Raw genomic sequence first — 72089 nt, forward strand, 5'->3', positions numbered from 1 at the left:
GGACAATGAAGTGAGCCAATCATTGAAAAGGAGGCTTAAAGATAGCCGTATTTCTTTTGGGCAGCTGCAAAGCACTTCTACTGAGAGAAGGAATGAAATAAACACTTGTTAAGTACCTCATGTGCTAGGCATTGTACTAAATGCTTTACAAATATCTCCTCGTTTGATCCTGACAGTAATCTTCGGAGGTCGGTAGGTAGGTGCTATCATTATCCCCATTTTACAGTCAAGGAAACTGAAGCAGAGATCAAATGATTTACTCAGGTCACTCCCTTGCACAGTTAGTGTCTGAGACTGCTTTTGAACTCAGGTCTTTGCAACTCCAGTACTGCCTACTTGCCTCTATTGACTGATCCAAGCTTTCTATGAAAACAAAGGCCTATCATTTCAATGCTAATATGTTACCAATGTTGCTATAAAGCAGCAAGACATGGAACACCATTGCCTTGCCAAAAGGGGAGGTAGATATTATACAAAGAACAGTGGAAAAAGATGTATGGTAGGTGTGGGCAGGCTGCTACATATAACTAATGAGGAACAGGAATAATTTTATGGACATGCATCGAAAGGCATTGAATGTCATGGACAGGCATATAAGCAGGCCCAGTCACATAGCAAAATAAAGGATGCCAGATGAATATCCAAAGTGATCTACTGGTACTTGTGAGATGTTGAGAGCCACTGAAGATGGCCTCCAACATGTTGGGTGAATGCCATGTGGCAAACTTTTAGTAGAGTATGTGCAGGTATCACAGAGGTTGGGTAATGTTTGTGCTCTGCATCAATGAAACATACTATTAAGGCAATAAGATCACATATTACTTGTTTATCTCCTCTAGTGCCTAGCACAGTGCTCGGTACCTAGTAGGTGCTTTTTACATGCTCATTAAAGGTAAAGCTGCTGAAACAACATTAATTAAAGGGAACCACTCCAAAACAATCAATGACACAGACTAAAATGAAAAGATGGTGAGAAATTAGTTTAGATAGAAGGGATGGGCAATGAAAGCCAAGAAGTACACGTTAGAGTTAATGGAGTGTCCAATGTGGTGTTTGTAGAAGGGAGATTTTCTTGGTAGCAAAATGCAAAATAGACTGAGTAGGGGAATGCAGAGATGCAGCTAGGAGGGAAAGGCAAAAATTGCATTTGATTATTAACATGAAAGAGCAGAAGAAAATGAAAATGCTGGTTCAGAAGTAAATGATAAAGATGCAGTCCCTTGGTTTTGGAGCCCCCGAGCTTTCCCCTTTTACTTGGCCTTGCTGCTCTTTTGGATTAAATCACTGGTTTGTCAATCATAAATGCAGTGCTTATATTGGCAGCTCCTAGAACTTTGTCCTTTCAAGATTAATGGGCAGTGAATTTGTGAGTTGTTCCAAGTGAGTTGAAAGGAACTTGATTGCTGGTTTAAATCTCTACCAAACAGATTGTTTTAACTCTAATTCTTCAATTATTTTTTCCTCTCTTATCTCTTCTTGCAGATTGCTTTTTCATTTATTTCCAAGAAATATTTTCTATCCTTATCTTACATTTCAGGGCCTTCTGGTTAATGTTCTTTTACTATTCCATGGAAAGTTAACCATCAGAGCTCCCTCACTAGGACTGACCACACACTTCCTTTCTCTTTCCAAATTCTTTGCATTTCTTCACAGCAGATCTTACTCCCACCCTCTTCTGTTACTTACAGTTCAAGAGAAGTTTTATGAGTCATGACAATTGTAGAAATACCACATTTATGGCGGGGGGGGGGGGTAGTAGTGAAAATGTCATTGGTAAAATCACAAGTCTGATAAAGGCATCTCAAAATTTCATTGGAGGAGCTCAGTCTTGTTTCCAAATGGGCATAGATCTAAAGCTGGGAAGGTCCTCAAAAGGCCATCCAGTACTATCCCTTCGTTTCAGAGGTAGTAAACTGAGGTCTGAGGTTTTATGTGACTTACCTAATTTTACTTAAAGTGAAGTATTCCCATTCTCTGTCTTAATGTGAAAAACATCTCTGGGAAAATCTTACAACACCCACATGAATTTTCCAGCCTGCATTGATACCTTGAATGATAAAGTCACATTTTGTGGCTTCCTATTATTGCTAGGGTCAAAAACAGACACCTCTTAATGCCCTCCCTTACCTGACTCCAACCAGACTTAGTATCTTTTACAGTTTCATGACCTGTCGGGCCCAGCCAAACTGGCCTTCATGTTGTGCACATCCCATTTCCTGTCATTGTTCCTTCTCACCCCCTGCCTAGAACATAATCTATCTTTATCTCTTGTTCTTAAAATCCCTGGGGTTCCACTGAAATGTCACCTTTGTCATGATTCCCCCCTTGCCCCTGCTACCCCACAGCTGCCAGTGCCTTCTTCCCATGAACACATAATAATAATAGCTAACATTTATATAGAGCTTACAACGGGCCAGGCACCATGCTAAATATTATCTCATTTAATCTTCATAGCAGTCCTGGGAAGTAGATGCTACTATTATCTCCATTTTAAAGATTAGCAGACTGAAGAAAATATAAGTTAAGTCACTTGCCCAAGGTCACACAGCTATTAGATGTCAGAGTCTGGATTTGAACTCAGGTCTTCCTGACTCCAGGCCCAGTACTCTATTCCCTGCACTACCTACCTGTCTCATGTATTTGTTTTTATATATGCCATCTCCCTGATAGCACAGAACCCTTTGAGGAAAGAGATCATTTCATTTAGTCTTTGTATTCCCAGTGCCTGGAAGAGTGCCTGGCACAGAGTAGGCACTTCTTAAATCCTTGCTGGTTTGATTGATTGATTTGACTTCCTGTTCTAAGCTTTCCTTAAGAGTCCTGTGCAGTTTATGAGATAAAGTTTTTTTTTAAGTTTTAAAAGTTTCAAAAATACTATCCAATATCCAACTTCTGAAACTCTTAATGTGATATATTTCTTGGTAAAAGACAATTTTAACGCATTTTCTGTCTTCTAAAGATCAATAGAGATATTTTAATAAAGCTCAGGGAAAGTGAGCTTTCTTCCTAGAAAGGAATTATGCTCAGGAGATTTTTGAGACTGTGAAGTGTTTTAAAGTTAAAATGTCTCTAATATTCAGGAACAATTATCTTTCTCTCTCTCTCTCCCTCTCTCTCTCTCTCTCTCTCTCTCTCTCTCTCTCTCTCTCTCTCTCTCTCTCTCTCTCTCCCCCCCCCTCTCCTCGAAATGCACATTTATTTTGTTTCTAATTCTTTGCTTAAATTTTCTTTCAGAAAATATTTTAGGTCTTTCACATCCTAGCCAACATCTTCTCAGACTATTCAAACACAAAATCCTCCACAGCACAAAGATTTCATATACATACGCATGTGTGTATATATATATATATGGATATATGTTTATGGATATGTGTATATGTGTGAATGTATATATGCACACATATGTATTTTTGTGTGTGTACACACACACACACACACTCTTTCTCTCTCTATATATACATGCACACCTGCATATATACCCAGTTATCCAAATCATAGCAAAACAGAAATCAGAGAAGTAATACAAGAGAGAATATATGCCAAGCAGTACAGAGTGAAGGAGCCTTCCCATCGGGAGAGAGAGAACACAATTCAACCAAGATACAGTATCTTAAATCTCACCCAAGGGGAAACTGCAAGCTGGGAATAACAACATGATGGAGACTTGTACCTCCTCTCATGTCTTCCCAAAGTCTTTTCCTTCAACTATCCAAAGTGGGGTTGGCTTCTTCCGTCAACTCTCTTGAAGCTGGAAACCAACTAAATACTCAAGAAAAACTTGATGCCTGACCAGTCTCAAAGAAGAGGACTCTGTGAACTGAAACTCTGTCTCTTGCCAGCTCTGCCCAGCCCTTCCAATAGGACAGGGCCTTCAACTCCCCTGATAAATCGAGAGTCTAATATTCTTTTTACTGTAATCTAAAGGGGGCCAAAGTTGACTGAAGAAGCAAAAAGAAATGAAATCACTTACTACATACTTGCCAGAATTACACTCATTCTCCCAGGCTGTCATGATGGCTTATTTGTGAATAAGTCCTTAGTGGGTCCCATGATTATTTTTATGTGGAATTGTAATGTCCAATGTCTATAGGGAGTAGAATATTGCTGTTGCTCATCTTCTATTTAATTGGTATTTACAACAGGAGGCTCAGATGCACTCTGAGATAGGATCTCAATCTTTTTTCATCTATTTCATTTAGTGTTCCTGGGCTTCCAATTCTTATGAACCACAGACCCCTTCATAAGGCTCTTTGATATTTCTAGATTTCTATATTTCTAGAAATAGTTATGGGACAAATAAGCAAATAAACATAAACATACCCGAAGGGATCACACTGAGATCCAGCAATTTCCAAATGTGGTGAGGTACTTAAATAACCCAGAATAGTTGTACTGATGATAATAGGCTAGATAGCTATGTAATAATTCAATGTCTTCTGGGACAAGGGGCTGAGGCAATGCTCTCCCAATAAGGGGTTCCAGTTCTGGACTCATATGAAAAATAGGTTCACTCCTGGAGAAGCCTGGCATCTGAGTAGAAGGCCCTTCTTTCCATCCTTTCTTCCCTTCTTTTTCCTGGGGCCTTTATTTGGATCTGGAGGTGGATGTAGGCGAGATGATAATATACTCTCCTTTGAGCAGGGAATGTCCCATCCAGCCCAAGATAGACTCCACCAGCCTTCGTTTCCTGAAGAATCTGGACAAGAATGCTTCCCTAAGGGAACATAGGACCTTAGATGCTCCAGTGATTCAGCTGGAGAAAGTTGATCATTTACCATCAGTCAACTGCAGGGAAAAGATAGTTAGTCAAGTTAGAGGGCTAATAACTTCCTTAGTCAAAAACAAAACAAAACATTTTATTGATCCCAAGGGGACTCAGTGTAAGTAAGAGGATGGGGTGGGGAGCAGAAAGGTTATCTGGGTATTTTGGTCATTGAAAAAAAGAACATAGCTAAATCTTCTGGTTTTCCTCATAAGACATGATGGGAGTTTTCTGAACCTCAAATTTCCACTGGGATTGGAGGTGGTAGAGAGTCAGTCCTCTTTCCCTGACCTGATGGGGCAAACCCTTGTTCTTGGTGCTGAAGGAAAAGGGACATGGGTGTGCCTCTTAGATGGAAATGGAAAGAGGCTGAGCTGAGCCCTCTGAATAGCATGGGAAAGTGAAAGAGTCTATGAAAATATGAGTCTCTTATTTGTGGAAAAGTTCTTTTCCCACACTCTAGCCATTCAAGTGAGCACCATGGGTGGGATCCATTACAGGTGAAGGAGGAAAACAAGAAGGGATGAACAGTTCTAGGAACTGCCCTCCAGAGTTGCTTATAGTGTCAGAGAAGGGAATTAGGTGTTCCTACCAACACCATATGTCACAGAGTAGCATCCTCTGACGCCACCTGAGGGGTTTATGGATTCTTGGTGAGATGTTAGAGGCTAGTAGGATTGGCCACCCTTGGGGCCGTAGGGCTGTACAGCCCCCTTCCCCTTCCCAGTTCTGGAAGATACTCAGGGCTGTTATCCAGGTGAGACAAGACAACAGAATAGTCTTCTGGCCTGTGGGATTCAGACTTGATGGTTGGGCTCTAATTGTCTGGGAAGGCCAGAGTGAAGAGGGCCTAAGGTCCACACACAAACTTACACACTGAGCATTCATCAGCTTCTTCTGCATGATACTCTTCTTGTAATAGTAGTAAAGGTCAACTTGTTATAATGCATTGGGTGATTCTTCTGAAGGCCGAAGAGCCACTTGACCTCCTCCAGCTCTATGAATTTGAATTCCATCCATTGATCTGGTCTGGCAATGAAGTGAGCATTAGTTGGGTCAGTCAACAGAGCAACCAAAACTTGCTAGAGCTGTAGGGAGCCTGGGTGCTGGTATGGGGACCCTTCCTGGAATGCCCCTCGACCTTCTTATTTTAAGTCTACTTTAAATATTTCTGGGACCACACAGACATTTTCTAGAAAGGCCTTATGAATTTCTCAAAACCATAACCCATGGTTCCATTGCTTGAGGAGTGGCTAGTCTGCTCCTGCTAGATCACCACCTCAGCCTCTGTGCCTCATGTTGGTGCTGCCCCCTCCCACCTGTTCATACAGGAGGGCATATTATTCTCTCTTGAAGTTCTGTTGGGGATAAGGCAGGCAGAGATTAGACAAGTGGGGCTTGTAGGAGGCTTCATGGGGCTCCTGGTGCCCACCTTGGGAGGATGGGAAACAATAATATGTTAATGGGGGCTGCTAGAAAAATGGAGCTCTGTTCCATGATGAACCCATTTCTGGGGTTTGGAGGGGTTGTCCCTAGGGGACTCAAGAAACTCTGTCCTGTCCCAGGAAAGTGCTGCAGAGGTGATTGTCTTAGGGCACTATGTGTGGGAGACTTGATTGTCACTTGTCTGTGGGCATCATAGGCACTGGTATAAAGGCAGTGCTCACCATGGTGGGAGGAGAGCATGACTTTCAGATGCAGGGTGGCCTTGCATCAGTATGGGTCTCTGTGGCTCCTTGACCTTGGTGGGGGGACTGTGAAAAGTTAAGTTTTCAGAATGGAAATCTGGTACAAATCTGGTATGAAATCTGTTCAACACTATTGGGAATCTGAGCTCTGGTAAGCCAGGTCTCCTGCAGTAGGCTTAAGCTTTGAAGAGATCTTCCTACTCCAAGGGATGGTAGGGAGCCAAAGTTCATGAGTTTCCCCTGAGAGACCATCAGAACTCTGTTCAGGCTCCCATTTCCTGGCAATTTAGTGGAGGAGGAGTATGGCTCTTGCTGTTCCACATATACACCTTTCATCCTCTGCTCTACCTGGTTCCTCCCTCAAACCTGGAGCCTCGGGCCCACCAATGGAGGAAAGATCTGAAGAGGAGGCATCAGTGCTGTTGCTGCTTGGGGGTCCAAGAATTGGACTTTGGGGTTCAAATCAGAGCAAGGTTTCCTTAGTCCCCAGTCCTATATTCACCAACTTGTTTTCTGGCAGGATTAGAGAGTTGTGTGCCTGGGGGACACCGCCCCCCCCCCCAACTTGGGGCATTTCCTTTGACACAGGAGGAGCTTTCCCTGTTCTCTTTGTTTACAAAAGTCTCTTCCTTAAAAGCTCTTTCTCATTGACTCTGGCTCCTTTTGCCCTAGCAGGGGGCCCCAGGTAAGGTCACTTACTTATAGCTGAGGTTTGATCAGATTTAGGGGTTTCCCAAAAGGGGTCTTAAATGCACTCAGTATACTATGTAGATCAGGTATAGGGCAGCTATTTATTTTCCCCATACAAAAGAAATGCTTAAAATATAAAAGATTCATAGCTGTTGTTGAGGGAGATTTAAAAGAGGAATAATAACCTACAAGTATTATACTCTCTTTGGAGGTTGATACTTATGACATTAAAATGTGAGGCACCTAGTGGGACTACTGAAAATATATTTCTTCCTTGCCTTTTTGAACAATTCTATCAAAATTCGTGTCTTCTAGAAAGAGAAGCCAAGGGTTGGGTTTAATATTCTATTAGTTATCTTCTCCACTGAGAAGTGTTGTAGCAGATTTTCACCAACAGCATCTAAGGCATTTGGGATTTCTTAGCCTCTTGAACTTTCAAGATCACCTCCAAAGCAGTAAATGCCCATCTTAAGATTTGGGATGGGTCACCTATGCTCAAGGAAGTGAGAATAAAGCAGGAGAGGCAGGCAGAGATGCAAGACTCAGCCCCAGGCTTACTTAGATATACCTGTGTACAATGCCATGTGTGAATGGTCACCACACATTTTGGGGATTTGGGGAGAAGGGCTTCTCCTTTCCCACTGGAGGTTGAAGAGAGCTTTCTGAGTCTCACATATCTGGCAGATAGGGAAGGGAGAGGAAGATGAAAACAGAATCAAAATTATCTCTCATTTTAAAATCTACCAAGTGGTATACTCTTTCTGCTAAATGACAAATAAAGGGATTGCTTTGCTATGTCAAAATACAAGTCCTTCAGTGATGAGCCACAGATGTTCCCAAAAATCATCAGGGGAGCTCAATTCAGTTTCAGGTTTGCTTCATATCGTAGCAAAAAACATTTGGTGGTGTTTGTGAAGGGTCCTACTAATTACTCCTATCTATTACAAAAAGAGACAGAGGGAGGAAGGAAGGCAGGGAGAGAGGGAGAAAAATAAAATATTGGAAGGGAGGGAAGGAGGAAGAAAAACAGAAGCAAGAAAGGAATAAAGGAAGGGAGGAATAAAGGAAAGGAAGATGGAAGGGAGGAGAGGAAGAAGAAGTGAGGAAAGAAAGGAGAAAGAAAGGAGGGAAGGAAGGAAGAAGGGAAGGAATTAAAGGAGGGAGGACTATAGGGAGGAGAGAAAGAAAGCAAGAAAGGGAGGGAAAAGGAAGGAAGGAAATAAAAAAAGAACAAATCAATCAACAAGAATGTGTTACGTCCCTACTATGTGCCTGGTTGTATGCTAAGTGTTAGAGATATGAATCAAGAAGTGAAACAGTACCTGTCTTTAAGGAACTTATATTCTACTGGTCAGTAGAGCATCTTCATGGATATATGTTTATATTTTATATATTTATATACAGTATTTTATATATAATTTTATGTTTACATTATATAAATATGTGGAGTAAAATAACTAATTATATATAATTATATATGAATATATCATTTAAATACATTGATATAATGTTAATATATTAACAAACTATACATTATATACAATTATATTTAACATGTATATTATATATAATTATACAGCTTTTATATATCTATATAATTACAAAGCTATTTTAGGAGCTCACTATGAATTGTGAGAGTCAGCAAAGAATAAGGCAATAAAGGTTAAGTGACTTGCCCAGGGTCACACAACTAGTAAGTATCTTAGGCCAGATCTGACTGACTCCTGAGCTGGTGCTCTATCCGTTGTGCTTCCTAATTGCCTTTAGAATGTATTTTAAATGACTCGATTACATACATCCAGAAAGAGAAAATGATAATCACTAAGAACAAAAATTCCAAAATGGTATTTTCATTTCCTTTTTTTTTCTTGTAGAAGAATTACTACATTGGGCAGTCCAGGTATATTGTGATAGCATTTACCTAGATTTTATGCAAACATTTCACAAAATGTCTCATGCCATGGACACGATGGACAGAAATAGATTAGACAACAGTTAACATTGATTTGGGAAATGGTGAATGGCAAGATTAAAAGTAGTGATTTCTGGCTAAGACATATGCTATTAAAGGAATTATTAAGGGTTGGATTGTGAACATCCAAGAAGAGAACCAGTAACCACTAAGAGCAAAAAATAGCTTCGTCAAGGAAAGAGCAGCCCCATTTCTTATTTTTGGAAGGGTTATTGGACTGGAAAGATTTGGGAAATGCTGCAGATGCTGGGCTTTGTTTTTACCTAGATTTCAGGAAATGACTCATTGTGGTTTGCTCTTCATTCTTGAAGAGGAAAATGACATCAGGAAGATAATGCCATGACTTGCAATTGATTCGAATTGAAGTGAGGGAGGGCTTTGCATCCTTATGGACAAGTTCAAGATAGTGGGCTAGAAAAAGCTAGAATGATGTGGATTTAGAAAGTAGTTGAAAGGCAAGATCAAAAGAGCAGAAATTAATGTGGTTAACTATTAACTTCCAAGGAATGGATCTATATTTAGCCTCATCTCAAGTTTTTTTTTTCTTTTTCTTTAAAATTAAATACTTGAATAAAGTGATTTGTATTTAGGCACATGTTGGAATGGTTGTCTTCTGGGGGTCCTTTCCAACTCAGAGATTAGGGGATCCCAGTTAGGTGGAGAACCTGTTAGCAACAGTGTTCAATTGAGTTAAATAATTTTATTCTCACTCATATTCCTTTTGTGACCCCCGCCTTTGACATAAACCCTGGTAAAATCCCTTAACTTTTCACTGCTCTAGGCAAGTCTAAGACCTTGCATTGGTGCATGGAGTTTCCTCACCCAGTAGTTAGCTATACCAATGAAAGAACAGGTCATAGACCCTATCCCTTAGTTGTATTCATAAAGTAGGTATCTTAGTTTAGGTTCTTGGAATGTTGTCCAAGAGATAAAATGAACACAATAACAAAAGTTACAAATTCTTTGCCAGCAGTCTTCAGGCTGTCTGGTGTTTCTTATGATCTCAAGGAAGAGAATTGAGAAATTAAGATGATAGGGTGGAAGGAGCAGATAATCCAGAAAAAGATAACTTGTCTTTAGTAAGGAGGGCACCTTTACTGTCTTGCATTAGTTGTATGAAGGTATTCTTTCCTGTTCTTATGCATAAATTGCTCCATATCATTGAACCATTTTAACATCTGAAAAATAGTATCTTGGCAATAGAAATTACCAAGGGGAAAAAACCAACAAAACTTTTGGACACATCTGCTGTTTATCCTACATCATTTAAAAATTATAATTTAGCTGTGCTGACAGGCAAAAAGATTCTTAATTTAGTAAATAGACATGGATTTCACAGATTCACTGATAGGAAAGTTCTATTTAAATGTGTTTGTGAGACTGTAAATCCTTAGGTGTGAAAAATAAGTATCCACTGTTAATGGAATATATTAACATAATAAGAAATGTCAGAATAAAATGCAGGAATTCATATAATGAAATACGACCCATGAAGATAGTAAAATTACACTTTCTTCACACTTCCACCAACAGTGTTTGTAATACAGGAAAGCTGCAATATTAAAGCATACACATATATCCTAATTGCTCAGCAAGTATCACGTATCATATTGCTATGACCTTTAAAATGTTATAATAGCTCCTTATCTGATTGAGCTAAGTGAAGTTAATCAAATAAAGTAAAACTGATGAGAGGAAATGCTGATTTACAAGAGAATAAATTAGAGGTTGTAGGGTGACTTGCCATATGCTTCTATCCTCCCTTTCATCTGCACGTAAATTGTTCCTAGATGACTCTCCCTGTTTTTCTTTAATTTAAAGAATGATTTATTATAAACTTTATTTTAAACTTGAACAATATTAATTATACTTGCTTTATAAACATTTACCTATGAGGTTTCTTACGGCTGAACACTCCTGCCATGCAGCTTCTTATAGAAGGGGATGGGGAAGTAAAAACACTGTTATTAATAGCATTTTACTTTTCCCCAATTACATGTCAAGACAATTTTTAGCATTCATTTTTACAAGGGTTTGAGTTGCAAATTTTTCTCCCTCACTTCCCTCCCCTCTTCCTAAAATGGTGGACAAGTTAATGTAGGTTATACATATGCAATCATGTAAAACATATTTCTGTGTTAGTCATAATTGTGAAAGAAAAATAGATCAAACGGAAAAGGAAACCATGAAAAAGAATAAAGTGGAAAAAATATGCTTCTACCTATGTCCAGGGTCCATCAGTTCTTTATCTGGATGTGGATAGCATTTTCCTTCATGAGTCCTTTGTACTTGTCTCGGATCATAGTGTTGCTGAGAAGAGCTGAATCATTCATATTTAGTCATCACACAAGTTGCTGATACTGTGTACAGTGTTTTCTTGGTTATACTAATTTCACTTTGCATCAGTTTGTACAACTCTTTCCAGGTTTTTCTGAAATCCATCTGTTCATCATTTCTTATTGCACAATAATATTCCATTATATTCATATACCATAGCTTGTTCGGCCATTCCCCGATTGATGAGCATCCTCTGTTTCCAATATTTTGCTACCACAAAAAGGCCTTCTATCACAATGTTTGTACATGTAGATCCTTTTCCCTCTTTCATAATCTCTTTGGGATACACACCTAGTACTGGTTGGCAGTTCTTGGGGGAGGAAGAGCATGGGTGTGGCAGGGCTTGTGGTGACAGTGGAGTAGAAGTAGCTCTGATAACAGCAGTGCAGCCTCTGAAGCTTAGGATAAAGCACTCTCTACTCTACGACTAGTCATACCCTGACAAAAAGCTCAAGGATCAAGTAGTTGGCTGGGAACATGAACAGGCAGAGAAAAAGGATGCAGACTAAGACTCAAACTATAGAATCTTTTTTGGTGACAAAGAAAATCAAAACATACAGCCAGAAGTCAACAAAGTCAAAGAGCCTACATCAAAAGCCTCCAAGAAAAATATAAATTGGTCTCAGGCCGTGGAAGAGCTCAAACAGGATTTGGAAAGAGAAGTAGAGGAAAAATTGGGAAGAGAAATGAGAGAGATGCAAGAAAATCATGAAACACAAATCAACAACTTGCTAAAGGAGACCGCCCCAAAAATACTGAAGAAAATAACACCTTAAAAGTAGACTAACTCAAATGGCAAAAGAGCTCCAAAAAGCCAATGAGGAGAAGAATGCCTTGAAAGGCAGAATTAGCCAAATGGAAAAGGAGGTCCAAAAGACCACTGAAGAAAATACTACTCTAAAAATTAGATTGGAGCAAGTGGAAGCTAGTGACTTTATAAGAAATCAAGAAATTATAAAACAGAACCAAAGGAATGAAAAAATGGAAGACAATATGAAATATCTCATTGGAAAAAACCACTGACCTGGAAAATAGATTCAGGAGAGAGAATTTAAAAATTATTGGACTACCTGAAAGCCATGATCAAAAAAAGACTCTAGATATCATCTTTCAAGAAATTATGAAGGTGAACTGCCCTGATATTCTAGAGCCAGAGGGTAAAATGGAAATTGAAAGAATTCACCGATCGCCTCCTGAAAAAGATCCCCAAAAGAAAACTCCTAGGAATATTGTTGCCAAATTCCAGAGCTCCCAGATCAAGGAGAAAATACTGCAAGCAGCCAGAAAGAAACAACTTGAGTATTGTGGAAACACAATGAAGATAATACAAGATCTAGCAGCTACTACATTAAGGAATCAAAGGACTTGGAATACGATATTCCAGAGGTCAAAGGAGATAGGATTAAAACCAAGAATCACCTACCCAGCAAAACTGAGTATCATGCTCCATGGCAAAATATGAACTTTCAATAAAATAAAGGACTTTCAAGTTTTCTCAGTGAAAAGAACAGAGCTGCATAGAAAATTTGACTTTCAAATACAAGAATCAAGAGAAGAGTGAGATGTTAAACAAGAAAGAGAAATCATAAGTGACTTACTAAAGTTGAACCATTTTGTTTACATTCCTACATGGAAACATGATGTTTGTAATTTATGAGACCATTCTCAGTATTAGGGTAGTTGAAGGCAATACACACACACACACACACACACACACACACACACACACATATAGACAGAGGGCACAGGGTGAGTTGAATATGAAGGGATAATATCTAAAAGATAAAATTAAGGGGCAAGAGAAGAATATATTGAGAGAGGGAGAAAGGGAGAGATAGAATGGGATAAATTATCTCACATAAAAGTGGCAGGAAAAAGCAGTTCATTGGAAGGGAGAGGGGGCAGATGAGGGGGAATGAGTGAATCTTGTTTTCATGGGATTTGACTTGAGGAGGGAATAACATACACACTCAGTTGGGTATTTTACCCCACAGGAAACTAGGGGGAAGGGGATAAGAAAAGGGGGATGATTGAAGGGAGGACAGATTGGGAGAGGAGGTAATCAAAAGCAAGCACTTTTGAAAAGGGACAGGGTCAAGGGAGAAAATTGAATAAAGGGGCACAGGTTAGAATGGAGGGAAATATAGTTAGTCTCTCACAACATGATTACTGCAGAAGGGTTTCACATAATGATACATATGTGGCATATGTTGAATTGCTTGCCTTCTTAGGGAGGGTGGGTGGGAAGGGAAGAGGGGAAAGAATTTGGAACTCAAAATTCTAAAAGCAGATGCTCAAAAAAGACAGTTGTTTTTGCATGCAACTGGGAAATAAGATATACAGGCAATGGGGCATAGAAATCTATCTTGCCCTACAAGAAAGTAAGGGGAAAGGGGATGGGGCAGGGGAGTGGGGTGACAGAAGGGAGGGCTGACTGGGGAATGGGGCAATCAGAATATATGCCATCATGGAGTAGGGGGGAAGTGGAAATAGGGAGAAAATTTGTAACTCAAAATCTTGTGGAAATCAATGTTGCAAACTAAAAATATTAAATAATAAAATATGAGAATTTTAAAAAAAGAATTGGAAGACTGGGGTTTGAATCCTAGCTTTTCCATTTGCTACCTATGTGATCTTGGACAAGTCACTTAACTTCTCTGCACCTCAGTTTCCTCCTCTGTAAAATTAGGTAGTTTTACTAAATGCCCTTTAACTTTCCTTCCAACTTAAAAGCTGTGATCCCATGATTCTATAATCTTATATAGCAAAAGAAGACCTTTGGTGGAGAAAGAGCCTTTCATAGATTCAAGTTCACAGCCTTAAATGAACTTCATAGTGCTAAGTCAGTCATAGTTGATCATTACAAAATGTTGCTGTTAGTTATGTACAATGTTCTCATGGTTCTACTCAATTAACTCAGCTTCAATGCATGTAAATCTTTCGAGGTTTTTCTGAAATCATCCCACTCATTATTTCTTAGAGCACAATAGTATTGCATTTCATCGATATACTGCAACTTGTTCAGTCATTCCCCAACTGATGGGCATCCTTTCGACTTCCAGTTCTTTGCCAGTGCAAAAAGAGCTGCTATAAATATTTTTGCTTACGTAGGTCTTTTCCTCTTTTTGGTGATTTATTTTGTATATAGACCTAGTAGTGGTATTGCTTCCACCATCTTTCAAAGTCATTGACAGAGGATCAACAGTCACACCCACTGTTTCTTTCAGGACCATGCTATGAAGTTCATTTAAGGCTGTGAACTTGAATCTATGAAAGAATGTGGGAGGAGTAATGTCTTATGAATCTGAAAATATAGGTTGTGTCAGATTATAAAGGGCTTTAAAGGCCAAACAGAGGAGTTTATAGTCTATCTTAGAAGCAATTGAAGGGTAGGCAGTGACATGGTTAAGTCTAGGTTTAAAAAAAATCACAGCAGCAGCATGAAAGTGGGACTGGAGTAGTGGGTGATTTGAGGCAAACAAGGGAATAAAGTAAGAAGTTCTTGTGATAATTTAGATGACTGGTGATTTGGGTCTGAATTAAGGTCACTGTGACTAGAGAAAAGGGGTCAGATATGAAAGATGTAGTAGAAATGAGAAATTATAAGATTTGGCAATTGAATGGATATGTGAGATAAGAGCGACTAAGAGGCTGAGGATAGTACCAATGAAATTCACTGGAATAATGATAGTACCTTTGAGAGAAATAGGTATGTTTGAGAAAAAGTGCCTTTGAGAGAAACAGGAAAGAAGGGTGATGTTAGGGGAAGTATTTTGTGTCAGACATGTTGACTTTGAGATCTTTTGGGGATATCTAATGTGTAACCTATGATAGTAATTGGTCATACAAAACTGAGGCAAAATTGATTTGTGTTATTCTGCTCTGTTTATATAATTTCTCCTTGTAATATCTGTTTGTGTTTGCTCTGAAGTTCAGGGTGCTCACCTTTTCCCCTGAACTAAGTGAATAATATATGTGTTTAATTAAAGTGAGATTGTTAACCCCTTGAAGTTGCTTTCCTTAGAAAAGCAGATCAAAGAACCTATTCTAGCATCCCTCCTCTGTGCTCGTATTATTGGTCTTACGTAGTCACAGTAGCTGCAAGTAACATTATTTTTACAAAAGGAACAGAGCCCAGGACAAAGGGTCACCCATGTGACCTGATCAATTCTAAGTCTTTGGCTCATAGTTTTCTTAGATATAAAATGAGAGTGTTGAACAGGTGAATGGTTCTTCCCCTTTTTGTGTCATGAGCCCCTCTGGAAATCTGATGAAGCCTATCAATCACTATCAGAAACATGTTTTTAAATGCATACTTATAAAATATAGAAAATTATAAAGGAAGGTGTATTGAAATAACACTATCACAATATTAAAAAAAAGCTCCCAGACCTCCCCCCCCACCCCCAGCCAAAGAGATCCTTGGATTAGATCATCTTTAAGTGTTCTTTCAGTTCTATATCCAATGCGACTGTTTTTTTTTCTCATTTCCTCCAAACTTTTTTTTGATAATTCATCACTTAGGATGTCTTCCATCACCTTCCCCTGACTTCAGCTGGATTTCTGTAACCGTATTTTGTTGTAGCTCTCCCATAGAAAAAGCCTTTGCATTTAGCAGTAATTAATGTCACACAAGTAGTTTCAAATAACAAGCTTCCTTACCACTTTAAAAACAGGATTTAATTTACAAGTATATGTAAATGTGCATGTACATAAGTATAAACCATTCACATACATACATACATGAATGCATACATACATATACACATACCTACATACATACATTCAACTCTGGGAATGTGATCCGTTACCCACTGCAGGGCATACTCTTAGGCATGCTACTCATACCTTTCTTTGGGTATTGTAACAATCACTTCACATCCAGAATGGAGGACTGACAAGGGCAAAGGAAAGGAAAAAAAAGACAAATGTAAATATTCATAGGATTCACATTGATATGGATGGAATTTTGCTTTTTACATGCAAGTAAACATTTATTTAATTGACTTGCAGTTCAATGGGTCTGAGCGATGAAAGATTTACAATAAATTATATAGAATTTAAATGATTTTGCATGAGGTGTTTTATGTTGGATGGCTTCCACATCCATGTGGTTTCCAAGATTCAAGATATTCTTGTACTTTTTCTTTCCTTGTGCCTCATGGTTCATAGCAGGAGATAGTTTTTTTAAAATTCATTTAAAACAAAGGTCCTTTCTTTTTTAAAAAAAGTGTGAATAAAACATTAAAGAAAGAATTATCCACTGGATTTGTAAAATGTCTCTACCTACGTTGAAATTCAAGGAAGGGAATTTATCCAATAAGGCTACTTTAAAAAGTCTTTTTATTTATCCTTAAATGATATTACATCAGCCCGAATTCTCCTGTTTTGGTCATTAAAGGTATAGTGACTCCCTCCAAAGAAATAGGGAATTTTACCTCACTCAGTGGACCCAAACTTCTCCCTGGAGAGTGATATCCGTGCAGAAAAGTCTGGGAGGTATATTCTGGAGGTCCGTTTTCAATAAAGAAGCAGAGAGTTGGTTCTCAGCTCAACAGGTTTTATGAAGCAGTGGAGCATCATGCTCATCTCTGGTTTGTCTTTTAGAAGAGGTAAATCCTCTGAATATTCCAGGACGAGAAAAGGGTATGCATCTGTTGGAAGGAGAACAACCCCAAGATCTTGGGAAGCTTGCCTTATTTGGCAATTGTGTCTTTACCAAATGGTGTCATCAGGGACTCTTGGAATACTCTTTGCAAATGCCAAAAAGACATTTTAGAGTAGAGACCTTTAGAGCTGAACAGAGACCTTAGATACTATCCAATGCAAACATACTAGTTTACAGATCAAGACTCTGACACCCAGTCTTAAGATAGGAAGGGGCTTTCTCAACTGTGTGGTTTTTTATTCATTTGTATTCAGGGAGAGCTTGAATCAATCAATTAATCGTATTTATTGAGCATTTACTATGAGCCATGCACTGTGCATTGAGCAGTGGGAATATGAAAAACTAAAACCTGATATGCTATCAAGGAGCTCACAGTTTAATGAGGAAGACAACATGCAAACAATCATGTATGTAGAGGACCTATGCATTGACAAGGGGAGATAATCCTGGGACAAAATCCATAGAAATGTGGGAAGGCATTGGGGAAGACTGAGAAAGATGTCTTGTAGAAAATGAGATTTGAGCTAAGTCTTGAAGGAAGCCATGGAAGTCAGGAGGTGGAGGTAAGTAGATTAAGCATTCCAGGAATGGGGAATAGCCACTGAAAAGGCTTGGAATCAGGAGATGGAATCTCATCTCACATGAGAGGAATAGTGATAAGACCACTGTCACCAGATCATAGAGTACATGGAGGGGAATAAAGTTTAATTATCCTTGAAAGTCTTCCTGTGCTATTACTTTATTATAAATGGGACTACTTAATGGAGTCCTGTTCTTTGTATGAATATTTTTAAGTATCCAGGTTCAAGAACATAGAAGTAGAGACTGTCTTTTAACTTTCTTTGTATTCTCAGTGCTTAATATAGTGTCTGGCATATAGTATATCTTTAATAAATATTTATTGACTGAGAGATAACCCATAATTTGGGACAAATGAGAACTGTAGAAGCAGGAAAAGAGACTGCAAAGGAACTAATTCATTAGTTCTCTTTGTTTCTGGGGGCATGTGACCTTGAGCAATGTGACTACTAGAGACAAGAATGAAATCCTACTCTCTTGAGGATATAATGAATCCCATGGTTCTTTGTTACTCATAAAAAAGGTTGTGATTAAAATTTTTTTATAAGATTGTGCTATAGGTTCTGTCACTGTTATCCAAAATATAAAATGAACAAGTAAAAATTTCTGTGACGTATATGACTTAAATTCCAAAATAGGTTTTAGGATACGTAATTTTCAGTCAGTTGTGATATTGGTGGATCACTTTGAAAACCTTTTTAGTAAACTGCAAACAGTGTCTGCATGTTGGATAACTCTAACTTGTCTCCAAGGAAATAGAAAAACCTCTAGGATTTAAAAAGTTAGTCTCACTCCAACAACTATATGAAAAAAAAAAGTTCCCTCTGTTGCCTTTACAATACACTCAAAGGTGGGTGGGGTTTTGAAAACTACCCAGTAAGGAATAAATATAACAGACTAAATTGGGAGGCAGCTGATGGGTTACTTTTCTTAAAACGTCCTTGTTCCCCTCAAGGTTCCTTTTCCTTCTCTCTTTTTCTTTGAACATCTGTTTTCTTGAACATTTTCTCTTGTTTTCCCTCATCATTTTGTATCTCATATTAAATTTATAATGTATATTTAGAGCTAGAAGGCCCCTTAGAGGACATCTTGTTCAAATGTCTCATTTTATAGAGAAAACTAAAGCTCAGACAAGTCAGTAGATTTGTCCAAGATCACACAAGCAGCAAAAGGTTGAGCTGGATTTGAACCCAGGTTCTCTAACTCCAAATCTGACAATCTTTCAACAATACCATTTTGCTGTGCATATTTCATTAACCCTTTAGTAGAATGTCAACTCCTGGAACTCAAGACCAGCGCCTTTTATAGTAGGTATTTCATAGTTTGTGGACTTGCTTCCTGGTCCAACTCTTTCCCCCCACATCCCCAGCCTTCCTTGACTAAATCTGGTACAATGCTTTAAAGGATTTATTTTTCTCTGAAGCCCCAGGGGCAGTGCTGAGGCTGGTGGGAGTTGGATTTTTCCCTAAGGCTAAGTATATGCTGCTTGACATGTCTGGATTTGGGGTAAGTGAAGAGGGAGATGGTCGTTTTTAGTTAAAATCATAGGAATCACAAGGATAAGAAATTTTTTTCCCCTGTGCCTTGAGATGTCTTTGCCCCAAGTTTTACCATGACACTAGCAGAGAAGCCCAAAAATAAGTGCCAATTTGGGGGAGTGGTGGTTGGAGGGGAAGGTAAGCAAAGAGGAACAGTGGGTGTCCAGTGTAGCCCAGCCAATGAGGGAGCACCACAAAACAGCTAGGTGCAAGATTAAGGTTAGTTTCAGCGTTAAGAATGGTGAGCAAGAATTTTTTTTTGTTTTTTTGGCAGGGCAATTGGGGTTAAGTGATTTGCTCAAGGTCACACAGCTAGTACATGTGTCAAGTGTCTGAGTCTGGATTTGGACTCAGGTCCCCCTGACTCCAGGGCTGACTCACTGCGCCACCTAGCTGCCCCTGTGAGCAAGAATTTTGATCACACTGTATGTGGATTCTTAGTAGCTCATAAGTCCTCTTTCCCAGAAATGACAGGGGCTTGGAGGTATATATTAGGAACTCAAACTATATTTCTTTTGCAGTGCGAAGTAGCACATGTACAGAGCATCTCTGCTACTACTTGCCAGGGGGTAGAAAGCATACTTCTGAGAGAGTGATGATTTGTAATGGAAGTACCTTGGAGACCTTTGGGAATGCCTAAATGTTCCATACCTGGTTTCAATCTGCTAATCATGTGTTTAGAAGAAGCCTTTTCCCTAGTTGCAGGAATCTGAGTGGTGTCTGCCAGTCTTTTTGATTGATGTCTCCTGGTTCAATTCCTTCTCTACATCATCTGGTGAGAGACAATGCTATAAGGGAAAGGCCTTGAGCCCTCTTCCCTCCGAGATCAAAAAGTGGCCGAATGAGATGGGACCCAGTCATTTCCACCTGTGTTGATTCTTTTTCATTTTAGGTGACATGATTATACTCTCTAACCTTCTGAATTTCAAACAGTCAGTAGAACAAGCCCCTCAGCATCCTAGCAACCCTGTGTTCCAGTGTCCCAGTGTCCAGGCTTTACAAGCTGTCTAACATCAATGTCCTGATGAGCAGTGAGGGACCTTTGCGACATGGCTAGGCACTGTGCTGAGTGCTTTTTACAAACATTATCTCATTTCATACAAAAAGCTTTTTTTATCAGAGCCTTCTGTAACTCTTGTGAGTAATATCTTTCACAATAATGTAATAAAACAAAGGACTTATTAAGTGATTGTTAGATATTTTTAAAAAAACAGGTTAAGGGAATGTTTAAGCAATTTAACAATCAATTTATCCACCAAATATGTTAGCCCAACATAATTTTTTAAAATATTAAAAAAACTGGGCTCATTTAGGGTGACTCATGCTCAATTTGTTAAAATAGACAAGAATTGAACTTGCTAATAAATTGCTAGCATGTGTATATTAAACCAGTATTTTGTTTAAAATATGTGATAATTTTTGCTGCTATGCCACTTGAGAGGCTGAATTAATATTTTCAAATTACTGTCAACACAAAATTGATCAAGATTACTTAAACAAGCCCAGGTGACAAAGTTATGTTTGTCAGTTTTCTTGATCCCCATGCAAAGATTTCCTGGGGACAATGAGTTGCAAAAGTGGTCAGATTTCAAATTCTAAAGGGGATGTCATGAAGCACCTAATGTAGTGGTGATAAAGTCAATGGTCAGTTTCATGGTGACATTCCCACTCAAGGTTTTTTTCATGATACATCTGCTTTTGGAGAACAAAGAGGTGTTAGGCTATGAAAAATATACATTTTCTCCCAGATTAAGTGAAATGTCACTTTTTTCATAGTTGAGAAAGTCTGTGTCTTTTTGCAAGACAGGTGTGGTTGCAAACTCTATGTAAGATTTACATTTAATATTGTGTATGATATAACACATATTTAGTCACGGATTTCAGGGTTCTTTTCTTAAAAAAATTTGGACATATATATGGGTTAGGAAGTACCAAAGAAAGAGGGAAGAGTCATTAGGTCCTGAGATATGTCCAGGGGGAGAATAAGATGGATCAGAGTGAAGCATAAGGGTACCAAGTGTAGTGGAAAGAGTACTACTGAGTCAGCTGACTTTGATTCAGTTTCTAGCTTTGCTACTAGTGAAGCTCTAGGTATACCCACTGACCTGTCCAACCCTGTTTCCTCATCTGTAAAATGGGGACACTATTGCTTGTACTATCTTCTTCAAAAGATTGTTTATCGTGAGACAAAAAAAAAACTTTGCAAAAACCCTAAGAACTAGATAAGTGTGGGTTATTGATATATGTGGAACAACAGGGCTAGAATTTGACTTTGTTCCTGTAGAAATCACTATATTGGATGAATGGAGAAGCAATCTGCAGGTGAATGAACACTTTAAAACAGATTTCAAAGTCTGCTCTTTGAGTTTCTTCCATAAGACCTGGGAGAATGTCTCTTTGTTCCAAATCTCTGACTATGCCAAGTTGTTCTTTTTCCTCTTGGCGCTTATGAATTCTAACACTTTCATGGGCATTTCTCCTTCCAGGAGTCTGTTTTTCTATGAAGTGGAAATCTGGCTTCTGTTTTACTTGTTCCTTTGATCATAATTTTTTTTTGGTTTTAAAAATTCCATTGATGATAGAATTTAAAGATGACTAGCTCAGAGTGCCTATAGGAATTTTTGAGGGAATATTTTCTTACTTTATGTTGACATTTTATCCCCCCATACCAATATGTGATAGAGGTTATTAATACATTAATTATACCATTATATGTTTAATTTTATATCTTGTGAATGTTAGATTTTTAAAAATAACTATCATAAGGTTTGCATAGCAGTATAAATGTGTGTATGTGTGTGTAAACACACACATACAAACACCTATATGTATATATGTTTTATGTGCATATGTGTTTATTGTATATGTGTGTATTTACCCACATATATTCCTCACAATAGTACTAGGGGAGTCAGGTGGCATTCCTTTTCTATTTTATAGATGATATTAAATATTAAAGTAGAGAAAGTAGTAAAGTGATTTGTTCAGGTTTGGTTTCATAGCTGGTAATTACTAAGGGAATTAGACAATTTTTTATCCTTTATTCTAGAAGAGGACCAATGACATCAGGAGGATGATATCTTGAATTGCAAATGAATTGGATTTAAGTGAGGCAGAGATGTGCAAAGTCATAAGCCTCACATTCTCCTCCAGAGTCGTTGGAGTCCAGTGGCAAGACATAGGTGAGGACAACTAATGGTGGCCCTGGATGTAGTGGCATCCCAGATTTTTCCCAGGTCTCCATTTGTCTGAGGCAATGCCCATTCAGTGATTAAAGGCTAGGTAAGAATTGAGGCAGAAGATGGCCCAGTTTGCCTTCACAAAAGAATTAATCTGGGAGGGGAAGACCCACAGAATTTCTAGCCAGAAGAGAAACAATTGCTATTTACGCTCACTCTGAGCCATCAAAAACCAATCAACCCTCGTCTACCTGACTCTGATGGTCACTCTACTGTGCCACCTAGATGCCGCTCCTTAAATCTCCATTGGAAATGTTTCTTTCTCCTTGACTCAAGCTACAGAATTCCTTTGCCTAGGAATTCCCCTCAGAATACTGTCTGTACAAGTCTGATGACTTTAACACAGAAAATATACAGAATGGGGAAAAAGAAACTGAACTCACTTTCTGTTTCAATCCAGGTTATATTCAATATCCCCACATTCTTCAAAATTGACTACTAACATGCTGTTAGGGGAGCACATTCGTAATGAACACTATACAATTGAGACCTTTTTCCACAGGAAAAAATGTCCAGAATTCTGTGCTTCATAAAACTATTAAATCATTTGCAGTTTTGATCATTCTATCCTTCTCCAATAACTAACTCTGATTAAATCTCATTCTTTACACAAATTTATGAAGTCTGACTAAATGTCTATGCATGATAAATTATACAGTTATAGGTTGTTAATTCTCTCTGTTTATGCTTTATATTAATATCCAATTGTGATAGGACCAGAGATTCCACTTACCATCCAATTATATTTCTCCAAAACAGAATATTTTGGTGACAAAGCTTTCCATAGGACTTGATTGGCCCCTTCCTCCCTGCAACTTTCTGGTCACCTAAGGGCATAAAAGTCTAACCTCATGGAGTGAGGGCCCCTCTGACTTGGTAAATATTGAAAGGCCATATGATTCATCATGCCCTCCACTGATGACCAGATACATTTCCATTTTCAAATGAGGAGGCAGAGTTTAGAGAAGGTAAAAGTTGCTGTATCTTTATTGAATATCCTTGCTCTGATAGGGCTAAGTAATCCTCCCTTAATTACTTATTGAATGATTTATGAGTGTCTCATTTCATCTCAAAATTGAACCTGAACTAACCGGGTGCCGGTGTTAAAGGTGCCTCTACTATTTGGCAATTTGGTAATTAGGGTGAGATAGAGTGTATCTTACATTGAAGTCAAATTGGGGAAAGGGCACTGCAAATACAGAGGAAGGGGGTGAGCAGAAAGCTAGATACCACATGGTAGCATCTGGTAGCAAGAGCCCTTCTGTTTGTGTATGGGGAGTCTTCTCAATAGGGAAAAAAAGCAGATTCTCCTTCAAATGGAATGAATAGCTCAGTGGATACTAGAGGATATTTCCTCAGAGGGTAAAGAAAGAGTCAACTACAGGTTTCCCTGGTTGCTTTTAACCATTCTTGCACAAGTTAGACTGCCAGCATAATAATACTGAAACTGAATTGGCTCATTGCATTCAGATACTAGAGACAGATATTGATTTTTAAGGACCATTCAATAATCCTGAGGAATACCTAATGGTCCTGGTGGCCACTCAAGTAAAGGACTCTTTTTTTGCTGAGGATGAGTATTGATAGGCCTCAACAGGAACTTCCCACCCCTAATATCATGCGTTGATACATGGTCGAAGCTTCTCTGTTACATCTTTTGCACATGATCTGGGTCTGTTCTCCCAACTTCCATTTGTAATGGGAGGGATGGTCTCCAAACAGAGGCTACTGCTTTCCTTATGGGATTCTAGGCTTCCTTCTCAGAGGTTGAAAGACGTGTTTTAATAAAACAGATCATGAACTCCCAGTAGTGTGTTCACTCTGTGGGTATCAGTTGATAGCAATTAGTGCATCAGAATTATTTAACTTTCAGAAAGAAGCATTTACTAAGGTGGTATATTATAAGAGTAATTGGGACAAAACAGACCCTGCCTCCAAGTCTCAACAGAATCCAGTGAGTGTTGCCAAACTTAGTATGTGTAGCTAAAGGGGACCTCACAGTTGATTGTTAGAATTCCTTTGCTCCCCTTCATGGAATACTTGGGAAGTTTCCTATAGGTATGGTGTGGCTGTAGCTTTTCTGCTTTTCTCTGTAGTCTTGAAGCAATCTGTCCCTTTAGCTCCTGACGGAGATACTGCTGCCAGATGCCCTAATAGCATACTGACAAAAAGGATTGATTCCCAGAACCCTTTAAGACTCACAAGATTTTCCTTTGGTAAAGAGGGAAGGGAAAAAGTTGAGGTTCTTTCCTCTGCTCCATGCCCCAACAAGATCCCTTCTTAGGAGCTTAGCTTGAACTGGCCACTCTGCCCTCCATGAACTATTCAAATGCCCACTTCCAAATTAGCTTTTTGGCTTTAAACCCTGTCTGGTTTTTGAAGTCCTATTAACACATCCTCTCAATCAATCCTGAGCCTGATAATTATTTTTTAAAAAAATTCTTCTGGTTTTGTAATAATTAACTTTATCCATTGGATATTGTGTTGATTTGCTTTTCTACCCTCTTTCAAAAATGGTTAGCTATAGATTTATCAGTTTTGACAGTTTTTTAAAAGTACCAATAATTCATTTTGTTTATCATTTCTATAATATTTTGTTTCCAGTTTATCCCTTTCTTCTGTATTTTTTAAAATATTTCATCTTTTGTGCTTGTTTTGAGTTTATTTTCTGGCTTTCTAAATCTTAAAATGCATATTCAGTTAGTTAATCTCCTTTTCCATTTTGTTAATATATGTTTTAGGGATATATTTTTTTTCTCCTGAGGACTGCTTTATTGGATCCTAGATATTTTAGTATGTTGTTCCATCATTATGATTTTCTTTCAGGTAATTATTATTACTCTCTGTGATTTGTTCTTTGACCCTTTGTTACCTAGGTTTTCATTGTTAAGTCTGTATTAGGTCTGTGTCTTTGTGTGTGTGCTTCCTGAACTGATTACTATTTTTATTGCATTATGGTTTATAAAGGATTTCTGTTTTTTTTTCATTATTTATTATTCTATCTTATTTGCAATACCACTGTGGCATAAAACATGGTTAGTTTTTATAAAAATTCCATGTGGTGCTATGAAATTTGTATATTTTTAGTAGTCACATTTGGAAGCCATCATAAGGTTTTTTTTCTTTTTCATTTTTTTACCTCTAGATCTCCAGCAAATTGTTCCATTTTATATTTTTCCTTTCGTTTGTGTTTTTACTAGATCTGTTACAAATGGAGAAAGGGTCATTAAAATCTTACTGGCTGTGTCTTCTTGTAATTCAGTTGTGAATCTTGATACTAAGGCATTAGAGTATGTAAATTTAATATTTGTGGGGGGGGGCAAGGGGGGGGTTCCTTTTAGCATAATGTTGTTTCCTTGTTTCTTTCTTGTGAATTTCTATTTTTGCTTTGTCTGATAGCATAATGTCTACTACTGCTGTTTTGGATTCACCTGATGAATATAAATTTGTTCCAGTCTCTCATTTTTATTCTGTGTTTATCTCTGCTTTTTAGGGATGGTTCTTGTAAGCAACAGATTGTGGACTTTTATGTTCTCATCCAATCTGTCACTTTTTTGTTTTATTGGATTGCTTAATCTATCCACATATAAAATGGAGAGTTAGGTTTATATTTTACTCCATTTGTCTCTAAAGTTGACTTTTTCTGAATTATATTTTTTTTCTTTATCTTTCCCAGTAAACATAATACTTTTTTTTCTCCTTCCATTTTTTTGATAAATCTACTTTAAGGCAACCCTAGTCCCACCTACTTTCTTCCCCTCGCTCTTAAGCTACCTCATCCCTATTTCTTACTTCTTTCCCTAAATTTAGATTTTTGCTTCATTTGTCAATTCCTTGTATTTCTCCATTTTGTCTTATCTGTTTTCTACCTTTCTTCTCTTAGCTAAGTAGTCAAATAAAATATCCATATTCTCCTCTCCTTTCAGCTTGTTTTATTTATTTGTTAGTTTTTAACCCAATTTTCTACACCTTTTTCTAAAAAGGATTTCTCTTCGCCATCGCCATCATTTCCCTTCCCTTCCTGTTTACTCTGGACTTTTGTTCTTTGATTCATGAATTTTATTATACTTAATATTCCTTCTCTGATCTCTGTGTTACTCACGAAGTTGAAGCTTTTAAAGTACCTATTTTTTGTTCTGTCTTCTAGACAATTTCTATGTTATTGCCTTGCAGATCTTGTCTCTCCCCTGCCCCTGGCATTTTTTTTCTCTCTTCCTCAGCCTTAGAAGTATCAATTTATGCAGGGGATAGAATAATAGAAATATTGCCTCATGGTAGGAATTTTCTTATGTCCCTTATTGTGTAGACATTACCCTTCCCATGGTCACTTCCTCCCCAATTTGCCATGAAAGCTCCTCTGTGCAGCCCTCTCTTCCCTGTCTTATAGGTGTTAGTTACCCTCAGTAACAGATTCCCCTAATCGTGAGTCAGGATTCTGTACACAGAGGCACAAAGCTCCCTCAGAGGTAGTGGTCTCTTGTAGTGCCAAATTCCTACAGATTATAAAAATTGTAAGGTCTCTATCTCCCATTGTAGACTCTCTCTCCCCTCCTGTAAGAACTTTCTTCAATAAGACTCTCTCTCAGTAGTGAATTGAGATATTCAGTAAACAGTTATTAAGTGCCTACTATGTGTCAGACATTGTGCTAAGTTCTGGGGATACAAATTAGAAAAAGGAAGACAGTTCTTACCTTCAAAGTGCTTAAAATTTAATAGGGAAAGACAGTACAGAAAGGAAACAAAATCTTCACAGACAGCATGGGGTATGATTTTTCTTGAAGGGGAAACAAAACAGAGCTATTGATGGAAAAAAATGGAGATTTATCAATGATGCAGTGAATACATAGTGTTCCTCTTTAGGAAAAAAAAAGCACCAAAGAAAGCTATGCAAAGGAAGTGATCCTACAGAGATTCTCCTCTTCTCTCATTGCCTGGCCATCTTGGGCAAAGGCACTGGGGCATCGTGGAGAAGTGTGTTGGAGAAGTCCCAAGGTAGTACAACCAGGAAAGGAATGAAAAATATTACCCTCTTTCAATCCTTCCCCTTTCACCTCACCCTTTCCCCTATAGCCCATGTTCTTCCTGAGAGACTACAAGACTTATTTTCCCTTCGTTGTTTAGCATTGACTTAATTGGGTTATATAAACTTTACCCTCTACCTTCTTCTTCCATTCTACCCTTTTATGAACACAGTTATTCTGCAGTTTAGTTCCTCTCCATCCCCCACCAAAAAAAAAGGATTTACCTATAGTGGGGGGGTTACAATTTTAACTTGTCGCATTTCAGGCCAGTTCTTCCTCCATCAGTTATTTCTTTTAAGTTCAGATCTTACCCTTGTTTATATTTAGAAAAAAATCTCTTAATGGTATCATCTCTCTTATTTGTTGTTATTATTAATCCCATTGTTTCCTTTCTTTTCTTCATTTATTTTCCTCCTTTTTCTGTGTAGTTTATTTCATTATTTGTGCCTTCATTGATTATTGTATTTGTTTATCTTTTGTATTTTAGGTTTCTGAGGTGTTTACAAAGCACATATCTGATTTTTGTTGTAGGAATGCTTCAAATGCCTTTTTTATGGAATGTCCATATTTTTCCATTCATGATTAGGCTTAGGTTTACAGAGTATGTCACCTTGGGCTTGCATCTTCTTGGGTTCCATTGCTTTTCAGAACTCATTATTACATTCTCTTTTTTAAGTTTTTGGTGTGTGCGGAATAGTCTTTATCTGGTCAAGGTGTGGAGGTTTCGATTTTTGTTAGTTGGTTTAAGTAGGGTCAGATGATTTAATGATTGAACAATTGACTCAGTTGATCCAGCTTTTATACATCAGCACAATGCTGTTCTGTTGTATCTTTGCTGTAATTCTAGCTGTTTTCTCCAAACTTTCAATCAGAGCTTTTATTGGTGAAACTGGTGCTTCTGTATGTTATTCATGTTCTATTCATATCCCTGTTCAATGATTTGCTCATGAATCCACACTTCAAATTTCTCAATTACGCTTTTATTTTCTTGATATTTCACAAAGAAGAAAACTAGTTGAATGGAAAGAAAACTGCATAGAAAAGACAGAAGACCTGAGTGCAAGTCTCAGCTCTGGTGATTGGTAGTTCTTTCACACCTGCCAAGTCACATAGCCTCTGTATGGCTCAGCTACTTCATTTGAACCATGTTCCCACTATCGGAGCCTTTTGTCATTCTATTTCCACTGCCTCATCTGTTCATCCATGTTTCCTCTCATGTGTATGTCAAAATTCTACCAAACCTTCAGGACTTACTTCAATACTACTACCTCCATAAAACCTTTCATGACATTCACCAGCCCTAATTGTCTCTGTCCTCGTAATGCTCAAATAAATCTAATTCTTTAAGAAGATTTTGCTGATCATACTCTACTTTTTATGAAGTTGGTTATCTGTATTATCTGCATAACTTCCTAATGATAAAGACTGTCTTTATTTTTTTTTTAATTTTGGGGGCCACATCTGTGAGGCCATTGGTACGGAAAACTCCCAGTGAATGCTGATGCAGATCATCGCATAGTCTACAACTTAGAGTCTCAGAGAGTCTCAGGTGCATTGAGAAATGGTGTCCTTCAGGTTCACACAGCAAGCATGTGTTGGGGTCAGAATTCAAATTCAGATCTTTCTGATTCTGTGGACAGCTTTATGTCCATTATAACACAGATGTCTTTGTACATCTTATTTATCTTCATCTTTTCCATAATGTGTAGTACAATGCCTCACACACGCAAGTGCTAAGTAAGTATTTGACAGACAAATTGCTATAATTATAAAAGAGTTGTCACTTAGGTAAGTCGATTGTCATTGATGGGATATTACTAGATGTCTAAGCTTTGATAGGGGCATCCTACAGCAAATAAGGAACAGAACCTTAATTTCTGTGTTGCTGTCTTCGATATTACTGACAGCCCTGAATGCTTTTAAACCTCCCTAGACTCTATAGTGTTTTCACCCTGTGGTTTGTTTGAAGACCTCAGTGCTCCTCCAAGAAGTCCAATCTTTGCTTTCAGATAGCACAATTTAACTGTTATAGCTCCAGTCTCTAGAGCATGATGGATGAGGGACATTTTGGTGTCAGGTGGTTCAGAATCACTTCATAGAAGATCTGCTTTGCCTGATGCCTAGGTACTAAAACTGTAAGTTAAGGGTCAGAAGCTGTCAGGCTTTTGGCTCCAAGGGCTGGTTCTTAATAGCAGGCTTCCAAATTGAGATAATCCATGGCTCATGCCCTTGACTCTCCAAGGCACTCCCCTGACTCCATCTCTTGTGCTAATATGGAGAACACTAGATTTCCTCTTATTTTGCATAAACTGCAACTCACTTAATGTGCATTACACTTTTTGGCTCAGTGAAGAAAAGTGCTGAATTTGGAGATACAGGACCAGAGTTCAAATTCCAACTTCGCTTGTCAAGTCTAAGAACTTCTTTGATTATTAGTTTCCTCCTCTATAAAATCAAGGGCTTAGATTAGATGGTCTCACAGGTCCCTCTCACTTCTAGGTCTGTGACTTTCTAAGACCTATATGGTTTACTAACTGTTTCTTACCCCGCCTCCCCCCCCCCCCAGTTACCCTATGATGTAAGTAGTACAAGTATCATTATGAATGGTCTCATGTTGTAGTGGAGAAGGTACTGGACTTGATGTCTAGAGGTCCAGGATTCAAATACCACATAAAACATTTATAAGATGCACTTTCCTGTGCAAGTCACTTAAGTTCTCTGAGATTCAGTTTCCTCATTTTTAAAAATGTAAGGGCCACTCTCAATGACTTGTATAGTCTCATTTTACAGGTGAGGAAACTGAAGTTCAAAGCAAGTTGCCCCATGGTCATATTGCTAATAATTGTTAGAATTGGGATATGAATTCAGGTCTATAAACTCCAGGTCCACTGATCTTTCCATAGCATCATTTTGTTTACACTGTTATTCTCTATTAGCATGGATAATGGAGAACTTATTTTTTATAAAAGTATTGTATTTGCCAAATTATCTTAACCCACTATGATCATTTAGGTTTCTGTGGTTATGGAAAAACTGATTTTTTCCTATCTATAGACCATATATGTTCTCTTATGTGCACAAGAGTAATGACCATGGTACGTAGATCATGGATCCCATAACCTAATTGACATTACAGTCTATTTTTTACCTACTCCAGGATGTCTGGTGGTGAAACATATGTGTTTGTGTATTTGTGTGTGTGTATTCTAAAGGATCTGAGTTGAGGTCTGCTAAATTAGTGAATAAATCTACTAATGAAACATAACTCTTCTCTAGTAGTAGTGAAATGAGGAGAGAGAAATGTTACTGGGACAGATCAGTGTGAATGGTGCAAGGCAAGTTTTCTGTCTGGTAGAGTTTTGCTTGTTTTTTGGTTGTTGCTGTTTTTGTGTTTTGGTCAGTATTGGAGAAATGAGTCCGATATGACTGTATTTTAAAGGTAAAAACATCAGGAAAATGAATTTAATATACATATATGTAATATTATATGAAATACTTGGAGTAAAGCAAAATAATTAGATATATTGACTCATGCAAGAAACTTTACATGTTTTAAAATGTTAAAAATGTAATATGCATGTATCCTAAAGCAATGCTTATTTTTGTGATTTCCATTATTTCAAAAGGGTTTTTTAAACATATATCTACAATTCTCCATCAAGAATCTCATTTTTATCATATTAGATGTTAAATATACTTTTGATTAACAGTCAGTATTTCTAAATCTAGCCTTCATTATGGCCCATAAGTTTCCAAAGAGGTTAGAATCAGGCAAATTTCCAGGACACTGAAGCATGTTTGTCTCCATCTCCAATAAACTTCTCCACCTTTTCTTATATGTGGAATTGTGCAAAGTCTTATTGCAGTATTCAATCTCCATTTGGAAATTTAGGTAATTCAAGATAATTCTGCTTCTCACTTTGTCCGTACATTTAAGAGAGTTCATTTCCTTAATAGAGACAAAATTTCTAGGTCCATGAGAAGTAAGCAATGCCCCAAATTTTCCCTTTGCATTTATATATTAATATGCTGTAGTCAGTCATTAAAATGCTCAGATATTGCAGGCTCGACTGGACTTTTGTATGGCCTTGAAGGAAAAAGTGAGTTTCATTAGTAAAAATGACCTTTCTCAATATTCAGAATTCCAGCCTTTGAGTTGCCTTGCCCATAACAGACATTTTAAATTCATAGCAATGTTTAGCTGCCTCTTTGCCCCGCCCCCCCCCCATTTGTCTTCTCACTGTTCCTTCAGCATCAAGAAGCCCATGTCCCATTGTAGCAATCAGTAACATACCTTCTGACTGCTAGGGCACCCTGACAGACTTGTTTTCTGGGGTTTCATTAGACTTTTTTTTGCAGCAATGGTATGTCAATTTTTAGCATTGTTTTTCATTTTTATTCACACTTTGCTCTTCAGTGAAAATGATATTGTTTCTTTGTGGGCTTGAAAAATCCTTGAAAGGAAATATTTGACTTTCCCACACCAATAGACATTGTAATATTTCTAAAAATCATTAAAATGTATTCCTTAAAAGCTGTACTTTCATTATCCTTGGATTAATAACCATTCTTTAAAAACACAACAAAAGATAGCAATAAAACATATATGTATGGCACAGAATCCAGTATTCTACCTGCAGAGAATTAACTCAAAAGTAGAGAAATCAGCTCAGTCCAATCTCATCTGATATTCTGAGTCAACCCGTTGTCATTGGAATCCTGCACATGATCATTGCTGTCAAAACAAAATGATTGCTTGTTGTGAGGAATTCACATGCCACTCTGTTTGACAGGAACAAATATTAATAACAGAACCTTGGAAATAAAATGAGCAGAATAAACATAACTAAATTAGAAAACCAAAAGGAACTGCTAATAGAAAGCACGAGTTTAACTGGTGAAGTTAGGATTAGGGTATCCCATGAGCTACATATCACAAAATGTTAAAGAAATCTATAATGTTTTTTAGAGGAGAAACATTTAATTGTGGTTATGCCACAAATCCTAAAGAAAATTTTATTTGGAACTCCACAAAAATAAATCCTTTTAAAAATATATCACCATCATTATAACCTTGTAATAACATTACAGCAGTCCATAAGGGTGTGGTTACTTTCCTTGCAATTACATAAATGGGTGCATGATGAAAAGAGAACTGTCATGCAATATGATGATTAAAAGAATGTAGGAACATGGGAGTTTTTGGCAGGGGGTGTTTCACATCCATATTCTTGAATACTTCAAAGGAACACACACGTGACCACACACACACAACAGAAGTAAACAAAAACAAATCAAAGAACCCATGGATAAGAATTTATTTCCTGCATCTCCCAACACCTGAAATTCAGTCTGCTTTATTACCGAGACATTTCCAAGACCCTGTCCATGCCTTGCTTACAGGCTATGATGGGAAGTCCACCCACAGTTCAAAATAATTCAATATTATTTAGGGAATGGTTGAGTTTGGCACTATCCATTCCTGTGGTTTGACCCATGACTGTAGTGGCTAATTAGAATATTAGGTAGGTTTCCTCCTATAAAAACTAAAAATGATTCAAAGTGAGGGATTATGATTGATATAAGGAGATAAAGTCATAAACTGAAAATATATTTAAGACTAACAACAAGCTGAAAAAACATAATGATAAAATATAACATGAACATCTTTAACATGCTGGTCCTTGTAACAACAATGTGGCTAGCGGCTGTTCTGGCTGTGTAAGCCCAATAAAACCAGCACACAGACAGGGCTGCCAATTCTTTGATGTGTTTTTCTAAAGAAGGCAACTTTAAGGGGTTAACAATCTCACTTTAATCAAACATACATATATCATTTACTTAGTTCAGGGGGAAAAGCTAGTGCCCTTATCTTCAGAGCAAATACAAACAAAAATTACAAACAGAAAATATCAACAAAGCAAACAACCCAATTCAACAGACAGGCTTTGTCTGATCAAGACATCTCATACATAGTTACCAAAAAGAGAAGCACTAACATCTGGCTTTTCTTCAAAGGGGGGGAAGCGGGGATCTTAACAACAGCTACCCAGAGTCTCCACACCAACTCTTTTCCAGAGAGTGAGTGCTAATCTCTGAGTTTATATACCCTTCTTAGGGCCTGAAGGCTTCAAACCTAATCAGCAAAAGGGTGTGGGCCTGGGGCTTCATACCTAGTAAGACTTATTCAAAGGCCCTTGATTACTTTAGCATTCTAAAAGAGAAAACAGTTTTAAAAAGTCCCATCTTAATTAATATCACAGTCCTAAGAATTATTGGGATATACTCTGGGTTTCTCTTTAATTTTGCCTACTGGCATGATTTTTCTGTGTCTTAGTGTCAAAATAATTTCCATCCTAAATTTACCCAAAGATACCTAGTGACTTTCTGTTTATGAAAACAAAAAAGTCCTACTTGAACTTGGTCTCCTTTGATCATTTCTTTGTTTATTCTCCCTCTTACTCATTGACCCTTATTTGTCCTGTATCCTATTTTCTCAATGGTTTTGGTGTCCAAGGTGATAGCTAGTTCAAACAATGAGTTGAGGATATAGTATATTTAAAAAATAATGGATGCTAATGCATCACTTCTCTCTAGACAATACATGTTCCTGTGTGTATACAGACATATATTTCAGCAGTAAAGGAATGGATATACTTACGCAAATATAAGGCTCCGGAGCAGTAGGGTGGGTGGAGAGGGAACCTGTGGGACTCCTAAAATCACGTAAATAGGCAACCAATAACTTATCCTATGAAATAGGTTGGCTCTGAAAACTTAAAAACACCCAGAAAACGATTGCTAAATCTGTCTATGCTCAGGAAGATTTGCTAACAGAGTTATGTAATTTAAATTCCAGACACTTTCTACCTAAAAGATATGTTTTCTCCCTTTTTCTTTTTGTCTGGCCCTTTGACTCACATGTTTTTAACGTCATTTGTGGTTGTTCCCATTCTCAAAGTTACTTGGGGGTCATAATTACTTTGCAATTACAATATCCCTTCAACCTTTCCTTGCTTTTGAAAATGTTTTATTTTTGTTTCTTGAACTTTTTGTTTGGTGTATAGCACTAAACGACACTGCAACTCCTAACCACAGTAAATTACATGTTGCTTCTTGAATGATTGAATTCCATGAATGTCATGGAGTCTATTGATAGCAGAATAAAAAAATCACATAGTGAAAGAAAAAGTTGAAGATGATGATAAAACAGATTCCTTAAAATAAAACAAAAGTTCCTTCCCTTTGCATGTGTAGCCTGTGTTTCTGCAATCTCTATGCTCTGGGACAATTGAATACTTCTAGGGTTTCAGCTGCTGTTTTGTATAATAAGCTACTCAAGTCCATAGCTTATGAGACCTGCTTGCAACACTAGTTGACCCTTTGGCACCAGCTTTCTTATAATTCTGAATTCCAGACAGATTTTTTTTACATGTATATTCTCTTTTAATGAAATTTCGATTATTCCTTTAAATCTTTTACATGGAAAGTTGCTGAATTTATGAACAGGCTTCTGAGGGATGTAAAGTAAAGGGATGAGAGTAAATATCCACTCTCTCGCTATCCCTTAGACATACTAGGACAGTATTAGACTATATCCATACACACAACCCCTTAAAAGGGTTTTGAGTGAATCAAATAGTTAATAAGTATCTGCTAACAGGTTACTAATTAATCTGTAGCGATGTTTTGGCTTTATTATTACATGGATCATTTGACTGTACTTTCTGGTCAGTTCTATTGAATCCTTCAGTGACACTGACACAATCTTACATGATCATAGTAAGGGACATAGAATATAGGAGATATAATTGGGAATGGGGATATTCACATTCTGGTTCTAACATTGATTAGTTGTGTGATCTTGGCCAATTCATTTAACCTATCTGAACTGCACTGTCTTCCTCTGTAAAATGAGGATGACCTGTAGTATTTGCTCGTTGTGAGGTTCAAACGAGATAATGGGCTTTGCAAACTTTGAAGCAATATCTAGATGCCAACTGTTGTTGTGGTTATAGGTATTATTATTCTTTTAAGACTAAAGACCTGATAAACTGTGAAAGGAAAAAATTTCCCAACAGTTAAAATAGTTAAAAGGGTAAAAACAATAAAATGTAAAAGTAACTCAGAAAATATACCTGGGTCTTCCAAACCTAAATTATTGCCATAGTAAAATACTAAATCATGGCATTGGACTTTCTGGTGAGAGGTCCTTTTATAATTCTGACAGGAGTCAGAGAACCCCAAATTATTTTCTTAGTAAGACAGGAAATCAGGAGGTAAGCGCTAGTCTTTAAATAGAAAGTAAAAAATGGACCCAGCTTGATATAGACAGGTCTATAAGAATCTTTAAAATTCTTTCAGTGTTCCTGCTGTGAGCAAGAGCAGCCCTAAAATTGTGTCCTTTGGAAAGAGTTGGCACTAATAAGATATGACTATTTTGAACATATGAAAAGTTAAATTAATTATTAAGTCATTTTTAGCTATTTCAGACTCACTAATATTATCGCACATTCTTTGACAGAGCTTTAATTCCTGGATCTTTGTCAGGAGGTTAGTCATTTGGTCAGGAGAGGCAGCTTGCATGGGTGCGATAGCCAAAGAATGAGGTAACCTATTTAATTTCTGCAAATCAGTAGAATTCTTCAGTTTCTTATTCATTTTCAAATGGCAGCAGGTTTGAATGGGATTTCTATCTTGCTTCCTCCTTTTATAAAAATGTAAATTCTTATCCTTAAAATGTTGTATATCTCCCCGCCACCCCCCCCACCCCAGGAGTCTTCACAAATTGGTTAATTAAAAAGTGAGTGCTAAGGAATGAAAGCAGAAAGAATTTCCCACATGCATTTTAATAATTCATAATAATAATGTACACTATGGAGCATTTTAAGTTTGCAAAGCATATCGTATATATTATGATTTGAGTCTACTGATGCCCCTGTGAGTAGGTACTACAAGTGTTAGCCACATGTTATAGATAAAGAAATTGAGGCTTATAGAAATTTTACGACTTACACATGGGTACACATCCAGTAAGTGTCAGAAGTGGGATTCGAGCCCAGGTGTACCTGACTCCAAGACTAGCAGTCTACTATGTGGCGCTTATTCAATAAACATTTACTAGGTTCCCAATTTACAAAGATCCTAAACTAGGGCCTAGGGGAAATAGGAAAGTAAATAACAACATTTGACTATTCTCTGGGAGACTTTGAATTAGTGGCAATCACAAGCTGTCTGTGCCTGGTCATCCTGGGGCATTATTGTCTAAGTTTTTCCTTCGGTCTTCAACAGGGGGTGTACTCAATGTCCTGGGACTCTTTCTTTGGTTCATTTAATACTGCCTACCAGTGTGGCACTTAGGTTGCCCCATCTATTTTTTTTTGCTACTGCACCACCTTCTTTTCTGGGAGTCAGCAATGATGTTTCTCTCCTTCCCCTAGCTTCTCTTGCAAAAGTGATTATTGCCTATGAGAAAATGCGGTTTTGGGGATCACTGTTCTTCCTAGGCAGGGCCAAAATCCTGAGGAAGAACCCTGTGATAATCCCTAAGGAAGACTGTGTAGACCACAGGACTCCCAGAGGAAGGCCAAGTGGTAGCCCCCCTTAATCTGTGGGGATCACAGGACCTCCTAGGGGTCAGACCCTAAGGAGGACCCAAGGGATGGCCCCTTAAAACGGCGGTAAAATCACAAGGCTCCCGAGACAGGGCCAAAAGTCCCAAGTGATGTCCCCTTAAGAAGGCTGTGCAGACCACAGGGTTCCCCATGGAAATCCCAAGTGGTAGCCTCTTAACACTGCAGTGGGGAATCACAGGACTCCCCAAGGCAGGAACAGGAAATAAGCCCCAGACGAGCTTCCACTGCTCATTGCTTTGCTTTCCTTTCCTTAACCTTAGGAAAATCCATGTGATTTGCCTATTCTCACCCAAAAAACTCAGGACCAGAGCAAGCAGAAGAAGGCATTTATTATGCTCCTTGAGAGAACAGGTGTAGTGCTCATGGAACACCCACTGATACAGTTGCAGGAGCAGGAGTAACCATTCCCTCCACTCCTGCTAGAGTTATGGTTAGTTTACAATCTTTATTTTTTACATAGTTTTCCTAGGTTATACAGTAGAATAATAAGGATATAGAAGCAAAAGTGAAGTTAATTAGATTTTCCTTGTCTTAGTTTAGGATTAAACTACATTCTTTTACTTCGCCTACTTTCCCTCTTTAACATATGCAAATTATGCAAATCAGTAGGCCTGGATTCTTGACCAAGACCATACCCTAGATAAGCTTGAACTGGTTCCACCAGGTTTGGCCTCTCTAATTCCCCTGACTGCCTTCTCAAAAAGCATGCGCATGTGTACAAGCCTCTGATCTCTCACCTGACCAACCTTGAGGCCTGGTTTCTGCTAAAGCTGGGGTGGGTGGGGGAGGGGTGGGGAAGTACACCTTTAGTTCTGTGGAAACAAAACTCCTTCTCCCATTTCTTACATTGCCCATTTGTATCCACCACCTGTTTCCCTGAGAAATTTAGGTCACCTGCAGATCAAATCTAGTCAATAAGCATTTATGCTAAGTTCTAGGATCACAAATAAAGGCCACAATAGAGTCTATGCCCTCAAGGCATTTCCATTCTAAGGAAGTAGACAACATGTAATCAGGGAAGTACTTACACAGCCTATGGATTTGAGAGAGAAAGATGCTAGAAACTGAGTAGATTGGGAAAAGCCTCCTAAAGTGGGTGGGATCTAAGATGACTTTTGAAGGAAATGGATGAAGCCAAGAGGTAGAAGTGAGAAGGTGGCACATTCCTAATGCTGCTGGCCTTGTGGCCTGTAGTTCTATACCTTGAAACCATATTGCACAACTGAAAGAATATTGGCATTGAAAAATGGACTTTTATGATAGTGAGCAGAATGGAATTGTTGAAAACACTATCCAGTTTCCCAGGTGAGATCCAGCTGGTTTTCCTCTTGCTTCAGTCTGTGGTAAGCTTGTTGTTCACATGCAGTTCTCACCCAAGGTAAAGCTATTGATGGACTAATTAAATTGGCCATTTCCCAAGTGCATACCATAATCTGGGCAACAGTCTTCTTCCTTCTTCATCCTTCTCTAGTATGGATGGTTAGAGCTATTCGTGGATATCATTGAGATGGAGCTGTAGTGTTCTGGGCTTAATGCAGTTAGCACAATTTATTTATAAACAAGTGTACCTGAAGAATCTCCATTATTGGAAATGCTGCCGTGGATAAAGGTCAAAGTTTGGACTCAACGGACAACAGTTCAAATCCTGACTCTGTCATTTACCTGTGTGATTTTGTGAAGGTCATTTCCTCTCTCTAGCCATTAGATTCCTTACTAGAAAAATGATGGGTTGGACTAGATACATCGAAGGAGGTCCCTTTACACTTGAAACCCATGCTCCTCTTATTACTCTTCTATTTGTATTTTGCACAAAACATCCTCGATGACACTATTGTAAACATTTGGTGATCACATGCCTTCTTTTTTTATGCCTCATTTGATGCCGATGCTCAATGAATTCTCAGTGCAATAAAGTTATCACTGTGCTCACATCTGTTGTGGAATCTTGTATAACCTTAACATGTGTATGGCAGATACAAGTTTGAGGAAATGCATTTAAACTGTATTTTGATCTATAGAGTAAAAAGACTTTTTTTTTTTGCAATCAACAAATGGACTCGGAATATCCTATAGTCTCTCTCAAACTTAGTGAATTGCATAATTGTGAGGGTGTGGTCAGTTAGGTAGAGTTTTATAGATGGAGCTCTCCCTTTTTCCTTCTCATGTTTTCATCAAAGACATCACTGGTGAATGGACAGGTGAGTCTCCTGAAGATTAGAAGGAAGTGTGATATATAGTGATATATAGTGCAAAGAGTGCTGGACTGGAAGTCATGAGAAACCTAGGGCTTAATCCTCCGACAGCTGGGTGATCATGGGAATGTTTTTTAACATTTTGAGCCTTAATTTCCTCATTTGTCCAGTGGGGATAATAATATTTATTAGTACTTATCTTCCAGGATTGCTGTGGGGGCCAAATAAGATACTATATGAAAGTAGTATTTAAAGGTTAGAGCTTAACAAACACATCTATGCCATGGTGATGATGATGAAAGGCAGCATAGTCTTTAGTGAGTTGTTACTAATTGAAGAGAGGAAGACAAGAGTTCAAGCCCCACCTCTGTCTATTGTCTATACATTCCTGAGTAAGTCATCAAACCCCCAAGCACTGTGGGCAACTCTATAAGGATATATTTATAAATTTCAAAGAAGGTGGCAATCTTCACTTCTAGAGGAAGTTACTCACCTGGAGCTCCCTACGTTGATGAAATCAAAAATATGGTTGAAAGAAAAAGGTGGGGAAAGACATGTTGAAGGAATATACATTGGTAGTAGTTGCTAATGTCTTATAATTACCTTTAAAAATACCATTATCTTTTCCATATTTTAAGAATCCTTCTCCTTTTGAGATATCTAGACAATTACCCCATGAGAAACTTTAAAATGATGTTGCCTCCTATATAGATTTATTCTCAGTAAAACTAATAAGGTTTATCTATCTTCCCTGATTTCCTTCTTTTCTGAAAAACCACTGCTGTTTCCTGATGAAGTATATAAGTCCAAACGTGGAGATAATATCATTTTTGTTGATGAGAGTATATTGTGATTGGAATGCTCAAAGATCTATTCTCATTCACAGGTATTTGTGGTCCTTCCAGTTTGATCTACAAATGTTCTTGGTTTGAACTGGCTTATCTAGGTTCTCTGAAATTTAATTTTTCATGGCATTTACTTTCACTGTTTTGTGAGGGAATATTTTTCATAACCTTTCATTCTCCTCCTTGATATTGTTTTCAAAATAAACATGTTTTAAATCCATAATGTACTTTGGTGCCGCATCTCTCTTCTTTATGAGATCATATTTGGTGGGTGGGTGAGATTTAGAGGTCTTTTGGTTTCTTTATTTTGGAAAATGGTTTGCATTTTTAAAGTACTCTAAGAAATGATGATAAAACCAATGTCTTTAATTTTATTTTTTCCCATTTTTTAGCATCAGTACTCATTTACAAAGGTCATGTTGGACCTGTGCTAATTGCATGCATCATCTTCTCGTATCTATACTTCCAATTTAATAGTGATTTTAACCTTTGCTGTAAGAGTTTATGATCTGATCTCCCACACAAAATTGATTCTGAATTGGTTTGTATATTAGTTATCCAGTTATTTCCTATTTGTTTTGCTCTAGCCACTTTCAACTTTTATTGGTGTTGTTTGTTAGTATCTTCCAATCTCTCATTGAAGGTATTCATGGTATGCTAATGAGTCTTCTTGAGTAGCCTATATTTATTTAGCCTTTTTAAAAAATTCTCTTATCCCAACCCATGTTTTACAATACAGTTTTTTCCATGCCAAACACTTTAAAGGAGCCATCACATATTAAATATACGTTGAGATGTTTTGAAGGAAAGAGATTAGAAGGAAAAGAAGGCTCAGTGTTGACTGCTATTTTCTTCTCTTAATACATTCTCTTGGCAATTGTATTTGTTCTCATGGGTTCATTTGTCATCTTTATTTATATGACACCCAGATCTATATATCCAAATACAATTGCTTCCGATCTCTGGTTGTACATATAAAATTTCTTGCTGGACAGCTTTGCCTAATTTTCCCCTTATAAACTTTACCTAAAAATGTGCATAGTGGAACATATTGTCTTTTCCCCTTCATTTTTATGGCCTCCAAACTCCATTATTTCTTTCAAGGGCACCACCATGTTCCTAGGCACATGTGTTCATAATTTTGGATTAAGCCTGACTCCTTTCTACCTTATTCCTGCCCCTTCTTCCATAGCTATTATATGATTTTTCTACCTACTTCTAGTCTGTCTCTTCTCCAATCTATCCTCCAAACAGCTGCCAAAATAAAATTACAAAAGTCTGGCCACATCTTTCCCAAGCTACAAAACCTTCATCAATTCATTTTTTTTTGCCTCCAAGAAAAAGTAGGAATTTCCTAGCCTAGCATTGAGCACTTTCCATGATCTAGCTCATATAATACTTGCCAGCTTTAGTCCATATTTCTCCTCTATTCTAAGTTGTAGCCATGATTACTTATGAAGAGGTCAGGGAATCATATGTTGTAGTCAAGGAACCATGTTTTTAGGGGTGCTCTAGATTCTAAAATATCAATACACTGGGTCCTGCTTGAATGAATTTGACTCAAGCCTTCTCATAGCCAAAGAAAGACAAAGTTTATTACAGATTCACCATATTGGGTTGTCTTAACAAATCTCACCATTTGTGATGCTCATTTTCACAAGTAGTCCAGATTCCATCTCAAGTAGATGGAATCTGAGCATCTTCATGGAGGCAAGATGAAACTTATATACACAAAGATTGTGGTAGGGATCTAGGGTGGTCCTGGGGTGATGGGAGGAGGGGTTTAGGGAGGGTCTTGAGGAGGAGCTTGATGGGACTGTGGTGAAGTCTGACTGCAGGAACCAAGAGAATGGGATTAATGGTGGAAGGTGGGAAGTAGCTGAAGGCCACCTGGAAATAAGAGACAATGTAGGGCTAGGCTAGTTAAGGATAACAGATTTAGGCCTAGACACTTTGATAGGATCAAGGGTGGAAACTAGCCAGACAATGGAAGGCTAGGCCAGGTTAAGAGTAACCTAACCTAGAGATTTGGGCCTAGCCATAATGAAAGGCTTATGGCCTCAGGCAAACGCCTCATCTAGTGGGAAGACTCAAGAGGAATTCAAGGGGACTCCCACAATCTGAACCCCATCACTACCAGTGCATGGGAAAGGAGAAAGGAAGACTTGAGTGTAAATCTTGCCTCAAATACCAGCTGTGTAACCTGGGCAAGTAGTTCATTTTCTCTCAGCCTCAGTTTCCTTATCTGTGGAAGAAGGAGAATAATAGCACCTATCTCTCAGAATCATTTTGAAGATAAAGTGAGTTAATAAAAGTCAAGTTCTTTGTCAAATTTAGAGCAGTATGTCATGATAATCTCCACTACTCAAAATCTTTATATTCCTTTAGAACACAGCTCCAATATCACAGTGAAATTTTCCCTGATACCCTAACACTTGCCTATTTTCTCCCTCCTCAGATTACCTGGAACTCTAGAATAGTGGGTACCTTTACTAACAAAGATAGCTTTATTTATGTATAACAAGCCATAAATGACCCTAATGGTTAAAAAGGGATCTTAACTTGAGAAGTAGCATCTAACCAAGTCAGAGAACCTTAAACTAACAAGGGACAAAGAGCTCTCCCTAAGTGTGCATTCACAATACTCGTTTCTCATTCCCCATCAAGAGCATATCTATGGTCACAATGTCACACATAGCCACACAATGAATAATATTTCAATGACCTAAAATTTGCTTGTGGTTCTGAAATTAACCTAGCAATCGATTATCAAAAAATCCCATGTTCCCCTCCAAAATAGTCTAGAAAAAATTATTACTTTGATGTAAAAGTTAAAATAAAAAGACCTTTATTATGTTTTGTTTGTAGGATTTTTTTTCTTCCTAGTATACTTAGAAAGAGTCAGTGAATTTAATGAACTATTTTATTTTAGTAAACGTACATACAGCTTCTTACTATTTTTTTTGAAGTGTGAAATAATATGCATTGCTGCCAAAGAAACCACACATCCGTGTTGAATTTCCCACTCAAAATGTTGATGGTTATGAACAAGTTAGTGGTGAGAGGTTATTGTTAACATAACAGAAAAGTGGTTTTAATGTAAGTTGGACCAAGAAATACTTTTAAAATACAGGCACACTCAATGAAGTGTGGGCAGTGGAGTGAAAAGAGCCCTGGTCTTATATAATCTGGAGAGAGCAGAGTTTTAATGCTATCCCCAAGACTCAATTGCTATGTGACTATGGGTGTCTATTAACATCTCTTAGTCACATTTTCCTCATGTGTAATCTGGGATACCTATATCCCATGGATAAATGTGAGGATTAAGTAGATAATATATACAAAATTGTCTGTAAACCTTAAAATATTGGCTATTACGTACAAGGGCAGCTGGGTGGTGCCGTGGATAGAGTGCTGGGCCTGGAGTCAGGAAGGCCTGAGTTCAAATACAGCCTCAGATACTTATTATCTGTGTCATGCTGGGCAAGTCACTTAACACTGTTTACCTAAGCTTATCTGTAAAATTAACTGGAGAAGAAAATGGCAAACCAGTCCAGTATCTTTACCAAGAAAACCCCAAATGGGATCATGAACAGTTGGATATGACCAGACAACAAAAATTATGTGCAAAAGCCTGATTATTAATTTGGTTTTTATTTCTAGACTTTTGGTCTTCTCATAATCTTCCCTACAGGGAAAGAGAAAAGGTTACACATAAGAGAGTTAGAAATTGTTGCTATCCCTACTCCTTCATATTCTCAATTTCTTCAGAAGTAAAATAAGAAGGTTGGATCAGCTGGCCTCTGAAGACCCTTCCAGCTTTAAATCTAAGATAGGAAATATCAATTTCTCTAGCTATTTCAGAAATCCTTATTGAATCCAAGTTATCTTGTAATGCTGATGGCACTGGAAAGTAGTCTTGATAACTGGGGCAGAAAGAATTTAACTCTGCTTAAAAAATCATAGATGTATTTTAATTTTAGGTATACTGATGGAATAAGTTGTTAGTAAGAAAAGAGATCACTTAAAATAAGCATTATTTTCAAAACATATTGACCAAGAAAACTCCTCTGGACTTAAAATATATTAATGGAATCCACAAATGCTAGTCTAGAAGTTCTGGGGATATAGAATACTCCTGGTAGTAAAAGAAAGATCGGAGGTAATTTGGGAACAAAATAGAGGAACATAAGTCTATTTTTATACCAAAACAAATGAACAAACCTGTTATATATAATAGCTATTCTTGACTTCTTTCCCATTTTCTATATTTCATATATCGGAGGGTGAAAATATGGTTAGAGTGATTGTTCCCCCCATCGAATCCCAATTCTCATTGCAAACAATATTAGAGTCCTACCTTCCTTCCTTCCTTCCTTCCTTCCTTCCTTCCTTCCTTCCTTCCTTCCTTCCCTCCTTCCTTCCTTCCTTCCTTCCTTCCTTCCTTCCTTCCTTCCTTCCTTCCTTCCTTCCTTCCTTCCTTCCTTCCCTCCTTCCTTCCCTCCTTTCCATCTTCTTTCACCAAACTTTAAACCTAGTTCAGTCTGAAGCTCATAGATTGGACCACAATAGGTCCCTGCTCAAACTCCACTTAATGGCTATATTTTAGGCCCTTCTGGCTCAGTCAATGTCCATCATAACTGTTTCTCTTTGGAACAGCAACCCTGAGGGTCTTCCCCTCCCAGCTTGATTTTTTTTTCTAATTAAAGGGGCCATCCCATGACTCACTTCTTAAAGAAGCCTGTTCACTGAATGGGCTCACTGTAAGTGAATATGTGAAAAGACCTTAGCCTAAAAGGTCCAGGGTCTCCCATTGCATCCTGGGTCATCTCCAGTCATCCTGATGAATATCTAGTCACTGGATCCAGATGACTCTGGAGGAGAAAGTGAGGCTGGTGAGCTTGCACAGCCCTCTTTCACTCAAATCAAATTCAACTGCTGGTCATGTCATCATTTCCCTGATGCCATGGTCCTCTTTGAAAACGGAGGACAAACAAAACCACAACAGCAATACTTGGTGATCACACTAGATCCTATGGGTTTAATTATTATTTCTATGCTGATAATTTTCAGATCTTCCTTTCCAGCCCTAACCTCTCTGCATACCTCCAGTCTCCAATCTTAGATTGCTTTCTAGATATCTCAACCTAGATGTCCAGTAGAGACTTGATACTCAACAGGTCCAAAACCAAAACCATTATCTTTCTCCTCAAACCCTTCTTCATTACAAACTTCCTTGTTGAAGGCAAAACCATCCTCCCAGGCCCCCAAACTCTGCACCTTGGGTGTCATCCTCAACTTTTCACTGTCAACTGTCATGGGACATAAAATATATTTATAGAATCTGCAAATGCTAGTCTAGAAGTTCTGGGGGTATGGAATACTTCTGGTAGTAAAAGGAAGATTGGGGGTGATTTGGGAACAAAATAGATGATGTGTATGCTAATGTGATCACCAAGTACATAGTATAAAGGGAATAGGGAAGAGGACCCAGGACAGAATCCAGGTGTGAGCTAACCCCCTACATTCACTGTCTCTCGTACCCAAACCCCCATATTCAATGTGTTGTCAAGGCCTGTCAACTTCATCTTTGCAACATTTCTCAAATGTGCCCCCCACTTTGACAATGCTTCCATTCTAGTGCAGTACCTCATCACCCCATACCTGGACTGCTGGTCTGCCTGCCAAATGGCTCTCCTCACTTTCATCCATTTTCCATTCAGCTGCCAAAGAAACTTTCCTAAAGTGTTTTTCTGACTCCGTCAGCCCCATTCTCAATAAACTGCATTGGCTCCCTATTACCTCCACCATCAAATACAAAATCCTCTGTTTGGTATTTGAACCTCTTTATGATCTAGCCTCTCATGGCACTACACACACACACACACACACACACACACACACACCCCTTTCTCTCCTTCTTAGACCTTATTTTCTATTTCTAATTCAGAGACATTGGCCTCCTGGCTATTCTGTGAATGAGACACTCCATCTATTCACTCAAAGCAATTTCTCTGGCAGTGCCCAATGCCTTAGAATGCTCTCTCTTTACCTCTCCACCATCTAGCTTCTCTGGTTTCCTTCAAGTCCCAACTGAAATCCCATTTTTTACAGAAAACCTTTCCAAACCCTTCTTAATTCTAGTGTCTTCCCTCCATTCATTATTTTCTGTTTGCATGTACACTGCTTATTTATACATATTTGCTTGCTCGTCTCACCCATTAGATTTTGAGCTCCTTGGGGCAAGACTGTCTTTTGTCTGTTTTTGTATGTCCAGTGCTTAGTGCACATAGATTAATTAAGCTAAATAGCATACCTGACATGCTTAGTAAATGCCTGTTTATTGCCTCATTGACTGAGTGGTGAGAGAGAATGAGGAGTTGAGGATGAAACCTAGGTTGTCATCATCAGTAACGGGGACAGTGGTGGTGCCTTCTACAATAAGAGAGAGCTTAGGAAGAGGGAAGCATTTAAGAACAGAAGGAATTCACTTTTAAACATGTTGAGTTTAGATCTACTTAATTATAAATTATTTGTAATGATGGATTAGGTATTTGATTTAGCAGCAAAATGTTACCTTTCATTTTAAGAAATAGGGTACGGAGTGCTTTTACAATTGGAATAAGAGTGTGGGACTGGAAGGTGTGACTTTTCTTCAATTTCCTGATAATTTAGTATAAAATAAGAGGATTGACCAAATGATGTTTTTAGATCTCTTCCAGCCATTAGAGCCCATGTTTCTATGATTTTGTTCCTTGGAGTTATCACTCAATCATTCACTCGACATTCTTTATTCTTCTGCTAAGTGTATTTCATTGTGTTAAGCACCAGATACAAAGAATCAAAAATTAAGTTATGCCTGTCCTCAAGGAGTTTATTGATAGGGGAAACCATGAGCACAATTAAGTAAATAGGAAATTATAGATATAGACATATCTCTCTCTCTATATATATATATGTATATATTCATACACATACATATATATGGATTTAAGTGTATAGATATCTATATGCACATACATTTTGTATACATACATATATATTTTACATATTTATATATACTTATGTACATATACACATTTAAACATGCATACATACATGGATACACCACATTTATGTGTGTGTATGTAAATGCAAATGAATTTGGGGTGAGATGGAGGGCGGAAGAAATTGAGGACTGAGGGGGATTGGGATAGGAGTAGTGCAGAGGTGGTATTTGAACTCTTAAATTTAAGAGATCTTGGGATTCAACAAAACAGATGTGAGGAGGAAGCACCTTCTACACATGGGGCAAAGGGATGGAAGTGGGAGAGAGAACAGTAAGTACAATAAGTAGGCAGGTTTGGCTGAAACATGGTATGTGAGAGGAAGTAGTGGTGTATCTGGGATGATAGACTGGAGCCAGATTGTGAGGGGTTTAAAATGTTAAATAAAAATGTCTATATTTTATTGCAGAGGCAATACGGAGCCAGTGAAGCTTCTTCAGAAGTTGAGTAACCTAGTTAAGCCAGTGTTTTAGAAATATCAAGTCCGCAGCTGTGTGGAGAATTGATTAGAGAGGGTAGCTACTTGGAGCAAAGAGACCACCTTGGATGTTCTTTGAATATTACAAGGGGAACAGAGTATTCAGGATGTGGAGAAATCCACTTAACCTCCCCAAGACTCATTTTCTGTCTATAAAATTAGTAATCTTGAATAAATTATATCTAATCTCTCTTCCAATTCTATATCCTTTGATCTCATGACTTTTTAAAATTTTATCTCATCCAGGTGCCATTGAGAATTCATAAGTTTTAAAAAGTTGAAAAATGAATTCTTTACTTAAACATGATCTTTAATCAACAGAATTACATTATGGTAGCTGAGATGTTTGATGAGAAAAAATGACAGAATAAATATGCATTCTTTAATGGAAATTTTACACTGATTGGCTCCATAACTCTGCTTCACAGTCCATTTGATACCTGAGTCAAGTAAAAATTTATGTAAAGACTTATTATGTGACCAGGTGGGGAATACTAAGGAATATGCCTTACAGTCCCTTTCTCAGGGAGCTTATACAGGTGCCCAGGACATATGCATAAAACAATTTAATCCTTCCTAATCATATAGGGTTCAATCATTATTGAAGGGTAGAGAGTGCTGGGCCTGGAGTTAGGAAGACCTGAGTTCAAATCTAGCCTCAGACACTTATTAGCTGTGTGACCCTGTGCAAGTCACTTAAGCCTATTTGCCTCAATTTCCTCATCTATAAAATGAGCTGGAGAAGTAAATGGCAAATCACTCCAGTACTTTTGTCAGAGAAAGAGCAAATAGGGTCATGAAGAGTAGGACAGGACTGAAATGACTTAACCACAACCACAATAATTATTGATAAGTCTTGGCATAGCCTTTGTGCGTTTGAAATTCCAGGAATGTGATTATGTAGGAGATAGATTATGATTTTAGCTTTGGGCTTAGCTTTTGTCCTGTCTTTGAGATTCCTTTATTTAGCAGATGTAGTTTACATGAGATCCCCAAAGATATATTAAAGGATCTGAATCTCTATAGCAGAGGTCATCCCCAAATTGAGAGTATGTTATCTCTAATCTGAAATTAAATGTAGAGCTGCATAGACTTTCTATCCCTAAACTAGAATGGCATCTTTAATGGAAAGATAGGCCTTAGTAAACATAGCTTTCAAAAAGTGGAATTAAGCCTGAGTGTACAAGGTATCTGGGAATGATTGCTTTGCTCTATTTTTCAAAGAGCTTGGTGCCTAAGATGAAGAATCACCTGGTGAGGAATACCCATCTTTTCCAAATCTCTGAGAAATTTGCATATTACTTTTCTTCTTGGGGAGAAGAGTTGAGATAAATTTATTTATACAAGAAAGTGTTTATTTTCTTTAGCCAAATAATTTTAAGGGCTCTCACATTTCTAAAATAACTATAGTAGGAAGAAAATTTATTGGCATCTTCCTATAAGGAAGTTCTCAACTAAGGACTCCAGCTGGAGCCAAGCCTCATGCCAAGTAGAGCTACACTTGGCAGTGAATGTCAAAGTGATGCCAAAGCAACCTGGGGAAAGCACCAGGGAGAGCAATGGGCAGAAAATATGCACCTGGTAGAAATTATGTGAAACTAAGTGCTTTAGGGGTAGCCCTAGTGGGAATACTGTGATGTACACCAGTGTGATGGAACTGCCCTGTGACATTCAAGATATAAACTGTCCATGCCCTATGAGCCCTGGACACCTTCATCCTGTGGTATGACATGTCCCTCCATGCCTCCGCTCCTACCTCGTATGTTCCCTCTGTGTCTCCCTCACACGTTTACCTTGCTTGTGTATCAGTCCTTGCATATTCTCTGCATGTGCCTACTCTTCTCCATAATGTCATGTGCATTGGTGGGAGAGTGGCTCTGGTTTGTGATGCGGACTTTGCTAATGCCACTCCAGCATCCACTCTGGGTTGCTTTCCTGATTAATATCCTTAGGTTCCCTTCCATCTACCCTTAGAGGGTATCTGGTGGTCCTAGAGGTCCTGCAGGTTTTATATCCTAAAACAATAGCTTGTGAGCCACCACCATCCAATTTATCTTTACTAGCCAGAATGAGCAATTAACTCTAATCAAAGATATTTATTTTACAGCATAGGAAGAACTATAGATTAAAAAATTCAATTCAATAAAGCTAGGGCATTCTCTCCTAAAAGAGATACTATTCATGGGAAAAAAGGGGGCACACAATGAGTCCATAGAGGGAAAACACATGGCAAACACAACTCAAACATCTGTTACTGCTAGATCTTGATGTTTGCTGTTGTGTCCTCTCACTGTGGTTCCTGAATATAGCATCTCTGCTGGGAAGCTTGCTCATCTGGGCTCCCCAAGTCTGTTCCTCCCCAGAATGTTCCTCTAGATGACCGCGGCTAGTTCTTCCTTGATTCCATAGTAAGTTTTCCTCTTTGTTGCCAGATACTTCCTATCTTGAGTTTCTTGACCTGACTTGACTCTCAGGTTGCCTGTGTCTCCCTGAAGAATGTATATGTGCTCTCTACTGCAGGCATTGTCTCCTCTTGAGCCAGAAGCTCTGATGCCATGGCAAAGAAAATGAAAAAGAGGGGTCTCATAAAAAGAGAATGGCAGAAATGCAAGACAGAATTCAAGAATGATGGGTCTAATATGAAAAAAAATCAAAACGCATCTAAATTTTTGGATGGAGATCTCAAAAATCAAAGCAACTAATCTCAATGGTAGATCTTGGAGAGAAAAAAATAAGGAATTATTGACATCCCAGGCACCAAGGTGAAAGAAGAATCTGAAAAGTATATTGTAAGCAAATTGTCCAGAAGTATTAAAGTATGGTGAACATAGAAGGCTCTCAATAAATGTCATTGAATCACATAAAAACATAAAGATTGATAGAATCCATAGGAAGATATTAGAAATGAACAGTGGCTAAAGCTCCAGCCCTGGAGTCAGGAGAACTGGAATTCAAATCTAACCTCAGATACTTACTAGCTATTTGATCCTGGGCAAATCACTTAACCCTCTTTGCCCTAGTTTCCTTATCTGGAAATTGAGATGGAGAAGGAATTGCCAAACCATTCCAGTATCTTTGCCAAGAAAACCCCAAGTAAGGTCACAAGGAGGGTCAGGCATGACTGAAACACTTAGCAATAAAAATTTTTAGAACTTCTACATCAAGGAGAGCATAGTGAAAGCAGCCTGGAGAAGGCAATTCTCACCAATGCCCTGGAATCCATCAATGTGAATTACTTACGTTAAATAATCAATAAAAAATAAAAGAGAATGCCAGGATATAGTATGCCAAAGGCAAAGTAATCCATTTTGAACTTTAAAATAGGATATCTTGCAAAACTGAGCATGCTGTTTTATTTTTTTTCCAAAAAGGATTGATTTGCAAAAGGATTATAGATTTTCTTTCAGTCTTCTTTATACACTCAGACTGCATAGAACCTTTGACAAGCAAACTCACAACGTACTAAGGTAAACTGAATCATATCAAAAGAAAGAAGCAAATGACAACTCAACGTTTAAGTACTTTAAGGAAATTAGATTTTTGGCACTGAAAAATTACTAGGAGAACTGGGTTTCAGGCAAAAGTAAACCATTTAGAGGAGTAAAAGAAAGATGCAAATTATGATGAATGATAATGATGGCGATGGTGTTAAAGTGTGGTACGACAAGTAAACTTCATCCTTGCAGTTAGGTGGAGGATAGGCATTAGAAGTCCCTCAAGCCATAACTTACTTGGGCTGGTAACTAATATAAATAATATTAGCAAAAGTATAATCCAAGAATCTGTATAGGGATTAACAGGGAGAGTGGTATGTCATTGCATTAGGGAAGAGGCTGAAACTTCATCATTTCAGTTAAATTTCAGTTAAATCAAAATGGCTCACTGATAAAAGAAACATTTATGTAATAGGAGAAATAATAAAGATGAACAATTATAATCTTTAATGTTAAGTCCTTCTTAATATAAGTTATAGAATCAGTTGGAATACAAAACAACAATTTTCTGCACAGAAAAAAGGCACTTAAAACATAGATACACATATATAGTTCTAAAGCAAGAATCTAGAATAAAATGTATTATTCTTTTGCTGACCCTAACACTGCAGGTAAGGAAGTAGGAAAATATATGTTTAATGAACTATCAATATTTAGTATTGGTAGCAAACAAGTATTTATGGAAAAAGAAATAACACAAAAGATCTAGATAATATAGCAAAAATGATAGGAGACTTTAGCATTTCTGTTTTTGTACTTACCCAATTGTAAGATAAACATAAGTAAGCTGATATATGTGTGAATTTATTTGTGTGTATATAAACATACATATATTACATATACATACACACACAAAATATATACATTGCTATCTATGTATCTGAAGAGACTTTTGAAAAAAGCTGCATTTCCAAGGTAAATGGCAATTTTTTGAGAGTATAATTAACTTTTCTATTTAGCATGGAACATGTGCGTGCATGTGTGTGTAAGTGTTTTGGCGCATGAATGGGCCAATAATTCTGAAGCCTGCAGTCTATAGTTGTGGACAGCGCTGAGCATATGGGTTTTCTTCACTTGTAATAAATATTATCACTTGCTAAGAAATAAATAAAAAGAAATACAAAAATCTTGAACTATTAACCATATCCTTCTATAGCATAGCATAATTAAACTTGTAACCAAAAAGCTAGTCTTTCATATTCTTATTGTAGGAAACAGAAAGAAAAATGCAGACTTAAAAACTAAAATAACATCTGAAATAATGACTTGGTCAATAAGAAGTTGTGAGAATCAAATAAGTTAATATTTGTCAAGCACTTTGCTAACCATAAAATGCTAAATGAATGCTAGCTATTATTATTATGAGACAAAACCTTCTATTAAACATTTACAGTGTGACAGGCAGAGTAGGGATAGATGTATTAGTGAACAAGATAGTTTCTACCCTCAAAGAGCTTACCATTTTACCAAGAGAAGATCACATATAAAGGATAGCTAAAAACTTAAGGAGGGAGGGTGACACAAAGATAAGCCTTATTTTTACAATGTTTCTAAAGCCCTGGAATTTTTCCCAGTAATATTAGAAATGAAACAAGGATATCTTTTGTCATTATTACTATTTGACATAGAACTAGAAATATTGCTAACTGAATAAATTAAAGCCAGATACAAGGTGAGTTTCTCATATGCCACGGTAATAGAAGTACAAACCCAAGTGGAGCCCTGTGGGCATGTTTATTCTCTGCAATGTCTGTAGTGATTGGGTCCCCATTATAATGGGCTTGTTTAATTATATTTTGAAGGCTTCAAAGAAAACCACACTCCATTTCTGATTGTTGGCCTATATCAACAGCTTTAGACACCTTAAATATCTTTCCTTTCTGTCAACAAACAATAAAATGCACAAATGGAAAGTGTGAGTAATTGAATGGCTCTTTTAGGCAGTTTTGCTTAACTGATTTTAAGGAATGTACTTTGAGGGGCCTTTGTTGGATTGTCAGGCTGTATCTGCTGTGCTAAAAGAAAATGTAAAAAATCAAAGAAAGAAGTCCTAGAACGAATCAATGTACCATTTTTTTTGGTGGAGCTGGAGAGCAAGTCAAAAAAAAGGAAGGTTACCATGCTTGGCTTTGGACTGAACTCCTACTTCCCATGAATACTTACTGAAACCAACTTATCCTCCATTTTGAAAGGGGCTATTTAATTTTATTATTGTATTTTTATTGATGAGGGCATGTTTCCTGTGTTTAGATTGAGTAAAAACCCAAATCTGAATCTGCTTTGAGTTTCTTAGAAGAAGGAACCACTTTGAGTAAAAGGTATCATCATGAATCATTTAAATTTTGTTGTTCTTCAGTTATTTCAGTTATATCCGATGCTTCATGACCCCATTTGGGGTTTCTTGGCAGAGATACTAGAGTGGTTTGCATTTCCTCCTCCAGCTAATTTTACAAATGAGGAACTGAGGCAAACAGGGTTAAGTGACTTGCCCAGGGTCACACTGCTCGTAAGTATCTGAAGCCAGGTTTTCCTGACTCCAGGCCCCACATTCTATCACCTGTACCACTTAGCTATCCTAAATCATTGAAAAGCCACCTCCAAGGACATGGGGAACAGAACTGAATTCTCAGATGCAATAGTTGGAAATTAGAATCAAGGGGCTGAATTAACCCTAGGAGGTCATTTTGTGTATCACCTGGCTCCAGGAAGGCCAACACTTTAACCATCCTGAACACAAAAATGCACTTCTAGTTTGTAGAATCTTAATGTGGTAGACTCCAACAGCCTTGGAAAGTGAGGCTCAAAATGTGGAGACAGAATAATCTTTGCTCCTTTTCTACTTCCCTTACTGAACTTAAGAGCAAATGAAGGAGGATACAGAGAACTTTTTATCATTTATGTACTCTGCATCCTAAGGTTTTGAGCTAAGGCTGACATTTTAGACTATATCTTTGATCAATCTTTTCCTGCCATAAATCCCTTCCAAGTTTGATTCGCATTTCTGGAGAACTTCACATCTCAGTAATATTGCTTTGAGTATAGACCTCTCATTACAGTATAATATATTTGAATAAAAATCTATATCTGTCAACACTGAGGTGTTTTTAAGGAGCATTTTTTAAAAAGAATTCTGAACATATTTTCTTTAGCACACTAATAGTTAGAGGCAGAAATCTGGAAACCAATAAAAACTTTTCCCCAACCTCCTGACTCATGATAATGCTTTATTTAAATAGTCTTTTTAAAAAATTCCTTCTCAAGTTTTAGCTTCACTGAGATGTTTAACAAAATAAAGGTAATGAGTGAGCATGCTTTAGGATAGATGTCAGAATTCCTCTATTTTAAAATAGTTGTTTTTAAAAAAAATACGTCCCTTACCTTTATAAAAACACAGTAGCTATTTTCTCCCCTCTCTCCTTTTCGTCCCAGGCAATCTCCCAGGCAGGAGGGAATAACCTATATGCAGATAGGAGTCAGGAGACAGAATGTTAGGTTTGAGGAACAATCATTAATATAATTTGGCTGGAAAAGAAAAGTAAGACAGTAGCTGCTTCCAAGGAGCTGGAATTCTAACCAGGGATGTTGATTCATACACAAAAAAAGACATCTTCCAGCACTAGTCAACAGTTTCTTTAACCCTGATGGATTAGGACCCTATGCAGTCTCAGGTGCTACTGGGAGCTATTCAAGAAATAATTGGGCAGTAGATGGCAATCACTCTCTTCATTTGGTTACAGATAAGCTGGTACTATTGCAGATAGACACTATAAGCGGGGTAGTGTATTATATAGCATATTTTAGGACCTTGACCACTGGATCTGAAATCCTATGAGTCCTTGATTCAAATCTCAACTTGGCCATTTATTGGCTGTACTGCCTTGGACATATCATTTTACTTGCTGAACCACAGTTTTCTCATTTGTAAAATGTGGAAAACAAAAATAAAATCCCTTAAGCATCTTCTATGGATAGAACACCATGCCGGGCCCTGAGAAAGATATAACATTTAAGTAAGAAATTATTTCTCCCCTCAAGTATCTTGAAGTGTAGTAAAATGGTCTTAATAAACAATACTATGTATTAGGTTCATCAAAGAGTTACAAAACAAATGATAGGTGATAATCTGAAGTAATTAGGTTGGGGTTTGTGTTGGATTTTAAAAGATGAGTAGGATTATAACAGGTGAAGAAGGGTGTAATTTCAGGTTAGGGAAGATGAAAAAGGCACAGAAGTGTGACAGTGGAATAGGGAATAGTCACAGTGTACTTAAGATAAGGCTGGAAAGGTACATTTATGCCATGTTTTAAAGGGCTTCTAATTTCAGAGGTAGGGATTTGAATTTCACACTGGAGGTAATAGGGAGTCATTGTAGATTTTGAACAGAGGGGTGACATGACAATCTATTTTTATGTAAGATTATTCTGGTGCTGTTATAAGGAGGCTAGTTCAGAGTGGGAGTGTAGGATCAGAAAATAATAATGAGGAATATCTATACTTGTATGGATTCACTGGAAATAGAAATGATGAAGTATACATGTGAAAGCTTGTGGAATCTATAAAGCTTTGTATTTGGATCTGAAAGGTGAGAGTAAAGGGTGTGTAGGTGGGTGGGGGGATGTGGTGCTAATGTAATCAAAGATCATGCCCTCCCATTCAATAGGCCTCATGTGGAGCTAGTTAAGGGAAGCTTGATTAGGAGAGGCTTTCTTGTAGGAAGGGCCACACCCTTTTGCTATTAGGTGCTAAGTCCCAGGCCTACACCCATTTGCTACTAGATGCTAAACCCCAGCCCTATAAAAGGCTACCTTGTGGGTAGCCATTAAGCTCAGACTAGAGAGCTGAAGAGACTGGAGAGTTGCAGAGACCACAATACTATGAAAAGAAGAGAGGACTGCAAGAGAGGAAAGAGAACTAGAAGAGACAGAGAGACAAAGAGAGAATAGGAAGGGCTCTGAGAGCTGCAAGGGCCTTCAGAACTCTGGGAGGAGAGGATGCAGTTAAGATTCCTGAGTGAGCGTTTATGGGAAGTCCCTAGCAGAAGGGAAGGTTACAGGAAAGCTTGGTTCTTTGCTGTGATACTGTGTTTTAATCTCCTTGCTGTTAAATTGAGGTGGACTTACTGGTTTTGGAATACAATTACTGCGATGTCGAATTGAGGTTATTGGTTCTGAGATTTGATCCTCTGGTGTCTGAATAAATGTTTTACTTCTTCTGCCTTCTATACAGAGAATCTCTTATACTTTGTGATTCCGAACCATACAGGCATATTCATGGTCACCATTGATATCATGAATCTTGCCTTACTGAAACAGGGGAGAATAAAAAATAACCCCAAAATAACAAGCTTAGAAGACCAATGAATGGTGGTACCACAGAAAGTAATAGTGAAATCAGTAAGTTTATAGTTACAGAAGTTTATAGAAGAATAGTAAGTTTATTGGAAAAGATGAGTTCAGTTTGGCAGTTGTAGAATTTGAAATGCTCAGACAGCCATGTGGTTTTCATCTATCAATCATTGCAAATGTGAGACTGGAACTCAGAAGAGAGGTCAGGCCTAGAGGCCTTTGGAGTCTATTTGACTATAGCATTAAAGTGGTAGTTGAACCTACGGTAGTAAATTAGAGAGTACAGACAGAGAAGGAAGACAGCCAAGGACAAATATTTTGGGAATACCCACAATAAAGTGTCAGGGAGAGGATGATGAAACAATAAAGGAGACTAAGAAAGAAAAGTTAGGGAGGTAAAAAGAAGACTATGGAGAGTGATGTTTCTGATCCCATGGGAGGTAAGAAGCCAGTAGACCGGACTGGTCAGCAATGTTGAAAGCTCTGTGAGAGGGTAAAATGCTCATTCTACTTGACTCCTCAGAGGGCATCTCATGAATTCACACAGAGCAGTTGCAGTAAAGTGTTGAGGTCAGAAGTTTGTATGTTATCTACCTCATAGTTTTGTCGTGAAAATACAGGGAGACAGTGGATGTAAAATCTGTTTATTCAGACATAATTTATTTTCCCACTACTTATTCTCAAGGCAAGAAAGTATACTAAAATGCTTTTTCAGATAAATGAGTAAAAAACATCAGTAAAATAGCTGGTATGATCTTAGCTGACACCAACAGAGATATGGCATCCTGATCGATGGAGGTAATTGTCTTGCTATTTCATTCAGCCCATGTTTGGAGTCTTCTGTTCAGTGAGTATCAACTTTTCCAAGAATATTGACAAATGGCAACATGTCTGTAGGGAGCCAATCAGAATGGTTAAAAGGAAGGAGCTCATGCCTTAGAAGGACTGGCTGAAGGAATTAGAGGTGTTTAATCTGGAGAGAAGACACAAGGGCAGGGGGAATGTTTGTAGTGTTCAAGTAGGGCTGTCACTTGAAACAGGAACTAGATTTGTTAAACTTGGATCCTAAAAGCAGAAGTAGAAGGCGCTCATATTTTACTTCAATTTATGGAACTGACTTCCGAATAATGAGCTATCAATAATGGAATAAGTTTGCTTGGTAGATAATTAGCTCCTAATAACTTGTTTTTTTTAAAGTAGAGGCTGAATGAGCCTCTGGGATGCTACAGAAGGATTCCTATACAGGTATCAGTTGTATTAGATGACATTTGGGATACCTTTCAACTGTGAGATACTATGAAAATTTGATATATTTTAGAAAGAAAACACTCTTAGAAAAATAGGGAGAATCAAGTCAATATAACTTGTCATACTGATAATTAAATCAATTGATCATTGAAATTTTAAAATATACTTTATTGTTATTATTGTTTCTTATGATTATTTACAAGCACTGTATAACCTTCCAGTTGCAATGCAATCCTCTCTACCCTTTCTAGCCAATTCTTGGCCTAGTTCTTTTTCTCACTGTAGTGTCTGTCAAAGATCCATGTACTGATGGATTAGATGTATATGTATGCCTACATATGTAAAAATGTATATATATACATGTATACGTGTATGTATAGGCAGATACATATGTGTATATATATATGCACATATATATATACATATATGTGTGTATATATATGCATGTTTACACACATATACATCTCTCTTCCTCTCCCTTTCCTTCTTCTTCTCCATATCGATCAGAGGCTAGACAATAGGCATTCTTTGTCACTTTGATTCTCCATATGTAGATAATTTGCCCAAACTCCTTCAAGTGATTATATATCTGATTCAGGAGGCTCTGTAAGCAGTACAATTTCATGCAGGAATAGGAGCAATTATGGACTCTCATCATGCTGGGCATCTTCCATGACACTGGTCAACATATTTATAAGCATATATCTCTCTACCTTGTGACTTAATGGGAATTATAAAAGGGTCACTGTCAGTGATAAAAGTTTTCTCTGTTGTTGCATCTTTCAAGGAGTCATTATTTTTTAGCATAAGTAAGGGGACACGTGGTGGATAACAACCTTACTGGTTTTTAAGGAGGCATTTTTAATTTTAACAGAGCTGTCCAACTTTAGGTTTTCTTAGGGCTGCATTAAAATAAAATCATTATTCGAGGGCTGCACTCAGAAAAAAATACAGTACACCAATAGAAAGTGGGGGAACGCCCATCATCAGTACAACAGGCGAAGGCGTGAAGCACTAAAGCAAACACAAAACAAAGCGACAACACAACAGCATAAAGGTAGGTGCGTACTGACTAGTCTGCATCGTACGGACAGAACATCTCCCACAGATCGACTGAAAATTCCGTGTGATATGTTCCATTGGCAATACTACTTAAAAACACCAAGGAAAATTAACATCAATGAGATTATTTATTAATGATGGAATTAAGAAATCTAATATGCATTCCATGCAAATTATTGTTTTATTTTTTCGCTGGTGAAAATTAAAACCCACAGGTGGCCCGCATAAAATCACACTGCAGGCTATATTTTGGACAGCTCTGATTTATAAAATCAAGGTTTTTTTTCACCCTGAAAAATCACCCTCAGAAAAAAAGTGCAGTGTATCCTCTGGACCTCAGTTGTATGGTTATAAAATATAGTCACCTATTTGGGGGGACAGAGTTGAAACCTGTTTGCCAGTGTTTCCTTATATTCCTAACATTCATTCTCCTTAGTCTAGTCCCTGATACCCAGCTTATTACTCATCACTTTTAGACCATTGTTGAATTATATTTTTCCTTATTACTTGGTTTTTCCATATAAAATACACTAATGGTTATTCTCTTCTGAAATAATATATTCCCCATCATATACAATGTATAAACAATACATGTTACATTGGATTCACCCATGTGATCTGTCAGTAATCTAGACCTTTTGAGGAATTGCACCCATTTTGACTAGCCAATGATCAGTCTGCTAACCTCATACAAGTGCCTCAGTTCCTGCCATGATGAAGCTCATACCACAGTACAGGTTGGCTCATTTCTATTCATGCTTTCCTAGTAGCTCATAAGAAAGGTAATGAATTTTTATGGAAATAGAGATGTTTTATTTTAATTGCAAGTAAACCATTTAATGTTCCCAGGCTCACTGTCATATTTACTAGTGCTAAAATATATTTGGATGGGACTTTGAAATCAGAGTAGGAAATAATTGAAAGAGCAACAATTAACCTGTTTCAGAGAGAACATTATGATATGAATTCTACTTGTAGGGAAATTGATATAAATTTATTTCAAATGAATATAGTGTGAAATTTGGGCAGTATGCCTGTAGATTCAGAATTGGTCATCTGACTGGGACTAACATGAGCTCTCCTTTACTGTATCTCACTCCTGTAGCCCTTGCTCTTCCACTAAGGTTAGGAATTCCAAGGAAAGGAAATTTACACGGAGAGCACAGATGGTGGTTTGGGGATCTATCTGAAAGAGATAATTATCCCACTCTCCATACCTCCTGAGATTTTTTTTAAACACTGGTGATTTTGGTTGATTAGAGATGTGTGTGTGTGGGTGTGTGTGTGTGTGTGTGTGTGTGTGTGTGTGTGTATGTATGTAAGGGACAGAGAAACAGAGAGAGACAGAGGAGGAGTAATTTTAGGAAGGAAAGAACTTTTGAGCACATTCCTTATTGAGCATGTGAGTTATGGTTTTTTAGGCTGAGAGTGATGCAAATTGCTCTTCTCTGTGGACCTGACTAAAGAGATTGTATTTGAACTCTGCATCAATTTAGTTGTGTGTGGAGGGAGGTAAGGAGGGGTGGCTAGAAAATGATGAACAACTACCACTAGTCAGATTTGGTCCTGTACTATTTATGTATGTTGTTGCTGTTATTCATCTTTTGTTTCAAAGAAAACCCCAAAACATCAAGAATGAGTGATATCTTGACTTGCAGGTGAATTGAATATAAGTGAGGTACAGTTGTAAAAATCGTCATCCTCACTCTTTTCCAGAGTTATCAAAGTCTAGCAGCAGGACAAAAAGTCAGGACTCTGTGGACAATTTCTATGAATGGGATTGCCATTTAATTATTTTCCTCATATTACTGACCTCCAGGAACCAGTCTGTACACTATACACTTCCACCCAGATAAAGTTTCCTTGCTTTACCCTAGGTGTTCTCTTTTCCTTACAGAGATTACATGGACCTCCAGAAATGCTTATTCTCACCTGTGGCCAACAAGTTTTAAACCCATTGCCCTATAGTTGTTGTGCTCATGTGGACTGAGGCTGGCCAAATGAGAGCTTCCCTAAGCCTGGTGGGAAGAGGAAAGAACCTCCCTACTTAAAACTGTCATTTGAGTTGGAATGGGTTACTCTTTGGGGTTGTGTACATGCTCTTCCTGGTGAATTTTAAGAATAGATCACTACTTAGGAAAATTAAGAATCTTCTTGCCTGAAAAAAATTGTCAAGAAATGCCTTCCAGGACTATGACTGACTGAAATAATTATTTTAACAATAAAGTTTTAATCATATAGGCATGTATAGCATTAGAAGAAGATAACTTTAGGATCCATAGGAGACAAAGTATTCTTATAGAAAGAGTTACAGATTTGGAGGAAGATGTGTTCACATTTCAGTTCTGCCATCCCTATGACCTTGGGGAAATCATTTAATTTCTAAAAACCTCAGTTTCTTTATCTATGAAGGGGAAAAAAAAGTCAGGGAGACTAGGTCTGTTTATGGCAAGGAGTCTTAATGTGTGTGTGTGTGTGTGTGTGTGTGTGTGTGTGTGTGTGTGTGTGTGTTTCTGCCAGCAACCATTTTGACTGATGAAGTCTGTGGACCCCTTATCAGACTAAAGTATTAAAATGCATACAAATTAAATACGTGGGATAATACCTATCTCCTGGGTTTATTGTGAGGATCAAATGAGGTATTTGTAAAGCAGCTAGGAAAGTGCCTCTCTTCCTCCTTCCTGTTTTTCCTTATTTCCTTCCTTTCCTTCCCTCCCCCTTCCATCCCCCCTTCCTTCCCTCCTTCCTTCCCTCTCTGTCTCCCTCCTTTCCTTCCTCTTTCCTTTGATACAAGTCAGAAGCTGATTTTTCTGCTTGTGTTCTTGCTTTACACAAATTCTTGATTTAAAATCCTGCTGCCAACCACCACTCTCTAAATTCTATGTTGTAGAGAAAGTATTGAACTGCTTTGGTGAAGTAAATTTCCCAACTGGGGGTTCCATACATAAATGAAATACACACACTCGCCTGCATGTACACTCGTGCACACACACACACACACACACACACACACCCCTCCCTTCACACCTTTTCCTATGCTTTCAAGGCTGCACTATTACTTTTGGAATCCTTTTAAAAATTCTTACCTATTTTTTTAAACACATTAGAGAGTTATTATGGGATCATAGAAATGCTAAAGAACATCCATAAAAATGAATATGTAAGAGAGACAGCATGGAATAGAGGGCAGACAGTAGATAGTCAGGCTTAGACTCAGGAAGAACTGGATTCAAAGCCCCACCTCTGACACCTTCTGTCTGTGTGACCCTGGGCAAGACACTTAGACTCTCAGGACTCCCAGACACCTCTCTAAGAACTGAAATTCCATTTGCCGAAGAAATTTCATGTCTGGGCAACATGGGTCTCTCAAAAAAATATTTACTTAACTTTTGAAATCAAAATTTCATTTTATCATCAGTCATGGACCTCCTTCAAAGTCAGCCTTTCTTAGTCTGTGAAAGATCAACCTTTCTTTAAGCCTTTAGGACAAGAGATGGGCCAAGTAATACATCAATGTAAGGACTTGTCCCATTTTTCTTATGGGGGCTGTGGGGGGGGAGGTGTGCTTAAAAGGGGGAGATGTGGCTTGACTAAGTTACCTTCTGTTTCAATGGCCCATTTGAAATTGGTTAGTATTTTCTTCCGTGTCAGCAGCCCGTAGTCATTCTTAACTACACGTCAAGCACTATAATTTTCCATAAAGGCTGGAGAAAAATGGAAATAGAAAAGCAATTTCTACAGTTGATAGGAGCATTTGCAGCATGGTGAGTCCAATAAACAGTTGTCTCTGCAGTTAGTGAGATTTGTTTCCACTCCCCCCTTGAATTCTGCTTTTGTGATTTTCTTTTAAAAAATTATTATTTACAAAGTACCTAGCAGTTGCCAAAATCCATTTACTCTCCTTAGATGCAATGAAATACACTGACTTTAAAAATGCCATTGCTATTCTGAGGAGTTTCTGATATTAAGTTGTGGAAAATGGAGAAAAAGCCCTGCAAATTCAAGCCTATTTCATTTTAACACAAAAGGCAGAGTTCTCCCACTGTTCTGACCTTTTGGGGTCATTTCTCATATGATCTTTCCCAGAAGCAAGAAAGATAAATGACATTCAGGAGCAAATCCCAGACTGGTTATTTTGATGAGAGAGTTTTCCGACCCCCTCCCCTATCTATGCCATTTTAAAATGAAACCTCATACAATTCAAAAGGAAAGCAATTGTAAACAGGTGGCAACATGTCATTAGATAGTAAACTTGTCAGATATACTGGCTGGCTGTCATCACAAGGCCTCGCTGTGTCTTTCCTCCATTTCTGGTCCTTTAGCAGCAACAGAAAGTTGGTATCAATTTTGAGTGTGTGAAAGAGGATTTGCATTGTAGGTTAATAACTTGGTTCAAGGTAGTGTGTCTAATCAGATGATGTAGGCCACAAACAAGGCTATACCTATGAAGTGGATTTGAGCAGGCCCTGTGACATAGAGAACATGCCAAGGTGGAGGCTAGTGGGGGCTGGTAGGATTAGAAGCCTCATAAGAATTAAAAGATGCTGTTAATGAACAGCCACCACCACATAGATACCTAGAGAGGGAAGGTTTATTTCATGTATAATAGAAGGCTTTGAAGTGGCCACATGGTCCCTGGCATCCTTAAAAACCTGGAAAAAAAGTACCTTTATCTGATCTAGAAGTTCCACTACATAAGACTGTGTTCCACCTGCCACTATTTTGGCTTTTGTACCCCAGAAGAAACCATGGGGAACCATAGGGAAGACTAGCCACTCAGTAAGAATCATCAACATTTATCCTTGTCCTGTGGTTGACAATTGCATTATCCTCATCATTACAATAATTCCCTGGGGCAGAGCTTAGAGATTCAAAGACGTGGAATCAGAAGGGACTTTAGAAATCATTTCAACCCATTCATTTTACAAGTGGGGAAACTGAGGCCCAGGATCTAGGTGCTGGCTGGGACCATAGTGCTTCTTACATCCTACATTTTACATCTGCCATGATGACTGATTTCTGTAGAACAGTTTACAGTGTTTCTATGGGTCGTCTGAAATCCCTGAGATTTCTACAAGTGCCCTATTTTAAATGACCTGAGTATTTTTTTTTCTATCATGAAACTCAAAGAATTGTAGTTGAAGTCAGAGGACCTGGGTTCAAAGCCTGCCCCGCCCCTGACTGTGTCAATTAGCTTACTTCACTGGCCTTCTATTTCTTCATCTCTCAAATGAAGGAGCTGAATTAGATTGGGGATTCTTGTTCTGGGGTCTGTGGATAAAAATCAGATGGTCCATTTGCATGGATAGTAATATATGAATATGTATTTCAATATACTCAATTTCTTATATATTAATCCTGCAGACTTTATTTGATGAATTTAAGCATATTATGCTGAGAAAGTGTCACTAGGCTTCACCAGCATGCCAGAGGGATACATGGAGGGGTGGGTTGGAGCCAGCTCAGACAGACTCAAAAGACACCATGGTAGAATATTCAACATGAACATTTATGCCTTGGAAATCAGGGCTACCAAACTGAGGCCTGATTTATTGTTTTATTGGTTGTCTAAACTTGAAAGTGGTAGAGAATACTGATTATACAGATTAAATTTAAATGTGTGTCCTAAGTTTTCTGTGAGCCGGTTGGTAAACATGTGCCAGTCCACCCCACAGCGCATGAACCTCTCAAATGTGAGGAACACTGAATTCAATAATTTATTAGGTACCTTCAGACCCAGGATGCAAGAAGGGAAATTTATGTTCCATTCATCCTAAAATGGAAAGATTAAAATTATCTAACAGCTTTGGTTCAGAACAGTGGTATCAAACTCAAATAGAAACCAGAGGCTACTAAACCATACATAAGGATCACTGTAGGTCACACATTGACTTAGATAATGTCAATATGTGGTTTTCTATGTTCTGTTGTATTTTTATTTATTTTGTTAAATATTTCTCAATTATATTTTCATCTGATTCATCTGCTTTTGGTGTCTTATGGCAGCAGTCAGCAGTGTGTTTGATACCTTTGGTCTAGAATTCCCATTTTGTGAACATGTGGATAATAGTAGAAAGGAATACAGTGGAAACTTTTAGATTATATTCCACTGTACTTGTAGATTTGATTTATAGATCTGAACCAAATTTTGGGGGGGCAGTTGAAAACTGATATATGAGAGAAATAGCTCAGAGACAATTGTGTCCCAGAAGAGTGTACTATTGGGACATCTTTGCTAGCAATGTTAAGTAGGAAAGAATTAATAAGTGCTGTGCCCATAGTAGGCGTTCATGTTCATCCAAATGATTTGATTTTGCTTCATCTGTGTGGCAAGTTCTACTTGGCTGTTTAAGTAGATTCATTTTATACCTTGTTTTCCATTTCTTTCTTGAATTCTGCCCTTTTGTCTTCTCCCATCATTTTCTACTTCCAGCCAACTTTCATCTCTTTCCTATTTATTGTACTTGACTTCCATAAACTTTTTCTTTAACTAAAGATCATGAACATAGTTGATTTTTTTTTTGCTTGTTACTGTTCTCCTCTAAACAGCCACCATCCAATGTGAAGAAGACAGTTATAAGTCATCCAAGTACTAATTAAAGACAGATCAAATACTGAAAGTTAGAAAACATTCCTTCGTAAGAGTCCTGAACTATTTTTTTTAAAGATTTGCCTTTGAAATTATCCTGAGTCTTTTTATACCTGAAGCTTTTGAAGCATCTCATTAAAAATCTGGTTAATAAAGTGTTCATTACCTTAATTTATTTCTTGGGTAATTAATTTATTTTTTGTTAACAAAGATATCTCAGATATTTTGGCTGCCATTATGGCGTTACTCCTCTCATAAACCACGTGATGGTCATAATGGTATGGATGAGATCGTGGGTATTCTAGATAGCTATCCCAGAAAGGTACAAGGTAAAATCCTACCTTCTGCAAAAAGCCTTTCCTACACCTCCTTAATATTAATACCTTTCCTTGGAGATTAGTCCCAATTTATCAATTTATACACAGTGTGTATACACATACGCACAATTATATGTGTGCATGTCTATATATACCCATATACATACATATATGCATGAGTCTGTCTTATCTATCATACATCTATATCTTGTTTGTGTATAGTTGTTTGTGAATCATCTCCTCCAAATTGTCTCCTTCATTATACTGTGAGTTTCTTTGCATGTCCACTGCTCAGCAAAAAGCCTAGCACTTAGTAGACACTTAATAAATGATAGTTAACTGACTACATGACTATGCTAAATCCTATCCATATGGTACAAACATGTATCAATACCCACTGTGTCCTGGGCTTTTTGATAGATGGTGAAACAAAAAGACAAAAACAAATCAATCCTTGTCCTTCAAGGGACTTACATTCTATGACACAGGTTTGTGAGGGGAGTGTGTATGAGACAATATATCCATAGGCAAGAAAATATAGAGCATCCTCAATTCAAGACACAGCTGGTAGCAAGTTTGGCTGGAATGTGGAGTCTGTGAAGGGAATTAATAGGAGATGAGGCTGAAAAGTAATTTGAATGTAGATCGTAGAGAGGCTTAAGTGTCAAGGTAGAGAATTTATGTTGTATCCTAGGGGAAAAAATGGAGGCATTAAAGGGTTTGGGTTAGAGGAGGAAAATGATTGGACTAGAAGGCAACTGAACTCCCAATCTCAAATTCTCCTTAGACTAATCCCTTCCTTCAAGAATTTCATGACTAAATGGTAGGGAAAGGAGGTGAATGAGGAGGAAAAGGCCTAAAGTACTAGTGAGAATTTGAGCAGAGTCCTGAAGGAAACCAGGGATTCTAAGAGGTGGAGGTTAGAAGGTAAGTCATTAAATGCATATGGTAGTCAACTAGTATAAATGTGGCAGGTTGGGAGATTCCATGTTGTATATGAAGAATAGTGAGAAGGTTAGTTTGCGGTTTGGCCTTGCAGTGCGAGGAGTGAGTGATGTGAAATAAGGCTGGAAAGGAAGAATGGGGAGAGATTTAGACAAGGATAGGACTTAGAGGAACGTCTAAGTGGTACAGTGGAGAGGTCTGGGCCTGAAGTCAGGAAGACCTGAGTTAAGATCTGGCTTCAGACACCACCTGCGTGACCCTGGGCAAATCACTTAACCCTGCTTGCCTTAGTTTCCTCATCTGTAAAATGAGTGGGAGAGGGAAATAGCAAACCACTCCAGTATCTTTGCCAAGAAAAGCCAAAAATGGGGTAACAAAAATTCAGATATGACTGAAAGGACTGAACAACAACAAAAACAAGAAGAAGTTAGGAAATCTGGGAATCGAAATCACAATCAAAGACATTTAGATTTGATCTGGGAGCTAAAATGAAGCCACTGCAATTTATGGGTCTCTGGGTTGGGTTGAACTCACCCTCAGTGCATGAGTATGAATACACAGCTCTGTAGCTTCATCATAACATAGCGAAGGATGAGATACCCAGAAGATAACACAAAAGTGGAGAAAGCCTTCAGGTTTCTAAGTCAACCTAAGTCCAAGCTGACTGATATCTTTTGTGCCGAGGCTCTGGATCTCTGATAGATGTAGCTCCCCTTTGCTACAGGCTCTGTATCACCTCTACTTCAGTAAGTCCTTATATCTCTGACCTTGGAGGACCAGACTAGCTAATTTCAGAAAGGATCATCACCAGAAGGTTAGCCATGAGGTGATGAAATTTTTGGAGCAAGGAAACCTATGAAAGAAATAAAATATTATTTTCTGAAGTTATTATAAATGGTCTGTAAAAGGTTCATTTTTAAAAATGCTGTGTGGGTGGTGCACATGATATATGTTTTCAATTTCTAGTTACCTTTGACAATTTATTCTCCCCTATAAAATCATATTGGCCAATTGACAATATATCTCAATGACAAATATGGCCACAACCCATCTAAGAGAATAAAACTGTTATGCTATAGATTTTTGCATGGGAGCTTTGGGTTTGAGGAAAGGACATAGGAAAAAGGAGCAAAGCTGTCTGACAAAGCACACATCAGCGTAGAAACCTGCCCTACATAGTCACATCTTCAGGACCAACCAAATATGTATAATATAGTACTGGCACTGGAGGGCTGTCTTTGACCTCAATCACCGCTGTTTCTCCTCTCAGGGATGAGGTTAAATTCTAAGCCTCAAAGAAAAATCCCTTTGGTAACTGCTCAATAAAAATAGATAAAGTGGAGGCTGGAGCCCAGCTGTGTGGGGCTTACATTTGTGCAATGTTTACGTCTTTGCTTCTATTCAGTCCTGGCAAGTTGGCTGTCTTCAATGCACATAATCAAATTGATTCCATTGAAGAGTTGTTGTGAGAAGAAAAAGTCACACTCTGTGGTGCTTAAGGTTCACAGAGAGCTTTGCTCACAACTATCCTAGAGGGTTGGTAGTTCAAGCATAATTGAATTACCCACCATCATATAGTTAGTGTGACAGCATATATTGGCTACATAGCTGGCCTTAGAGGTGTGTAATCCTGGGCAAGTACCTTAATCTCTCAGTATTCTAGGCCTGTGGTGTAAAATTCAGATAGAAATAGGGGCCATTTAACTACATAATGATACATGAGAGTTGCATATTGACTTAGAAAACTTTATTTTAACATTATCTATGTTTTACTGCTTTTTATTTTGTTAAACATTTCTCAATTACATTTTAATCACGTTAGGGCCTCATTCAAGAGTGCTGTGGCTTCATCTTTGATACTCTAGGAAACTATATGAGTTGTAGAGGGTGGTGGAGGGAGTTTGCTAATCCAGGAGTTCTGTATACCAGTGACCTCACAGATCTATTCCCTAATTCATATCACACAGCTAGTAAGTGATGGAGGCAGGATTTGAACCCCAGTCCCCCAATTGCAACTATAGTACACATTCCACTACCCTAAACAGCTTCTCAAAGAGCAAGATACTGTGCTAAGTACAGTACAGGGAATCCAAAGACAGTGATTCTTTCCTTTGTGTAGATGACAATAAGGTTCAGGAGAAAAGACATATAGAAATAACAAGATCATTATCAAAATCAAGACTAATAAGTGCTAATTGGCTCAGGAAGTATGGACATTCAGAGGAAGGAAAATTCACCATAGACCAGAATGGTCAGGGAAAGCTTGGCATAGTTCAGAAGTCACTCCAGGGCCAATAGATCAGGCCTTTGCCTGGAACATCAAATTTTAGAAAATATTAAATACAAGCTTTATTTAAGTGTGTCTCAAGTGTCATCTACTACTGGTCACCTTCCCTGAATCACCTATGCTTTCAAGTTTTTCTTGCTCTCCAAAATAAAATTACTCTTTGTGTATATAGGTAAAGAGTATAATTTGGCTCACTCTCTCGGGGCCAGTCCTCCTACATCTCTCCCAGAGAGGAACCCTGAGGAATCTTCTCTATCACCAATGGTTCAAGTCCCTGATGACTGTGTTCTGCTTCTCATTAGGGGCCTATAACTATAATCCTAGCTCCACTTAGCTGCTTAACCCTGGGTAGTTTTGGCAAAAGAATATTTAATTCAAAGAAATAGAACAAACACGAAACATTTTCACCTATACTTTGAGATATACTGTCACACCACCTTGGTCTCTGGAGGTAGGTTCAAAACTTAGCTTCATTCCTATGTTGCAGCAACTCCAAAAATTCATATATAAAGAGAGCATTACTGTAGGGAGGCTAAGATCTCTAAGTTCACTCCCAAAGAAGATCACTCCTTGATCCTTGGGGCATTGATGCAGCCAAACCTAGCCTGAATGCAAGGCATCATCCAGACCTTTTAAGTTCACAATATAGGCCCCACTCACTACACCTGTTTTAGAAAGCAACAAACAATAAATCCAAAGGTCTAGTACCGTAGAGGAGAAGACATTAAGTCTGTTCCTCTAACTTCGTGGTCTTTTATCAGACACTATGAGCTCCCATGAAGTTGACAAGACTTGTTTTAATGCCTCTGAGGGCAATCAAAGAGCCTTCCATTCATCATGTGGTTAGCAGACTAGAATCAGTTATGGAATGTGTACACATGCTCCCCAGTCTCTCTAACATGCTTCTCTGACACATTTTCATGACCCCCCTGGAAGCTATCTCCTCAGCATCCTCCACATGGAGAGGGTGCAGAACTTGAATCGGCTAAGCAACCAGATCTCCGTTACATACTGTTTGAAAATACTTAGCTTTGCACGTTATGTCCCTACCTCCCATTAAAACAAAAACAAAAGAGTAAATGAAAAAAAAACCCCACAAATATTTATTAAGTTCTTGCTGTGTGCCAGTTAATTTGCTATGTGAAATGGTCCTTCTCTTCAAAGAAGGAATACACATACATTAAGCACTAATATAACAGAATCCCAATCTAGACAACTCCCCTGCTGTGTTATCTTCAATTGAGTCTCAAAATTCTTGCCCAAATTTCCTCCTCTCTAAAATGAATGGAGCTTGGACATCAGCATCCCTTCTAGTAACACATCTATGCTTATTTACTTATGACACAACTGAACCTTCTGATACCAGTCCTCTAAGGGTAGGCAAAAGTGAAGCTTACAGCTTTGCTACCCTAACCATGATAAATGTGTTTGGAAGTTACTGATAGTGACACTGAAAGGTGATCCTGGCATTGTGTCATCATATACCAGTGATTCAAACAGAGACAAATAGAACTAGCCAACTACTGTGAGCTCCTACTGATGGCTAGTGCCACCCACAGCCATGATGCGCACCCACCTGCTCTAAAGAATCTTGCAACTCTAATAGCTTGCCTGTGCTAATCAATCATTTGAGATACTGACATGGAATATAAATGGCATCACTAAGATTATAACTAGATGTTTCAGACAATTACAGATGGCATTGATGAATCACCGAGACATTTATCCTATGTTTTGCAGGACTGTTGAGGGGAAAACCAATTTTGTTCAGTAACAGGATTTCAAAATATCTTGGAGCCAAGGATTATATTGCTTTTCATCTTGTCCTTTTGACTCAGTAAAACTCCTAGAAATAAAATACCAAAACAAGAATATGTAAGCTGCGGTATTAAAAAATACAGATTTATCAGTGTTGATAAAATTTAAAGTCATAATCTCAACTAAAGACAGAATTTACTTTAGAAGATCAGTGAACACTGAAGATAATACCATTTCTCCTATGGCCCTTGCGAATATTCTAAACTATATAAACATTTAATCGAGGTGTATGAGAAGATAGCAAGCTTCATTTATGCATAAAAAGAGAGTGTAAAGTATGTAGAAAAGGGAGGTTCCTAGTTGCTGTAGTTAAAATTTAATGTCCTCAAGGACAAGAATAACAAGACATGGTGTGGTTTTGATCATGTATTGAGAAAGAGATACACCAAATGTGGAGCTCTGGGTGTACACTGATATTTTGAATCCAAGTATTTCAAAAAAAACAGAACAGGGCTTTCTGGACATTGGGTAGATCATCAGTAGAGCTTTTGTTTTTCATCCTTCATTTTTCAAAGAGGACCAGTGACATCATAAGTGATGTCTTGACTTGCCCATGAATTACATTTAAGTGAGGCAGAGTTGCACAAAGTCCTCAGCCTCATTCTCTCTTCCTAGTCATCAAAGCCCAGTGGCAGGACAAAAGTCAAGATGACTGGCAATGGCCCAGGATGCAATGGATGACCTTGGCATCTTCAATATCTGAACAAGCTCTAAGTGTACAATAGTGCCCACTTCAGCTACCTTCATGGTTGTTGGAATAAATTGTTCTCATCTTCCCATTACACAGGGGAAAGTCTTCACATGCTTGGGGTAGTAATCCCTCGACTCACCAATAGGTTTGAGGTCTGTCAGTTACCCTCAACCTGGTTTAGCTCATCTGCTGAGACAGTTTACCAGGTGTGTCCACTGTGCATGCTAAAGCTTCTTGGAGCCACAGGTGAGAGTTGGGTGAAGCTGGACACCAAAGATGGTTTTAGAAATATAGACAAAAACACATCTGATGAGTCAGTATGGAGGGATTGCTGGTCTCCAGCAGAAGAATGGCACCCATACTAATGGAATCACATTCATTTAAAGAAGGAAGAGAATAAACATTTGGTGTTCAGCCAAACATTGTGACTTAGACTAAGCATGTATGATACACAGGTATATGTAGTTTGATTGGGAACAAATTCTATGATGAGGGGGAGCCAGCTATTAGTAGAGGGAGAGTAAACTATTAATTTTACAAGTAGACGGTGGAGAGGGAAGAATCATTTTAATCATCTTTCTGCCAGTGTTCAAATATTGCTTA

General features: G+C 37.9%; 1 pseudogene; it reads right to left on the minus strand.

Annotated features, from left to right (window-relative positions):
* Window positions 1–5430: 5430 nt before the first annotated feature.
* On the minus strand, window positions 5431–45938 carry LOC118847086 (annotated as a pseudogene).
* Between the last annotated feature and the right edge of the window lie 26151 nt (window positions 45939–72089).

Source organism: Trichosurus vulpecula, chromosome 4, assembly GCF_011100635.1.
Source record: "Trichosurus vulpecula isolate mTriVul1 chromosome 4, mTriVul1.pri, whole genome shotgun sequence".
Taxonomy (NCBI): domain Eukaryota; kingdom Metazoa; phylum Chordata; class Mammalia; order Diprotodontia; family Phalangeridae; genus Trichosurus; species Trichosurus vulpecula.